Consider the following 72,089-nt stretch of genomic DNA (forward strand, 5'->3'; position numbering starts at 1 on the left):
GTGAAAAGCAGGCTGCACGGCACTTGTCACAAAATGCAAAACTGTAATATAAACATCTCCAAGACATTTAGAAACAGCAATTGACATACTCGCTGACGAGGAGGGAAAACAGGCATAAAGGTATTCTCAGCCTTCTGGGTGTATGAGACGTTCTGACCTCTCTCTGATGGCTACATTTTCATTACTGGGTAAGAAAAGAGGTCCCTGGAGATTCAGTCCTGCCGCTGACTAACTGAGAACCATGTTGTTTTCTTTTTTCTCCTTTTTTTTTTTTTAGGATAGAGTCTCACTCTGTCTCCCAGGCTGGAGTGCGGTGGCACGATCTCGGCTCACTGTAACCTCCACCTCCCGGGTTCAGGCGATTCTCCTGCCTCGGCCTCCCGAGTAGCTGGGATTACAGGCACACACCACCACCACCAGCTAGTTTTTGTATTTTTAGTAGAGACGGGGTTTCACCGTGTTGGTCAGGCTGGTCTCGAACTCCTCACCTTGTGATCTGCCCGCCTCGGCCTCCCAAAGTGCTAGGATGACGGGCGTGAGCCACCTCGCCCAGCTTTCTTAATGAGCCGTGAAAAATCAATGGTTCTAAGAATAAGACCAGTATATATTATTTATGTAAATAGGGATTTATGATTTTCATGTTTATTAAAACTTTTTTTCAAAGGCAGGTTTCTACTTAAAAGGAGGCCTGAGAAAGACTTACACAGGTCAAGGGTCTATGCTGGCTCCTGTTGTCTGTATTTTTGTATCTGCTGGGACAGGTCTTCTGCCTTTTCTGTCATTATTATTTTCTCCATCACAATTGACCTGTTCTCACCCTTTCCACCTGTTCACCTACCCTTGTCATTGTCTCATGCTAGAACCCTGCTGAACTGTGAGATTCTTTTGTTTTTTTTTTTTTCTAAGACGGAGTCTCGCTCTGTCACCCAGGCTGGAGTGCAGTGGCATGATCTGGGCTCACTGCAACCTCTGCCTCCCGGGTTCAAGAGATTCTCCTGCCTCAGCCTCCCGAGTAGCTGGGATTACAGGCGCACACCACCACGCCTGGCTAATTTTTGTATTTTTAGTAGAGACGGGGTTTCAGCACGTTGGTCAGGCTGGTCTTGAACTCTTGACCTCAGGTGATCCGCCCGCCTCGGCCTCCCAAAGTGCTGGGATGACAGGCGTGAGTCACCACGCCTGGTCCAACAGTGAGTCTCTTAAGACCCAAGGGAACTGTGAGACTCTTAAGACCCCCCCTGTAAGGTGAGTATCCTACTGGACCAGTTGGGTTTGGAGCTACCCTCTAAAATTTCTACTTCTGTAAATGAAGTAGTTTTTGATACTCACCCCTTGACAAATTGTCAAATGCCACCAGCATCCCCTCCTTTTTTTTTTTAGTCAAATTCCAATGTCAAAGACATTACTAGGAACAGTAGCATCGGGGAAAGAATAAATTCTTCCGTGCTTCGTGTCTGGTCTCAAAAGCCTGCAGGGCCATTGTGTTTAACCTTGGGGATTCTGAAGATCCCGCCGGCATGCCTGTGTGAACTTATTCTCTTTGTATGAGCAGGTATAGACTGAAGCACTGTCTGGGTAGAGAAAGGTCATTAATTGTATCAGAGAGCGTTGAAAACAAACAAACAAAATAAGTAAAGAACAGAAAAGCCCCCTGCTAGTCTATGTATTTATGTGCTCCAGCCCCTATCAGGTCCGGTTTTAATTTTTTAATATAGACCACCAATTTCTTTAAAAGCTGTATGGAAAACTAGTATTTTTTCATAAAGTTTTTTATTTAAAAAACTGGATGAAAGACTACTTTTTTTTTTTTTGAGACGAAGTTTCACTCGTTGCCCAGCCTAGAGTGTAATGGCACGATCTCGGCTCACCGCAGCCTCTGCCTCCCAGGTTCAAGTGATTCTCCTGCCTCAGCCTCCCAAGTAGGTGGGATGACAGGTGAGCACCACCACACCTGACTAATTTTGTATTTTTAGTAGAGACGGGATTTCTCCATGTTGGTCAGGCTGGTCTCGAACTCCTGACCTCAGGTGATCCACCCGCCTTGGCCTCTCAAAGTGCTGAGATTACAGGCGTGAGCCACTGCGCCCGGCCGAAAAACTAATATTTTTAAAGATCCGTAATTAAGCCACAGAATTGCAAGAAAGCAGCAAGGAATATTCATTAATTTGGTCAGTAGGCTATTCAACAATTGCAGATTTATTTCCCGCTCATTGACTGATAATACAATAGGTAAAGCGGATAAAGAATCAATAACCTCTGGGCTGAAGCAGATCACAGTTCTAAAGGGATTCTGTACTTCATTCTCTAATTTCAAATAAATGTGGTTTAAATAACCACAGATGGTTGGTTCATACAGGTGTTCAAATTTCAAGGGTTTTTTGTAAACTGCTGAAATTATTATGGTTTTATGTCCTAGTGTTGGCAGTGACTAAAAATAAGAACTAAATATGTTTAAGGGATGTGAGTTTAAAAATAGAATGCTGTAATAATTTAAAATGGGCTGGGCACGGTGGCTCACGCCTGTAATACCAGCACTTTGGGGGAGGCTGAGGCGGGAGGATCACCTGAGGTCAGGAGTTTGAGACCAGCCTGGCCAACATGGTGAAACCCTGTCTCTACTAAAAATACAAAAATGAGCTGGGTGTGGTGGCGTGCACCTGTAGTCCCAGCCACTTCGGAGGCTCAGGCAGGAGAATCGCTTGAATCCAGGAGATGGAGGTTATAGCAAGCAGAGATTGCAGCACTGCACTCCAGCCTGGGTGACAGAGTGAGACTCCATCTCAAAACAGAAAACAAAAAACTTAAAAATGGCCAGTGACATTCATGGCTTATTTTCCGGTAATTACTTATTTAGCGATCTGTGACATATTATAGGGATAAAGCAACATCCTGAGAATCACTCTATCTGGCTTTCTGTTACTTACAGGGTTCAAATGGCTGATGATATCTTTATATTTGAAGAAATCACAGAACAAGCTCAGAATTAGGATTCTATTTCTGCTTCTACTGAAAAATATATTTATTTATGAGATCAGCTGTGGGATCTTTTTTATTGGTACATGATAGTTTATAGATGTCTGCCTTCCATGTGATTTATTGCTGCCTGCCTAGAAAGTGTAATGATTAAGCTGGGGTATTTGGCGCATCCAGCACCGCGAGTCATTTCTGTGTGTTAGCAAAATTTCCAGTTTTCTCTTCTAGCTGCTTTCAAATATACAATACATTCTGGCTAACTATAGTGACCCTGCTCTACCATAGAACATTATAACTTACATCTTCTGGCCAGGCGTGATGGCTCACGGGCCAGGCATGGTGGCTCACACCCGTAATCCCAGCACTTTGGGAGGCCGAGGAGGGCGGATCACGAGGTCAGGAGTTCGAGACCAGCCTGGCCAATGTGGTGAAACCCCGTCTGTACTAAAAATACAAAAATTAGCCAGGCGTGGTGGCGGGCGCCTGTAGTCCCAGCTACTCAGGAGGCTGAGGCAGGAGAATCGCTTGAACCCGGGAGGCGGAGGTTGCAGTGAGCCGAGATCGCACCACTGCACTCCAGCCTGGGCGACAGAGTGAGACTCTGCCTCAAAAAAAAAGAAAAAAAACCCAGAACTTATATGTTCTATGTAATTGGATCTTTGTGCCCGTTAACCAACCTCTTCATCTAACCACTGTCTCCACAAACCATTTCCAGCATCTCTTATCCATCATTCTCCTCTATGTCCATGAGATAACCTTTTTAGCACCCAAGTATGAGTGAACACACAGAAAACGTGTCTGTCTGTGTCTGGCTTATTTCATGTAACATAATGACCTCCAGGGTCATCCATGTTGCTGCAAATGACAGGACTTCCTTCCTTTTGATGGCTGCACCATTGTATATATATAAAACATTCTCTTTTTCAGACAAAATAGACTTTAATTCAAATGCTGTCACAAGAGACAAAGAAGGTCATCATGTAACTCAAAATGGTTGATTCCACAGGAATACATAACAATTGTAAATATACATGCTCAAAACGTCAGAGTTCCCAAATACACAAAGCAAACTTTTTTTTTTTTTTTGAGATGGAGTCTCACTCTACCACCCAGGCTGGAGTGCAATGGCACGATCTCGGCTCACTGCAACATCTGCCTCCCAGGTTCAAGTGATTCTCCTGCCTCAGCCTCCCAAGTAGCTTGGATTGCAGGTGCCTGCCACCCCATTCGGCTAATTTTTGTATTTTTATTAGAGATGGGGTTTCACCATGTTGCCCAGGATGGTCTCAATACCCTGACCTCATGATCTGCCTGCCTCGGCCTCCCAAAGTGCTGGGATTACAGGTGTGAGCCACGATAGATTGTAAGGGAAACATAAGACCGGTACAATAATAGTAGGTGTCAAAGTCTCCTAACACATTTTATTTTATTATTATTATTATTATTATTATTTTTTAGATAGAGCTTTGCTCCTGTTGCCCAGACTGGAGTGCAGTGGTGTGATCTCGGCTCACTGCAACCTCCACCTCCCAGGTTCAAGCGATTCTCCTGCCTCAGCCTCCCGAGTAGCTGGGATTACAGGCACCCACCACCATGCCTGGCTAATTTTTGTATTTTTAGTAGAGACGGGGTTTCACCATGTTGGCCAGGCTGGTCTCGAACTCCTGACCTCAGGTGATTGTCTCTCCTCAGCCTCCCAACGTGCTGAGATGACAGGCGTGAGCCACCACACCCGGCCACATCTTCTTTCTTTCTTTATTCATTGATGGACAATGAGGCGGATTCCATGTCTCGGCTACTGTGCACCGTACTGCAGTAAACACGGGGTTGCAGAAATCCCTTCGATATACTCATTTCCTTTCCTTTGGATAAATTCCCAGCAGGGGAATGGCTGGATCAGATGGTAGTTTTATTTTTAGCTTTGTGAGGAATCTCTTTACTATTTTCACACAGTGCCTGTACTAACTTACATTCCTACATACGCTCTCAAGTCTTAATTTTAGATGTTGGCCTCTTCAGCACTCCCAGCTGTAGAGCATACAATGGGCAGAAGCCCGTCTAGCTTAGCAAAGATGCTCATTTTCTGGAAGGATGTTTATGTGGGGAGATGAGGCAAGCCCTGCCATATTTGGGGTTTCTCCTTATTATTTAGCTGTTGATTGTGACATGCCCCATCTGACAATGTACTGGAAGAAGCTTCACCATTACTGGCCACAATCCCTACTGTAACAAAACCTGAACAAAATATTTGAAACACTTCTGGTGCCAGGCCTTTCTGATAAGGGGTACTCAACCTGTATTAACTCTCTGCTTTGCTGGGAAAATAAAATGAATAATTATGAATCAAGAATGGAACACGGCCCCCATCTCTACTAAAAAAAATACAAAAAATTAGCCGGGCGTGGTGGCGGGTGCCTGTAGTCCCAGCTACTCGGGAGGCTGAGGCAGGAGAATGGCGTGAACCCGGAAGGTGGAGTTTGCAGTGAGCCAAGATCGCGCCACTGCCCTCCAGCCTGGGCAACAGAGCAAGACTCCATCTCAAAAAAAAAAAAAAAAAAATTGAACACGGCACTTGGTTCTTCTCAGTAAGTTCTTTTAAGTTCTTTTTGTCTTGTTGTGATAGTCCTCAACAATCCTAAAGATTGGTATTCCTTATTTCTACCTACTTGTCAAGAGCAAGAACAAACCACAAGGATACGAAGGGTGGTGTGTGTTGGAGGACTCTTTGTTCATTGAAGAAGGACAAGGAACTCTTGTCTTCAAAGAGCAGGCAACTGGACAACCATGTAAACATGTCTACTGAGGCCGAGCACCGTGGCTCACCCCTGTAATCCCAGCTCTTTGGAAGGCAGAGGTGGGCGGATCACCGGAGGTCAGGAGTCTGAGACCAGCCTGGCCAACATGGTGAAACCTCGTCTCTACTAAAAAAACAAAAAATGCAAAAAAGTAGCTGGGCATGGTGGCCCATGCCTGTAGTCCCAGTTACTAGGGAGGCTGAGGCAGGAGGATTGCTTGAACCCAGGAGGCAAAGGTTGTAGTGAGCCGAGATTGTGCCACTACACTCCAGCCTGGTGACAGAGCAAGACTTGGTCAAAAAAAAAAAAAAAAAAATTAGCTGGATGCGGTGGCTCACACACCTGTAATCCCAGAGTAACCTGGCCAATATGGTGAAACCCCGTCTCTATTAAAAATACAAAAAAAAAAAAAAAATAGCCAGGAGTGGTGGTGGCGCCTGTAGTCCCAGCTACTCGGGTGGCTGAGGCATGAGAATTGCTTGAACCCAGGAGGCAGAGGTTGCAGTGAGCCAAGATTGGGCCACTACACTCCAGTCTGGTGACAGAGCAAGACTTTGTCTCAAAAAAAAAAAAAAAAAAAAGAATTAGCCAGGCGTGGTGGTGGGCACCTGTAATCCCAGGTACTCAGGAGGCTGAGGGAGGAGAATCACTTGAACCCAGGAGGTAGAGGTTGCAGTGAGCCGAGATTGTGCCATTGCACTCCAGCCTGGGCGACAGAGCAAGACTCATCTCAAAACAACAGTAACAAGAAATCATGTCTACTGCTTTGTATCTCAACCCATAGAAACTTCACGTTCCCTGACTCAGGGCTCGGAGAATTATCTTGAGCGGTGTGTGTGTCTGCCCACGAGCACAGTTGAGGTGGGGGGGGGGTCCCATCGTGCCTGTGTATCCTCAGAAATTTTCCTGAAAGTGTTTGTGAGAGGTGAATCACAGCCACTCTCAACAAGGGAAAGATGTGAGATTCCCTTGATTTTTCAAACCAACATAAACTAGTGTCCAGCCAACATCAGTGATCTCTGCGTATTCACGCCAGAACATCATCTGTCGGAACACAGACAGCAAGTGCTCCGGGCGTGGAGTGTTGAGTGATGATTTTCTTTTTCCCACCACTCTGTGACTTTCAGCATCATATAATTGGAATCTTCGGGTTGTTTTACAACAAGGATTTAGAGAAAAGAAAACCCAGACGCCTGTCTTAATGACTTTCACAAAGCTGGAGATTTGTTTTAACCACAAAAAGCGGCCGGTCATGGTGGTTCACGCCTGTAATCCCAGCACTTTGGGAGGCCGAGGTGGACAGATCACGAGGTTAGGAGTTTGAGACCAGCTGGGTGAACATGGTGAAACCCCATCTCTACTAAAAATACAAATAGTAGCTGGGCGTGGTGGCATGTGCCTGTAGTCCCAGCTACTCAGGAGGCTGAGGCAGGAGAATCGCTTGAACCTGGGAGGCAGAGGTTGCAGTGAGCCGAGATCGCACCACTGCACTCCAGCCTGGGTGACAGAGCAATACTCTGATGAAAGAAAGAAAGAGAAAGAAAAGAAAAGAAAAGAAAGAGAGAGAAAGAAAAGAAAGAAAGGAAAAGAAAAGAAAGGAAAGGAAAGGAAAAGAAAAGGAGGAGGGAGGGAGGGAGGAAAGGAAGGAAGAGAGAGAGAAGGAAGGGAGGGAGGGAGGGAGGGAGGGAAACTGTCAAGAAAGAAAGAAAGAAGAAGAGAAAGGAAGGAAGAAAGGAAAGAAACTGTCTCAAAAAAAAAGACGAAAGCAGGAAACTCTGTCTCAAAAAGAAAGAAGAAAGAGAAAGAAAGAACAAGACAAGACAGAACGAACATAAGCCATGGTGACCGCAGAACCTCATTCACCTTTCATGAGGTGAAGGCAAACACCCATTCCCTTTGTCTCCAGATTTCAGTTCCCAAGGTCATAGCTTGAAGTCCCTGGAAGGAATTATTTCTCTGTTGAGCCCTTTCCTCAGAAACTTGAGTAAAGCCAGGAATGTCAGTTGCAGCTTCTCACATGTCTCCAGTGAACTGTGTGGAAGGGAAGACATTTTCCACATCGATTCTTTTTGGTGAAGATAAAGATGCTGTCAAAGACGGGTGGAAAATAAGAATATCTTTTAAAGAGAGAAAAGACTTTTGGTGATGCCAGCCTAAACCTATTTCTTCTAATTCCCTTCTGCGAAATAAAGAGCAGATGGGCCGAAAAACCTAGTGGGGGGAAAAAAGTGCATGGGTATTTTATAGATAAATCAGCAAACCAACAGGACATGCATATATGGAAAAGATGTAATTTGTTCCTGCTCTTGACAAGTAGGTAGAAATATGGAATAATCTTTACGATTGTTGACGAGTATGATAACAATGACAAGAACATTCTGAGGACTTACTAAGAACCAAGCACTGTGTCCAATTCTTGATTTAAAATAATTCATTTTATTTTCCCAGCAAACCAGAAAGTTAATACGGGTTGAGTATCTCTTATCTGAAATGCCTGGGGCTGGAAGTGTTTTCAAACATTTTATTTTTTCAGATTTTGTTATATTTGGATATATAATGAGGTATCTCTGGAAGGGGCTCTTGTCTAAACACAAAATTCATTTATGTTTCATATGCATGTTATACACATGATCTGAAGGTAATTTTATATATTTTAACGATTTTGTGCATAAAACGAAGTTTTGCCTGCATTTTGACTGTGACCTTTCGCATGAGGTCAAGACAAGAGTTCCTTGTTCTTCCTCAACAGACAGAGTCCTCCAACACACCCCACCCTTCGTATCATTATAGTTTGTTCCTGCTCTTGACAAGTAGGTAGAAATATGGAATATCAATCTTTAGGATTGTTGAGGACTATCATAACAATGACAAGAACATTCTGAGGACTTACTAAGAACCAAGCCCTATGCCCAATTCTTGATTTAAAATCATTCATTTTATTTTCCCAGAAAACCAGAAAGTTAATACAGGTTGAGTATCTTATATCTGAAATGCCTGGGACTGGAAGTATTTCAAACATTTTATTTTTTCAGATTTTGTTATATTCGTATATTTAATGAGCTATCTTGGGATTGAGCTCTTGTCTAAATGCAAAATTCGTTTATGCTTCATAGGCATCTTTTTTTTTTTTTTTTTGAGATGGAGTCTCCCTTTGTCGCCCAGGCTGGAGTGCAGTGGTGTGATCTCAGCTCACGGCAAGCTCCACCTTCTAGGTTCAAGCTATTCTCCTGCCTCAGCCTCCCAGTAGCTGGAATTACAGGCACCTGCCACCACACCCGGCTAATTTTTTGAATTTTTAGTAGAGACGGGGTTTCACCATGTTGGTCTGGCTGGTCTCAAATCCCTGACCTCAAATGATTTCACCCGCCTCGGCATCCGAAAGTCCTGGGATTACAAGTGTAAGCCACCACGCCCAGCCTCATATGCATCTTACACAGATGACCTGAAGGTAATTTTATACATTTTAACAATTTTGTGCATAAAACAAGGTTTTGAGTGCATTTTGACTGTGACCTTTCACATACGGTCAAGAGTTCCTTGTCCTTCATCAACGAACAAAGAGTCCTCCCAACACACACCACCTTAGTATCACTGTAATTTTCCACTTGTGGCACCACGCTCCTGCTCAAATAGTTTCAGATTTTGGGGCATTTCAGGTTTTGGACTTCCAGATGAGGAATGGTCAACCTGTATTATCATTCCTGCATTTTATAGAAGAGGGAACTAGGGGCCGGGTGCGGTGGCTCATGCCTGTCATCCCAGCACTTTGGGAGTCCAAGGCGGGTGGATCACAAGGTCAAGAGATCAAGACCATCCTGGCTAACATGGTGAAACCCCGTCTCTAATAAAAATACAAAAATTAGCCGGGCATGGTGGTGCGTGCCTGTAGTCCCAGCTACTTGGGAAGCTGAGGCAGGAGAATCACTTGAACCCGGGAGGCGGAGGTTGCAGTGAGCCAAGATCACGCCACTGCAGTCCAGCCTGGTGACAGAGCGAGACTCTGTCAAAAAAAAAAAAAAAAGAAGAAGGAGGAGGAGAGGAAGGAGGAGAGGAAGGAGAGGAAGGAGGAGAGGAAGAGGAAGAAGAAGAGAAGGGAACTAGAAAGAGAGCGTGAACGGAGACTCGTTCCTTTCATGGCTTTTTGAGATACATGGAAGATTCAAACACAAAGAGTCTCACCTTACACTCGGGTGCCTCCTACCATCCATAAGCTCAAACAATAGACAAAGACCCTTCTCCCAATTCTCAGCCTACATCTGCTGAGGGGCACGTAGTGTCTGCTAAGGGCTTGCTCTCTCTCTGCTTCAAAGATGGTGCCTTCTTTGTGTTCTCACATGGCAGAGGGGCAGAAGGAGCAAGCAGAATCTCTCAAGCTCACGTATGAGGGCAGTCATCCTACCTCCTGATGACCCACACCTCCTAACACCATTATCTTGGGGGTTAAGTTCCAACACGTGAATTTGGCAGACGCACCATCATTGAGATTATAGCCATGTCCTTGTATCTGATTCAAAGTCTGGAGTACATGCATTTGAGTAATGTGAGCTACGTCATAGGTCAGTACCTTAGAAGACTGAAGACTGCCATTTTTCTTTCTTGGGAGGAGCCAGGAGGTTCTTCCCCATGCAGGACTCTTCCAGTGGGATTTCTCCAAACTCAGGCCTGCTGTCTAATGCTAGACCACTAGGATCAGAAAAAAGGAGGATTGCTCACACCATCACTAACTGGACAGAGGGGAGGGAGCAACCAGGGATGCCTGTTGGGTTGGAAATTTTTTACGTCTCTACTGCAAAGCAGGGAAAGATGAATTGCACCAGCACCAACAATGAAAGGAGATTCTGGAGGAGAGGATCTCATTTTGTGAGGTGCTCCTGCTGCATCCCGATATTTCCACTACTCTGTGTTTACCTCACTTCTCAAGGCATTCACAAGGCAGAAGCCACTTGTTGTTGCTATGGATACATTGATCAAAAAGACAGAGCAAACCCACAACAGGCAAAGTAAAATTTCCACGGTCTGAAACTCATGATGCTGGCGAGAGGCAGAGAATGCATCGTTTCCACTTCAGATCTGCTTTTCTGATAGTTTCTATGAAAATGATGGTTTCAGTTGCCTGGTTTCAGGAATGCTATGGTTTGGATGTTTGTACCCCTCCAAACGTCGTGCTGAAATTTCATCCCCAGTGCTGAAGGTGGGGATTAATGGGAGGTGTTTGGGTCATGGGAGTGGATTCCTCACGCACAGATTAGTGCCCATCCTTGAGAGTAAGTGAGTTATCTCTCTTATGAGTTATTATGAAAGCTGGCTGTTAAAAAGAGCCTGGCACCTCCCCACACACTCTCTCTCTCTCTTGCTTCCTGTCTCTACATGTGGTCTCTGCACATGCAGCTCCCCTTCCTCTCTGTGTCCCCACCCAAATCTATGGTTTGGCTCTATGTCCCCACCCAAATCTCATCTTCTAGCTCCCATAATTCCCATGTGTTGTGGGAGGGACCCAGTGGGAGATGATTGAATTATGGGGGCAGGTCTTTCTCATGTGGTTCTCATGATAATGGATGGGTCTCATGAGATCTGCTGCCATCCACGTAAAATGTGACTTGCTCCTCCTTGCCTTCCACCATGATAGTGAGACTTCCCCAGACATGTGGACCTGTACATCCCAAAAACCTCAGTCTCAGGTATGTCTTTATCAGCAGTGTGAAAACAGATTAATACACTCTCTCACTCTGAGTGGAAGCAGCCCGAGGCCCTTACCAGATGCAAATGTCCAATCTTGAACTTTCCAGCCACCAGAATCATGAGCCAAATAAACCTCTTTTCTTTACAAATTATCCAGCCTCAGAGATTCCTTCATAGAAACACAAAACAGACTCAGACAGAGAGTTTGTTTGGAGCAAGTGAATTAGGTCAGAGTGACATGGGGCTCCTAGGAGTTGGGGATTTACCACACACACCTGAGTGGAGGTAATGGTTGGAGATTAGCCTGAAAACCCAGAAGGTCTGTCCTGTTGGGATAAAACCTCCCCTCCTGGAGCTCAGTCTTGATGTAAATGACACATGATGTGTCCCAGACACAAGATGCAAATAAAAATGGCCTGGGGGTTAAAATTAGTCTGTGCTTTGGGGTGAGATCCATGCAGGTTGGAGTCAGTGCTTAGCTGGTATATGACTCCTGCCTGACTTTGCAGATGAGGCTGATCTCCAATCTCTGACTTTCCCTCTGTGAGGATTAAATCCGATACGCATAGTTCAAGAAGCATTCACTCTTCTAGTGATGAAAGGGAATGAAAATATGGAAATTGCTATCATTTGTATTGCAGCTCAGGTTTCCTCTGCAAAGCCAGAGGTGATATGTCTACATTGGAGGACAGGGGAGCCAGGAATGGTGGGATTCTAACACTAACACAATTGAACACTCTCAGGCAAGTGCATCAAACATGTTTATTGCTGCCTCTGCAGGTAGTTAGTTCTCAAAAAACATGACCTGATGCTCTTCCTTGAACACACTCTTTCTTAGAAACTCCTTGCATATAAGCTGGGCGCGGCGGCTCACGCCTGTAATCCCAGCACTTTGGGAGGCCAAGGTGGGTGGATCACCTGAGGTTAGGAGTTCGAGACCAGCCTGACCAATATGGTAAAACCCCATCTCTACTAAAAATGCAAAAATTGACCAGGCGTGGTGGCAGGTGCCTGCAGTCCCAGCTACTTGGGAGGCTGAGGCAGGAGAATCGCTTGAACCCGGGAGGCGGAGGTTGCAGTGAGCCAAGATGGCACCACTGCACTCCAGCCTGGGTGACAGAGCAAGATTCCATCTAAAACAATAAACAAACAAACAAAATTCTTTGCATATGAGCCTGTGATGGAAGACAAACTCCATGGGCAACCTTCATATCTTCCCCAACAGCAGGCTGAAAGCTGTCACTTTGATATCAAGGGGATAACTCCTATGATCACATTGTCCAAAAAGGCTCAAACTCAAGTCTCAGTAAGGTTGGCTGTAGGAGAGAAGCTATTCCTTTGCCTTTTGCAGCTTTTAGAGCTGTATTCCTTTCATTTCTTGGCCTCTCGCCCGTTCCTCCACCTTCAAAGACAACAACATCGTACCTCGTTTTAGTTCTGACATCGCGTACTCTCTTGCTAGTCCAGTCTCCCTCTGCCTCCTTCTTAGAAAGATGCTTCTGATGACATTGAGGATCCACCTCAATAATCCGATATCATCCTCCCATCTCAAGATCATTAACTGAAATGCATCTTTAAAGTCTGTTCCCATATAATGTAACCTATTCGTGTTTTTATTGTTGTTGTTTGTTTGTTTATTTTTGTTTTTGAGATGAAGTCTTGCTCTGTTGCCCAGGCTGGAGTGCAGTGGCGTGATCTCAGCTCACTGCAACCTCCACTTCCCAGGTTCAAGTGAGTCTCCTGCCTTGGCGTCCTGAGTAGCCAGGATTACAGGCCCGTGCCACCACACCCAGCTAATTTTTATTTTATTTTTATTTTTTGAGACGGAGTCTCACTCTGTCACCCAGGCTGGAGTACAGTGGCAAGACCTCGGCTCACTGCAAGCTCCGCCTCCCGGGTTCACGCCATTCTCCTGCCTCAGCCTCCCGAGTAGCCGGGACTACAGGCGCCCGCCACTGCACCCAGCTAATTTTTTTTTTTTTTTGTATTTTTAGTAAAGACGGGGTTTCACTGTGTTAGCCAGGATGGTCTCGATCTCCTGACCTTGTGATCTGCCCGCCTCAGCCTCCCAAAGTGCTGGGATGACAGGCGTGAGCCACCATGCCCGGCCAATTTTTGTATTTTTAGTAGAGACGGGGTGTCGCCATGTGGGCCAGGCTGGTCTTGAACTCCTGACCTCAGGTGATCCACCCACCTCGGCCTCATTACAGGCTATTCATGGGTTTTAAGGATAAGGACCTGTGTATGACTGGGGGCTGTTATTCAGCATCCCGCAGCATTGTTTTGTGGATGCACTCTGCCTACAATTCCAAGAAGGCAGCATGAGAAATTTCACAGCCACTCTCCAGCAGGGAGTTGACAGGCACAGCCCAGCCCGGGGCATCCTACTGGCAGGGGAGCTGTTGTTGTGTTGACTTCTGTCAGATCCACATAAGTGACACAGCTTCCTCCGCACACACCGAGGGGGACATGCTTAAGAATGTCATTAGGAGGCCCGGGAGATCACAGCACTAGCTTAGCTAAATGGGGTTTCGGCAATGAGAGTCTGGTGCCAACAATATGGGTATTATTTAAGATTTTTAATAAAGCAGGGGAAACAAAGAGAACTGGGAAGGAGGAATAAAGTGCTGAAAAACATTTATCTGCTCTTAAGCAATTTCATTTAAAGGAGAAAGAAACGGAGGCTCAAACCAAAGATGAATATTGACAATGATGTTTTTTGTTTTGAGACGTAGTCTCGCACTGTTGCCCAGGCTGGAGTGCAATGGCGCGATCTCGGCTCACTGCAACCTCCGCCTCCTGGGTTCGAACGATTCTCCTGCCTCAGCCTCCTGAGTAGCTGGGACTAGAGACGCCCGCCACCACACTCAGCTAATTTTTGTATTTTTAGTAGACACGGGGTTTCACCATGTTGGCCAGGCTGGGCTGGAACTCCTGACCTTGTGATCTGCCCACCTCGGCCTCCCAAAGTGCTGGGATTACAGGCATGAGCCACCAGGCCCGGCCCTAACAATGATGTTTAAATACGCAGAAAAGTAAGGGTGGTTTTGGCAAAGCAGAAAGCATTAAAAGGCCCTGGGCTCAGTGTGTAGAGCTTTGACTACAAAGGGAAAAAGTCACAGGGAAACTGGTTTATTTACATTATGAATACAAAATGCTAAACTGGTGAATTGATTAAACTTATCAGCAAAAGACTAAAGAAAGACATTTTCTGGAAGCATTGGCAAGGGTTGGGTAAGCCACATGGTCACTGGGCAGAGTTCAAAGCACCTGCTCCTTGGAGACCTCTGACCTGAGTATATCTTGAGAGTTTTTCCAGGATGGGGTCCAGGGAAGTGTATTACAAAAAATCATTATGAAGAGTTCAAAATATACAAAAAAAAACAACAAAACAGTCAAAGAGTAAAAACAAACCCTCATGGAAAAAAAGAAAAAAATTGTCTCTATTTGACGATGATATAATTGTCTTGATAGAAAATATCAAATAATCTGGAAAAAACTTTCTAGAACTAATAAATGAGCTCAATAAGTTCACAGGATACAAGATAAATGTATAAAAATCAATTGTATTTCTATACAGTGACAATGGACAAGGGGAAACCAAAATATAAACTATAATACTATTTTAGGCCGGGTGTGGTGACTCACGCCTGTAATCCCAGCACTTTGGGAGGCCGAGGGTGGGTGGATCACCTGAGGTCAGGAGTTCGAGACCAGCCTGGCCAACATGGTGAAACCCAGTCTCTACAAAAAATACAAAAAAATTAGCTGGGCGAGGTGGTAGGGAGTTCAAGACCAGCCTGGCCAACATGGTGAAACCCAGTCTCTACAAAAAATACAAAAAAATTAGCTGGGGGAGGTGGTAGGGAGTTCAAGACCAGCCTGGCCAACATGGTGAAACCCAGTCTCTACAAAAAATACAAAAAAATTAGCTGGGCGAGGTGGCAGGTGCCTGTAGTCCCAGCTACTCGGGAGGCTGAGGCAGGAGAATCACTTGAATCCGGGAGGTAAAGGTTGCAGAGAGCCGAGATCGTGTCATCGTATTCCAGCCTGGGCTATAGAACGAGACTGTGTCTCAAAGAAAAAAAAAATATATTTTAAATTGCTCCAAAGAGAATGAAATACTTATATATAAATCTCACCAAGCATATGTAGTTCTGTATGATAAAAATTATAAAATTCTGATGAAAAATATCAACGAAGATCCAATTAAGGAAAGGCATACTAAGTTCCTGGAGCACATTCACTATAGTAAAGACGTAAGTTCTCCTTAAACTGATTTACAGAGTTAACACAATTCAGGCTGCATGCAGTGGCTCACGCCTCTAATCCCAGCACTTCAGGAGGCTGAGGCAGGTGGATCACCTGAGGTCAGGAGTTTGAGACCAGCCTGGCCAACACGATGAAACCATGTCTCTAATAAAAATACAAAAATTGCCTGGGTGTGGTGGAGGGCACCTGTCATTTCAGCTACTCGGGAGGCTGAGGCAGAAGAATTGCTTGAACCCAGGAGGTGGAGGTTGCAGTGAGCTAAGATTGTGTCAGTCAACTCCAGCCTGGGCGACAGAGCAAGACTCCATCTCAAAAAACAAACAAACAAACAAAATTCACATAAAAATCCCAGCATTTTAAAAATATACCTAGAAAAAATTTTAAAAATGTACATAGAAAAGATTATTATAACATTTATAAAGTAATGGAAAAGCTCTGTAAGAGTTGAAACCATTTTGAGAAAGAATTAAGTGACAGAAATCACACACTCTTTGGGATTAGTATATTGCTGGGATAAAATGGAGAGAGTATGGCACTGAACAAAGATAAGACACATAAATAAATGGAACAGCATGGAGAACCCAGAAACAGATACCTGCAATGATGTCCGACTAATGTTTGAGAATGGAGCAAAAGTAATTTAATGGAAGAGGAATATCCATTTCACTGAAATTTCTGGAGCAAGGAGACATGACGAACAACATCAAAAAATGAATCGCAACCTAAACCTCATAGCGTTTATACAAATTAACTCAAAATAAATCATGGACTTACATGTAAACCACAAAACCATGGTGTGCTGTTGCGTCTATGATCTCAAAAAAAATGATGGATTGCATTTAACGATGATATCTTCTACAGGAGGCCAAGGGACTAAGACAATTCTTTTTTATTTTTATTTTTTGAGATGGAGTCACACTCTTGTCGCCCAGGCTGGAGTGCAGTGGCGCCATCTTGGCTCACTGCAACCTCCACTGCCCGGGTTCAAGCGATTCTCCTGCCTCAGCCTTCCGAGTATCTGGGACTACAGGCACCTACCACCATGCCAGGCTAATTTTTTATTTTTTATTTTTTGTACTTTTAGTAGAGACGGGGTTTCACCATATTGGCCAGGCTGGTCTTGAACTCCTGACCTTGTGATCCACCCGCCTTGGCCTCCCAAAGTGTTGGGATTACAGGTGTTGAGCCACCACGCCCAGCCAACAAGTCTTTTTTTCATGGTCAAAACCAAAATCTAGATTGCAAAATTCAGATAAAGCAATTTTACGGCTTATAAGGTACCTACATAGGCCTGATGTTTTGCAGTGAGGGAGGAAAAGTCGCAAAAAAAAAAAAAAAAAAAGAAATACTCTGAAGAAAGTGAAAAGACAAGCCACAGAATGTAAGAAACTATTGGGAAGACATATATCTCGTAAAGGACTTGTGGCCAACATTTAGGAAGCATAGTTACAAGTCATACGAAGATGGCACCTGACCCGATAAAAATTAGGAAATAGAGCTGAAAGGACTTGTCAGTAAATAAGACGTATAAGTGGCAAAATAAGTCTATGAAGAGGGTCTGTGTTTCTTGGGGGGTTCTGGAATGCAGACACCGAGACAGAGTTAGAAACGCAAAGGCGGGGCATGGTGGCTCACGCCTGACATCCCAGCACTATGGGAGGCCGAGGTGGGTGGATCACCTGAGGTCAGGAGTTCGAGACCAGCCTGGCCAACGTGGTGAAACCCCGTCTCTACTAGAAATACAAAAATTAGCTGTGCATGGTGGCAGGTCCAGGAATCCCAGCTACCTGGGAGTCTGAGAAAGGAGAATCGCTTGAACCCAGGAAGCAGAGGCTGCGGTTAGCCAAGATTGCACCATTGAACTCCAGCCTGGGTAACAAGAGCAAAACTCCGTCTCAAAATATAAATAAATAAATAAAATTTAAAAAGGGAAAGATTTCCGGCCAGGCACAGTGGCTCACACCTTTAATCTCAGCACTTTGGGAGGCCAAGACGAGTGGATCACCTGAGACCAGGAGTTCAAGACCAGCCTGGCCAACATAGTGAAATCCCGTCTCTACTAAAATTACAAAAAATTAGCTGGGCGTGGTGGTGCGTGCCTGTAATCTCAGCTACTTGGGAGGCTGAGGCAGGAGAATTGCTTGAACCTAGGAAGCAGAGGCTGCAGTGAGCCAAGATTGCACCACTGCACTCCAGCCTGGATAACAAGAGCAAAACTGCGTCTCAAAAAAAAAAAAAAAAGAAAGAAAGAAAGAAAGAAAGAAAGAAAGAAAGAAAGAAAGAAAGATAGATTTCCGGCCAGCCTCAGTGGCTCACACCTTTAATCCCAGCACTTTGGGAGGCCAAGACGAGTGGATTACCTGAGGCCAGGAGTTCAAGACCAGCCTGGCCAACATAGTGAAATCCCATCACTACTAAAATTACAAAAGATTAGCCGGGCATGGTGGTGGGTGCCTGTAATCTCAGCTACCTGGGAGGCTGAGGCAGGAGAATCGCTTGAACCCAGGAAGCAGAGGCTGCAGTGAGCCAAGATCACGCCACTGCACTCCAGCCTGGGAGACAAAGCGAGACACCATCTCAATAAATAAATAAATAAATAAATAAATAAATAAATAAATAAATAAAAATAGAAGGATGAGAAAAACAGACACTAGGGATTTCAAAAGGAGTGTGGATGGAGAGCAGTAAGGGTTCAAAAACTGCTAATTGGGTGGTACGCTCACTACCTGGGTGATGAGATTATTAGAAGCCCAAACCTCAGCATCACACAATATACCTAAGTCACAGCCCTGCACACACACCCCTTCATCTGAAATTTAAAACGGGGGCGGGTGCAGTGGCTCATGTCTGTCATCCCAGGACTTTGGGAGGCTGAGGCAGGAGGATCACTTGAGCCCAGGAGTTCGAGACCAGCCTGAGCAAGATACGGTAGACCTCATCTGTATGAAAACATTTTTTTAAACAGTAGCTGGGTGCGGTGGTGCGCACCTGTATTCCCAGCTACTCCGGAGGCCGAGGCAGGAGAATTGCTTGAGCTCAGGAGTTCAAGGCTGCAGGGAGCTATGATCACACCACTGCACTCCAGCCTGGGTGACAGAGCAAGACCTTATCTCAAAATGAATAAATTAATTCATTTTAACATAAAATACAAAACATCTATAATATAATCATTTTTAAAAGTTAAACAATCTCTAAAAAAGGAGTTGTATTTTTCTATATGTATACCTGTAGAAATAAATATATATATTTCCTGTGTCTGTGTATATATAAAATATATTTTTATAATATAACATATATAAACATTATATATGTAATATAATATATAATATACAATATATAACATAAGTAATATAAAAAATTATATATTATATAATACATAATATTATATAATATATTACATATTTATATATTAATATGTAATATATTAATATACATTTTATATATTTATTAATATATAAATATATAATATGTTTATATATTATATATGTTTATATTATATAAATTATATAATATAAATTATATATAAATATATAAATATAAAATATATTTTATACAATATAAAGTATATATAAATATATATTTATAAAAATATATTTATATAAATATATATATTTATATAAATATATTATGATAGAATATAGAATATATTAATATTATATAATATAATAATATATTATAAAGAAATATATTATAAATATAAATATAATATATAATACACATGTAATATAATATACATATTTTATAGTTAATATTATTAACTATAACTATTATTATATATGCATAATATATTAAACATATTTTATATATATTTGTAATATTTATATATAATGTACACACAGGAAATATATATTTTATATTTTATATTATGAATATAAAATATTTATTTTTTTATTTTCTATTATTTTATGTATATATATGCCATGCCAACTCTAACGGGTACGTTCTTTAATCACATTTTTCGTGTCTTGTTTTACGGTTCCATCTGGACTTGGAGCTGCCCTTTGAAAAAGCCACAGCTGCTGTGTCAAGTCTGGTGAACGTCACATCCTGACTAAATTCTCGAAAGGAAAGAGATGAAACTCAGGGACATGTACCTGGGTCACCTGGAGAACCAGCAATGGGCACCGTCTGTGGTTGGTTGCCTTTGTAACCTACATGTATATATATATATGCACACATAGCATGCACGTTGCTCAAAGCCCAGATTTTTGGACGTCAGTGTAACTGACCTGCTGATTAGCATATGGTGAGGGCTGCCAGCCGGAACACACCAGGGAAAGGATAAAAAAAGTGAGCAGAGCAAGGAGCTATTTTAGTCCTGGTTCAGGGTCCACCACCATGTGGCTGCATTTTAATGACACACGCGCTTCACCCTCCCAGATGCTGAATTCACCTCCAACATCACACTCCTCAAGGAGATGTTCAGCAGATATTATCTGAGGGCTCCATGCAGAGCAGACCTGGGTCACTGACTGTTTTCTCAGGAAAAGATAGGTGCAGAAGGAAGGGGAAGGACCTGAGTTCCAGGGGAATCAGCCACTAAGAATTCAGCATCTGGCCAAGTTGCTCAAAGAAATTGTTCTTGTTTAGCCTCTCTCTTGAATCAGTGGATGGTTACTGGAACCAGGAAGGAAAGGGAAGACAGCCAGAAGCTATGGTGTATGTGTGTGTGGCTGAGCAGGGCAAGGAGAGAGGTGGAGAGAAGGAGGGAGAGAAGAAGGAAGACAGGGGAGGAGGAGAGGGGAGGAAGAAAGAGGAGGAGAAGGAGGAGGGGGAGAAGGAGGAGGAGTAAAAAGAGAAGTGGTAGGAGAGGGTAGAAGGAGGAGGAGGAGAGGGAGGAGGAAGAGAAAAGGAGAGGAGGAGGGGAGGAGGAGAGGGGAGGGGGAGGAGGAAAGGAGAGAAGGAGGAGGGGAGGAGGAGAGGGGAGGAGGAAGAGGGGGAGGAGGAGGAGGAAAGGAGAGAAGGAGGAAGAGGAGGAGGAGGAGAGAGAAGGAGGGGAGACAGGAGGAGGAGGGGAGAGGGGAGGAGGAGGGAGGGGAGGAGGAGGAGACAGGAGGAGGAGGAGGGGGAGGAGGAGAAGAAGGGAGGAGGAGGAGAGGGGAGGAAAGGAGGAGGAGAGGGGAGGAGGAGGAAGAGGAGGGGGAGGAGAGGGTAGAAGGAGAAGGGAGGGAGGAGGAGGACAAGGACAGACAGTGGGAGGAGGAGAAATAGAAGTAAATGAAGAAGGAGAACAAGAAAAGATGAAAAAAGAGAGGGAGTAGAAGGAAAAGGAGAAGGAGGAAGAGGAGAAGAAGGAGTATCAAATGGTACAATTTCTAAAATCCAATCTGACCAAGTCTAGACCTTCTCCAAAAGAAATCGCCAAGTAAGCAGTAACAAGTAAAATAAAAGAGAGGATAGTCTTTAAGAGACAAACCTAGTAGGTCAGATTTTTTTTTTAAGGAAGCTTAGCTTTTATTGGATACAGTTTCATCTTTATAGCTCATTGATTCTGAAAAGGCTTATGGAATAATATAATTACCAAACAACAAAATAAATAAACAGTTGTAGACTTATGCTACACAATAAATGACAAAACCGCACACACACACAAAAAAGGAGGGGAATATTTAAAACTTAGTTACGTTTCCTTCGACACATTTTTCACTGGGTGGAAGGAAAAGCTCAGCATCAAATACTTTCTTTGAAGTCTCTAAAAGCTTTCTCAATGATGAGATTAAACTTGCAAAAGCTTTCTTGCTGTGGGGAGGCAACAACGACAGCTCTAATGACAGGGCTTCTGCACTCAGGGTGTTATGGTTCTCTGAAACAAGGAAGAGAGGCGTGCATACATTAATCCAAGGATACGTCCGAGCCAGTAACGATCCACCGCTTGCAGTGGAAAGCAGGGAGTTGTGAGCTTGTGTCATAGAATATACAATTTCCTTGTGATGTCCCACAAAAAGCTATCTCCCATTCAGATTGTTCCTACGTGGTTGTGCCAGTCATAGCAAGAACCAAGATCTACAAACAAAAGAAAAGAAAGAGAAGAAAGAAAGAAAGAAAGAAAGAAAGAAAGAAAGAAAGAAAGAAAGAAAGAAAGAAAGAAAGAGAGAGAAAGAAAAGAGGAGGGAAGAAAGGAAGGAAGAAAGGAAGGAAGAAAAGAAGGAAGGAAGAAGGAAGTCCTTCCTGTGAGTAAATGCCCTATCCCAACTATTCCCTTTGTTGGCCAACTGCATGGTTAGTTTATCTAAAAAATTAATAGGAATGAAGTAATCAACATAATTGGTCTTGTTTCATAGGTAATATGTCCATGGTTTAACTATTTGTGTGTGTGTGTGTGTGAGACAGTCTCACTCTGATGCCCATGCTGGAGTGCAGTGGCGTGATCTCGGCTCACTGTAACCTCTGCCTCCTGGGTTCAAGCGATTCTTCTGCCTCAGCCTCCCAAGTATCTGGGACTACAAGTGTGCACCGCCACGCCTGGCTAATTTTTTTGTATTTTAGTAGAGATGGGGTTTCACTGTGTTAGCCAGGATGGTCTCGATCTCCTGACCTCATGATCCACCCACCTTGGCCTCCCAAAGTGCTGGGATTACAGGCACACGCCACCACGCCCAGCTGGTTTAATTGTTTTTAAAAATAATTTGAAGGCTGTCTCCTGGCAGAATTTCCTCTTGCTCTGTGGAGGTCAGATTTTGTTCTTTTCATGTCTTCAACTGATTAGACAAGGCCCACCCACATTATGGAGAGAGGGTCATCTTGACTCAAAGTCACTGATATCAACCCCATCCAAAAACACATTCACAGAAACATCCAGGATGCCGTTCACCCACACATCTGGGCACAGTGGCCCAGCCAAGTGGACACATAAAATTAACCATCACAAATATTATTACTTAAATGAAATGCTTAAAAAGAAAAGCAAGAGGAAACATAAAGCAAGGGATTAGAAGCAAACGGGGCATATTCATTAAAGCAGCTGGGCAGAGAAGGGGCTGATATAAATGGGAAACAACGTCAGAGCAAACTCTTGGAAGATAGGGGAATCTGGTGTGCTTGTGGGCCAAGAGTAAGAGCTTAAGAGAGGTATACTGAATGTTTTCCCCTCCTGTCAGCCTGAAGCCAGTGACTGCTGTGGTTTGAAGGCAGAAAGAGAAATCCCATACAAATACCTAGAAGTCCACTGTTGTGCCAGGTTTTACGTCTACTTTGGGACACTGGCTTCAGGATAGTCTAACTTGCCCTTACAACTCTGGTTCAAGCATAGATAATTGATCCAAGCCAGTGTGAAATATCAATGCATGTGCACATATGCATGTGTGTTACCAGGAAATAACTCAGCAAGAATGAGAACACCACAGCCATAACACAGATTAAAATGTAGACCTCACAGTGTTATCAGGATCAGCTTTTTTCAAGAAACCATGGGCTTCATTCATTCAAAAAGCACAATTGCATGGTAGACTATTACCTTGCCTGCTCATTTATTTGTATATCCCTAGCTTCTCACACTGAAGATATGCACACTAAACATTGGTCAAACAAAAATGAGTGGATAAATGACTAACCAATTTGTTTCATTCTCCCCACAAGACAAGCACTGGTCATTTTACATGGTGCCCAAAACTGACTCTAGTGTGTACTTTTAAACCCTATTTAATAAGACCAACCAGGCCAGATGCGGTGGCTCACGCCTGTCATCCCAGCACTTTGGGAGGCCAAGGCAAGCAGATCACCTGAGGTTGGGGGTTCGAGACCAGCCTGACCAACACGGAGAAACCCCATTTCTACTAAAAATACAAAATTACCTGTGTGTCGTGGTACATGCCTGTAGGAGAATCGGTTGAAACCAGTAGGCGGAGGTTGCAGTGAGCTGAGATCGCGCCATTGCACTTAAGCCTGGGCAACAAGAGCAAAACTCCGCCTCCAAAAAAAATAAAAATAGAAATAAGACCAGTCAAAGGAGATCTTGTATGAATGGCCCAAAACTAAAGTATGCATGATTTTATTTTCCAAGTCAGATGGGCCTCAGAGCTTAGCAGAAAGTATCATCATTATCACCATCATCATCATTGTCATCATCATCACCATCATCTCCATTACCTCTCCCATCATCATCATCACCACCAACATCATCATCACCATCATCTCCATTATCACTACCATCATCATCACCATCCTCACCATCATCATCACCATCATCATCTTCATTACCTCCCCCATCATCATCATCACGATCACCATCTTCATTACCTCTCCCATCATCATCATCACCATCACCATCTTCATTACCTCTCCCATCATCATCATCGCCATCTTCATTACCTCCCCCATCATCATCATCATGATCACCATCTTCATTACTTCCCCCATCATCATCATCACCATCACCATCTTCATTACCTCCCCCATCATCATCACGATCACCATCTTTATTACCTCTCCCATCATCATCATCACCATCCTCACCATTGTCATCATCACCATCTTCATTACCTCCCCCATCATCATCATCACGATCACCATCTTCATAACCTCTCCCATCATCATCATCACGATCACCATCTTCATTACCTCCCCCATCATCATCATCATGATCACCATCTTCATTACCTCCCCCATCATCATCATCACGATCACCATCTTCATTACCTCCCCCATCATCATCATCACCATCCTCACCATCATCATCATCATAATCATCACTGTCACCATCCTCACCATCATCATCATTATCATAATCATCACCATCACCGTCCTCACCATCATTATCATCACCATCATCGTCATTATCATCATCATCATCACCATCTTCATTACCTCTCCCCTCATCATCACCATCCTCACCATCATCATTATCATCATCATCACCATCTTCGTTACCTCTCCCCTCATCATCACCATCCTCACCATCATCATTATCATCATCATCACCATCTTCATTACCTCCCCCATCATCATCATCACCATCCTCACCATCATCATCTTCATTACCTCTCCCATCATCATCATCACCATCACCATACTCACCATCATAATCATTATCATCATCACCATCACCATCCTCACCATCATCATTATCATCATCATCACCATCTTCATTACCTCTCCCATCATCATCATCGCCATCGTCATCTCCATTATCTCTACCATTATCATCATCATCATCTCGCTATCATCACCATCATCATGATCATTGTCATCATCATTATGATCACCATCATCATCACCACCATCATCATACCATGCCATTGTCATTATCACATCGTCATTATCATCATCATTACTACAATGTTGATAATCAGCTATAAGACTCTGAATCCCACATGACGAGTCAGCAGTGCTGCCGCTGGGGCATCTGAGAACAATATGCCCTGGAAGGATTTTCTCCCTTACTTTTTTATCCCAGAATGGCAGTGGTTTGACTGATGTTCTCTTTTGTACTATGAAGCATCTTCTGTGGCCTAGAAACAACTTAAAGTGATGACTGGGCCTCTTTGAGAGACACCACCTAAGTGGCCTTGTAACAATTTGGTCTGGTTCAAGAGTCCTAAATAATTTTAAATGCTGCTTCAGTGCCTGTACACTCATTTGTTGTGCTGTCACTCTGGTTTCTTGGGAATAAATTAACGAAAACAGAATTGGAGATTTTCTCTTTCTGTCTTCACTTCCCTTCAAAAAGTATCATTTTCTCCCCCCCCACCCCCCGCCCCCACTGGAAGAACTTGTTGTCCAGAACAAGTGTAGGCATAGAAATGCTAATTTTTGTTACTTCACCTTTCTGGGAAAATAAGGGGGAGTGGAGCCATCTGTGGCTATGGCCATCACTTGGCCAATAAGTTGATTTTGAAATAAACTGATTTTGAATTACATGTGCGGTATGCATCTGTGAGATTGAAGTTAGATGTGTGTAGGAGAGGGAAACCAACAAAGCTGTGAAGATACAGTAGGAAGAAGGGCTCTATGAGAAAATGTAAAACAATGGCATTTATTTGGATCAGACACAGCTATGTCTGAGTGGACTAAAGATACAAATCTGCTCATGGCCACAGCAGATGTCACACCTGGGTCCCATGGATAAGCAACAGAAAATCAAAGGTGGCAAGTTTATCAAGCCTTTCTGAGTTTCTATGATGGACGGTTGGGTCCTAGTGCCATCAGTGAGGATTGGCAGTGTCTTCTTAGCAATGTGAGAGTTTGAATCCAAGCCTCAGTGAATTTGGGAGGACAGCCCAGCTGGAAGCTGTGACTCAACAAGGCCAGCCTGAGACTCCACAAGCTCAAATAATTTTTCAGCAGATAAATGCCATTAGTCTGCCAAGGTGACATGGTAAGGTGTTTGTCAAGGTAGATGGGGCCTGGTGAGGGAAAGTTAGGGTGGAAAACTTCAGAAATCCAGGCAGGAAGACTTCAGGCATCTGGATAAGCCATCCATCCATCCACCTGCCATTCACCCATTCATTCACTCATGGACATATGCATCCATCCATTCATCCAACTATCCATCCCTTTATTCATCCACCAACCATCTACCCATCTATCCACCCACCCACCCATCCACCCATCTATCCGGACAGCCAGCCACCCATCCATCTACCTATCCATCCATCCACTTATCCATCCACTCATGCACATATCCATCGATCCATTCATCCAACTATCCATCCCTTTATTCATCCACCTACCATCCACTCATCTATCCACCCACCCACCCATCCACCCATCTATCCAGACAGCCAGCCAGCAACCCATCCATCTGTCCATGCATCCACTTATCCATCCACTCACGCACATATCCACCATCCATTTATCCAGCTATCCATCCATGTATCCATCTATCCACTCATCCATCTGTCTATCCATCCTTCCTTCTATTCAACATGCATATATAATGTGTCAGAAACTTCCTTGTCCTTGGGGACACATGGGCATCAAGATATGGTCCAGTTAACAGAACTACAAGCTCCAGGCCAGAGTTGGAGAAAGAAGAAGTTTCTTTCTTCTTGGGAACAGAGAGGAGCGTGAGTTTACTAATTCAGACACAACAATTCCTCACTTAAGAAGACAAGTAGACCCCAAAAGGCAGAGCTCAACTTAGCATCCATTGATACGTACCAAGGCACCCCCTTCTCAGGTAGACTTATGAGAGCAAGGACATCATTCTACCCTCTCCACAAAAGTACTGGTACAAGAAGGGCTTTCTCCATGGCTAGCTGAAGAGGTCCCTAGCTCAAGTTCAGATTGATCTAGGAACAGTCCTGAAAATGACCCTCTCAGTGGAGATGCTGGGAAGGGGCAGTGAAGGACTCTTCGGGAAAAGGTAAGGACCAAGAGAAAGAACATGAAATCCAAGGACGAAAGTTAAAGACAAAATGCAAAGCGAGGTTGAACTTGAGTAGAAGCTGGAATGAGGGCAGCATCTGCATTGGTGGAGGGAAGAGAAAACTATCCCAGGCAGAGGGTATACCAGAAACACAAGGCAACTGTTATTCATGAAGATCTTGCTTGAGGAAAAATATGGACTCCAGAGCAGGTGCAAGACATGGTACATCGTGATGGATGTGTGATCTGTCGAAACGAAGGCTAAAAGGCCATGAACAGATGGCCAAGCGCTTTCGCTTGTAAGCAATGAGAGAGTGGTGAAGGCGTGGAGGAATGGAGGATTGCTCTAGTGCATAGAGCCCAGTGGGGGCCCAGTGGGAGAGGCTGGAAAAAGGAGAGACCTAGAATCCAGTGGGAGAGGCTGAAAGAATGGAAACCAGTTGGGATACCATTGCTCTAATTGAGCTTTGGAAACAACTTCGCATAGGAGGTGAGCGACAATGCAGAAACAAGGGCATAAGAGAGATTTTGAAAGAAGGCATGTGAGATAAGAAATCATTGTGGAAAACAGTGTGACAATTCTTCAAAGAACTAAAAAGTGAACTACCATTCAACCCAGCAACCCCATTACCGGACATACACCCAAAAGAATATCAATCATCTTATCATAAAGACACATGCAATTGTATTTCATTGCAGCACCATTCACACTAGGAAAGACATGAAATCAACCTAAATTCCCACCAGTGGTGGACTGAATGAAGAAAATGTAGTACATATATACCATGGAATACTACGCAGCCATAAAAAGAAAGAGATCATGTCCTTTGCAGCAACATGCATGGAGCTGGACACTATTATCTCAAGATAGATAGAAAGATAGATGATAGATAGAAAGATAGATAGATAGATAGATAGATGATAATCACATGAGCCTCTGAGGATATTGAGTTATATATGTAACTCAATTTATTAACGTAAACACCCATCATGTTATTAACATACTAACATCCATCATATGGATTATCTTCTAACTAGCACAGCCTCTCGACACACCCTGAAGGACAGAGCATGTCCTAACTATTGGAGGGAAGAAGATAGGAGGAGGGAGAGGATTATAAAAAATAACTAATGGGTACCAGGCTTAATACCTGGATGAAGAAATAATCTGTACAACAAACTCCCATGACCCCAGTTTACCTACATAACAAACTTGCATGTGTACCCCTGAACATAATAGAAAACTTATAGAGAAGACACCTAATTTTCACAAGTGTTTTAAACTTGCTCCTCTCTTCATGGGTAGCAGTGAGTACGTTCTTATCCTTTGTTTCTTTCGAAGAAATCAGTGTGTTTCGAAGACAGTATAAGCTGATAGCCTATGTGGACAAGAGGAAGAGGTATTGTGTTATAAGGAATTTTTTTTTGTATAAACCAGAGAGAGGAGAGAGAGAATTATTGTGTGAGTACACAAGACTTATCCACGAAGGTGTGTTTAAGACAAATTTGAATTTCTACAGGAAACTGACCCCCTACAAGCCAAACGTATGGATTATGACAAAGCCTGTGATTGGCTCCAGAAATCCATCAGCTCGTTTTGAAGCTTAGTTTTTAATTTAGTTCTGAAACAAAAAGAATGAGTAAAATGTTTCTCTGATACAATGTCCAAAATGGTGAGGCAAACTACACCAGCAGAGAAAGCTGTTGGCCATCATGCAAGCTGTGCAGAGTTTATGAAATTAGCATGCAGAGGCTTCAGTGCTGTATTAGTCCATTTTCATGCTGCTGATAAAGACACACTCGAGACTCGGTAATTTATAAAGAAAAGGGGGGTTGATAGACTCACAATTCCACATGGCTGAGAAGGCCTCAAAATCATGGTGGAAGGCAAAAGGCAGGTCTTACATGGTGGCAGGCAAGAGAGAATAAGAACGAAGTAAAAGGGGAATCCCCTTATAAAATCATAAGATCTCAATGAGACTTATTCACTACCACGAGAACAGTAGGGGGGAAACCGCCCCCATGATTCAATTACCTCCCATTGGGTCCCTCCCATCACACATGGAATTATGGGTGCTACAATTCAAGATGAGATTTGGGTGGGGACACAGCCAAACTATATGAAGTGCAAACAAAGTTTCTGACTTCTCTTGAGGGAAAAGATACTTTAAAGATTTGAGTAGTTGGGAGCCAACCACCATGATCCGCTGCCCTCTGAATTAACAGTGTAATCAACAACCACCATCTTTGAACAGTGTTAGAGCTGAAAAGCTAAAGGAAAAATGTCTGACTTTCCTCTAGCTTTTCTCCTCCAACACTATTCAAATTTCTTTGCTTATAAATGGTTAGGTGGATGTGAATGAGGAGGTTGAGCTGGTTCTTACAGAGGAGTGGGGGGTCTGAAATGACTTTCAGTCTGGGAAAGGAAGAGATAAATCACTTCTACAGTCTTTTCAGGATCAAGCTTCAGATAGGTGCATCTGTGCAGCATTCTCCCCTAAAGAGCTTGATAATACGAGAAATAAGCCTGTGCGTGAACTAAACCACACATTGTCTCACCAAATGGATGTAACTGAATGGTGAATGCAGACGAAGAGACTTTCTAGAACTGTCTAACGGAAGAGTTGAGGACTTTCTAGAACGGAAGAGTGGAGGACTTTCTAGAACTGTCTAACAGAAGAGTTGAGGACTTTCTAGAACTGTCTACGGAAGAGTTGAGGACTTTCTAGAACTAACGGAAGAGTGGAGGACTTTCCAGAACTAACGGAAGAGTTGAGGACTTTCTAGAACTGTCTAATGGAAGAGTGGAGGACTTTCTAGAACTGTCTAACGGAAGAGTTGAGGACTTTCTAGAACTGTCTACGGAAGAGTTGAGGACTTTCTAGAACTGTCTAACGGAAGAGTGGAGGACTTTCTAGAACTGTCTAATGGAAGAGTGGAGGACTTTCTAGAACTGTCTAAAGGAAGAGTGGAGGACTTTTGAGAACTGTCTAACGGAAGAGTGGAGGACTTTCTAGAATGGAAGAGTTGAGGACTTTCTAGAACTGTCTAACGGAAGAGTTGAGGACTTTCTAGAACTGTCTAATGGAAGAGTTGAGGACTTTCTAGAACTAACGGAAGAGTGGAGGACTTTCCAGAACTAACGGAAGAGTGGAGGACTTTCTAGAACTGTCTAACGGAAGAGTTGAGGACTTTCTAGAACTGTCTAATGGAAGAGTGGAGGACTTTCTAGAACTGTCTAACAGAAGAGTTGAGGACTTTCTAGAACTGTGTAATGGAAGAGTGGAGGACTTTCTAGAACTGTCTAACGGAAGAGTTGAGGACTTTCTAGAACTGTCTAATGGAAGAGTGGAGGACTTTCTAGAACTGCCTAACGGAAGAGTTGAGGACTTTCTAGAACTGTGTAAAGGAAGAGTGGAGGACTTTCTAGAACTGTCTAACGGAAGAGTTGAGGACTTTCTAGAACTGTCTAATGGAAGAGTTGAGGACTTTCTAGAACAGAAGAGTTGAGGACTTTCTAGAACTATCTAATGAAAGAGTTGAGGAAAACCCAAAACTCCCATCAAGGGACCTGGCTCCAGTCTCCTGTCTCCTGGAGGTAGGCGGGAACATGACTGTTATTTCACGAGTGGGAATCCAGTTAATTACATCCTTCTGAGTGTGTCGAGAGGCTGTGCTAATTAGAAGAGGATTCATACGATGGATGTTAATAAGTTACATATATTAACTCAGCCTCAGAGGCTCATGTGATTATGTATCTATGTATCTATCTATATATCATCAATCTATACACATATATATATGCATGCAATCAATATATACATAATACACAAACTATATCATATTTTATTAGAGTATATTACAAGAATATATAAATCTTATATACATATGTTCATGTGTCATTTATATATATTTGTGTGTGTATATGTGTGTGTGTATATATATATATGTATATGTAAATGTAATCACATGATCCTTTCAGGAGTTTTTTTCTGATATGAAGTCTTGCTCTGTCGTCCAGGCTGGAGTGCAGTGGTGCAATCTCGGCTCACTGCAACCTCCGCCTCCTGGGTTCAAGTGATTCTCCTGCCTCAGCCTCCCTAGTAGCTAGGATTACAGGTGTGTGCCACCATGCCCAGCTACTTTTTGTATTTTTAGTAGACAAAGGGTTTCACCATGTTGGCCAGGCTGGTCTCGAACCCCTGACCTCAGGTGATCTGCCCGCCTCAGCCTCCCAAAGTGCTGGAATTACAGGCGTGAGCCACCACGCCCGGCCCCTTTGAGGATATTGAGTTATTTTTACAATTCATTGATATTCTGCTGAGTGAATATTGTATTGTTTTATCTTTTATACATATATTGATGTGGCATATGTATATGCCGTTACTTTCAATGGCAAAAACCACAATTCTTTTTGCACCAACCTGATACCATTTATTTCACCTCAACCTCTATTGACACTAACTTCTTCTCTGGTCATATGTAGCTCCCCAGACAAATCTGTCTCCCCAGAGAGCGTATGACCACCCTGGCTGGATGGCACCAAATTAACGAGTAATGTGTGGGTCAGCAGTTGGTCTCTTGTAAGCTGATACAACAGTTGATGGCTATACTATTCTTATCAATCCTAGCTTGTAAGCCTCCAAAACTAGGATCATATGCTGGTTTCTGGTGACTTTATGCCGATAAATACCATTTCGTGCAGGTTTCATGGCTCGGGAGCACTGGAGATTTCACGATATTGAATTGTTCCTTCTGACTGAGCTCGGATTGAGCTAACTGATGCTACGTTTAATTTCAGGATGGACTGAATCAAACAGGCTTACTAATAAGAACAGGAGGCCGGGCGTGGTGGCTCATGTCTGTAATCCCAGCACTTTGGGAGGCCAAGGCAGGCAGATCACAAGGTCAGGAGATGGAGACTATCCTGGCTAACACAGTGAAACCCCGTCTCTACTAAAAATACAAAAAATTAGCCTGGTGTGGTGGCGGGTGCCTGTGGTCCCAGCTACTCGGGAGGCTGAGGCAGGAGAATCACTTGAACCCGGGAGGCAGAGGTGGCAGCGAGCTGAGATCACGCCACTGCACTCCAGCCTGGTCGATAGAGCGAGACTCCATCAAAAATAAAAAATAAAAAAAAGAGCAGGGGTATTCCTGACCAGGTCTGGAAACTGGAGGTCAAAGCAAAATTATAATGATGATGATAAATAAGTGAAAAACTGGTACACATTGACTTTGTGGTGAAAATTTCAAGCCAAATTGGTATTTATAGAGAAGACTGGCTGGGTGAGATAGTTCACGCTTGTAATCCCAGCACTTTGGAAGGCTGAGGAGGGCAGATCGCTTGAGCCCAGGAGTTCGAGGCCAGCCTGGGCAACACAGCGAGACCTCATCTCTACGAAAATTACAAACATTAGCTGGGCATGGTGGTGTGCACCTGTAGTCCCAGCTACTTGGTAGGCTTAGGGAGGGGGATTGCTTAAGCCTGGGAGGTGGAGATGGCAGTGAGCCAAGATCACGCCACTGCACTCCAGCCTGGGTGACAGAGCAAGACCTTGTTTCAAAAAAATAAAAGGAAAGAAAAAAATAAAAGATCTGTGGTCTTAAGGACAGTCCAGGGCCGGGCGCGGTGGCTCACGCCTGTAAACCAAGAACTTTGGGAGGCCGAGGCGGGCGGATCACCAGATCAGGAGATCGAGACCATCCTGGCTAACACGGTGAAACCCCAAAAATTAGCTGGATGTGGTGGTGGGGGCATGCAATCCAAGCTACTTGGGAGGCTGAGGCAGGAGAATTGCTTGAACCCGGGAGGCAGAGGTTGCAGTGAGCTGAGATCACGCCATTGCACTCCAGGGTGGGTGACAGAGCGAGACTCCATCTCAAAAATGAAATAAAATAAATGCAGTTTTCACTGGACACTAAACTGCAACTATCGACATGGTTTTAGTTTACAGCTTAGCAAGAACTTCTGGCTCATTAGCATTATGAGGTCATAGTATGAATTTCCAAGAGGGGTGTTAGGTTTCATGCTCTGGGTGTTGCATTGCTTGTAAACAGTGAAAAGATTTCTTCCAGTTGTGTCGTGAATGCATCCCTAAAACAAAGCCACAGACTTCAACAAGAAATCCCACACATAAGAATGATGTGTGAGCTTCTTCCAAAAACGAGTGGCAGAAACTGAAGTTGCTCTGAGCTGCCAGAAGTCTGACAGACAGCCCACTGTCAATTACTTCTCATGGGTTTCTCGTTGCTTTGTGAAGGCTTATTTTAGCTTTCGGGAAAATCTGCGGATCCCAAAATAAACGACTGCAATGGTGCAATGGGCTGCGGTAGAAGGAAATAGAGCCGCGTGGTTCAAAGGAGAAAGGGCATGAGTACGAGCTTAGCCACAATGGGTTGCTGTGGAGGGAAACAGAGCTGTGTGGTTCAAAGGAGAAAGGGTATGAGTATGAGCTTAGCTGCGATGGGTTGCTGTGGAAGGAAATAGAGCCGTGTGGTTCGAAGGAGAAAGGACATGAGTATGAGCTTAGCTGACTGGGCTTGAGTACCAAGGAAACTAAGCTACCATAGACTTCACAATGAAGAAGAAAATGCAGGCGATGAACTCTTGCTCTTAGAAACTGCAAAAAAAGGATTAGGTCCCTAAATTGTGTAAGGCACAGTCAGGATTGTAGACAACTCACTGGGTCTTAGGAATCGTACCACGTGCCCATGGTTTGTGTAATTTTAATGAGAGAGTTGAGTGCAAAGGTATATGAGATATCCATTCCTATTTCTTTTCTAGCTTACTTAAAAAAAAAATCAGGTAGAATCCATCCGGTAAAAAATGAAGTCAATGAGGTGAATGTCTGAAACCAGTGAATATTTCAAATTTCTGTCCTAGTTGAAGATGACACAAAACATCAAGGGGACAGACACTCAAATGATACCCTCAGATGTTGAAATTTTATGAGACAGCATCCCAGCTAGTGATTTTATATCTGACATCAGACGTGGCCCTAACAATACAGTTTAAAATCATTTTGGGAAAGTATTGAAGATGCCACAGTCTAATTCTCAAACTGGAAAATATTCAAAGAGACCCATAGAGACCAAACTATATGCCAATTTTTCTTCCTCATTTTATGATCAGAATCACATTCTGTCTACCTTGACAGGGTGCCCTGTCATTTAATTTTTTTTTCCTTTTTTTTTTTTTTTTTGGTGGGGGGGACAGAGTCTTGTTCTGTCACCAGGCTGGAATGCAGTGGTGCAATCTCGGCTCACTGCAACCTCTGACTCCCTGGTTCAAGCGATTTTCCTGCCTCAGCCTCCTGAGTAGCTGGGATTACAGGCACCCACCACCACGCCCGGCTAATTTTTGTATTTTTAGTAGAGATGGGGTTTCACCATATTGGCCAGGCTGGTCTTGAATGCTTGAGCTCAAGTGACCCACCCTCCTCGGCCTCCTAAAGTGCTGGGATGACAGGCATGAGCCGCCACACCAGGCCCAACATTCTTATTTTTTTTTTTTGAATCACTTTGTAACTGCTCTTTTCAAATCTTGAGTCCCCAAGTATGTGTCACCTTTACCTTACCAATTTTCATAAACTCTAAATCTCAGACAGTCCATCGTAACCAACATTTCCCCATCATTGCAGGAAGCAGATGATGATCTATCTACTGAGGTCACCTGGGGAGAGTGTCATTGACATAAACAGATAGTCTCCCCAAGCCAGCCTGACCTAACTCTCCACTGAGTCTGGCAGATGGATCTCAATGGCCCTCTCAACATTCACTAAGGCAAGTTAAGTATGAATGAATGAATATCCCAAGAGGAAAAGTCGCTTTGGTGAATTTTATGTTCTATTGTCCAGCATCCAGATAACAGGCAAAATACAGAATATTTCCATGGAGATACGGTGCCTGCTTTTGCCTCCAATACGCAAGATCTTTCTCAAGAAAGAGAATTTAGAGTGCTCTTTGTTCTTCAAAATGGACATTCCAACCGGAGCCATTTGAGACAGTTTCACAGTAAGCTCTTCCTGTAAATATAAATGGGGATGTTTCATGACGCATCTCTCCAATTATTTCCATCTGTGTGTTTAGGTGTCCGTTCTCTTGTCTATCACCAGGTTGCAAAGCAGACCCTTTTCCGTCTGGGTAAAACGGAGACCACCCACCACAACTACAAAATGTCAGATTCTATTAGCATTATCCAATAACCCCATGAGAAGGTCATTCATATTCATCAGCTATGCAGTTCAGTTTCCGGAAATTGTTAATGTACTCAAGATACCAGCTTCCACATAGCCAACTGCCATCAGGAACCAGAGAGTCAGAAGCAGAGGAGAAAACTTATCAGATCTGGCAGGAGACTGTTACTGAGGCTAAAATTAGCCTTGGACGACTCACAGAAAAAATTAATTGCTTGTGACTGCTAGATTTCTGTCAGTGGCAAAGGTTCATTATTACACAGGACACATCACACTCTGAGCATCTGCCAATTTATTTTCTGCACGGACATTTGTTTATCCCTTCCCATGAGTGAGGCATGGTTAGGAGAGAAGAACTAAAACTGCATTCTCCTTCTCAAGGGGTTGACATTCATGAATGAACAATACTTAAATCACCTATGTATAAGGGACCCATCTCATGTCTGGAATAGAAGTACGACAGCCAGGTGCAGTGGCTCACGCCTGTAATCCCAGCACTTTGGGAGGCCAAAGGCAGGCGGATGACCTGAGGTCAGGAGTTCGAGGCCAGCCTGGCTAACATGGTGAAACCCCGTTTCTCCTAAAAATACAAAAAATTAGCCAGGCGTGGTGGCGTGCTCCTGCAATCCCAGCTACTCGGGAGGCTGAGGCAGGAGAATCTCTTGAACCCGGAGGTAGAGGTTGCAGTGAGCCGAGATCGTGCCATTGCACTCCAGCTTGGGCAACATGAGTGAAACTCCATCTCAAAAAAACCAACCAAACAGACAAAAAAACCCAAATAAACCCACAAAAAAAGTTTGGAAAAAAAAAGTACAATAAAGGGGGTATTTCAGATGGGGGAATGATGTATATGGGGTTCAGAGGATCTTCAAAGAGAAAAATTTGGGTTGGAACTTGAGTTCCTTTCCTGAACTTGCTGTAACAAATTTATACAAATTGGGTGGTTTACAACAATATAAATATGTTCTGTCATAGTTCTGGAAGGCAGAAGTCTCAGATCAAGGTGTTGGGAAGCATGGTTCGTTATGAGGGTTGCAAGAGAGGAATCTGTCTCATGGCTATCTCCTGGCTTCTAGTGGCCCCAGGTATTCCTTGGTGATATGGTTTGGCTGTGTCCCCATCCAAATCTCATCTTGAATTTCCACATGTTGTGGGAGGGATTTGGTGAGAGGTAATTGAACCATGGGGGCAGGTCTTTTCTATGCTGTTCTCATGATAGTGAATAAGTCTCATGAGATCTGATAGTTTTATAAGGGGGTGTTTCCCTGCACAAGCTCTCTCTCTGCCTGTTGCCATCCATGTAAGATGTGACTTGCTCCTCCTTGTCTTCTGCCATGATTGTGAGACCTCCCCAGCCACATAGAATTGTAAGTCCATTAAATCTCTCTTTCTTTTGTAAATTGCCCAGTCTCGGGTATGTCTTCAACAGCAGTGTGAAAACAGACTAATACACTTGGCTTGTAGACATATCACCCTGATTTCTGCTTTTCTCTCCAACATGACCTTCATTTTGTGTCTTTTCATCTATCAGTTATAATGACACTTGTCATTGGAGGTCACACCCACTATATGATCTCATCTTGCGATCTTTACCTTAACTGCATCTTCAAAGACCCTTTTCCATCATGAGGTCCCATTTCCCAGGTTATGAGGGTTTAGGACATAGACATATTTTTAGGGATATGTGTATGTCCCAAAGGTCTGCACCCGAATGCAGACCTTGGGCAGAGTACAATTGAAAGGGGAGAGAAAAATAAATACAGAAATGTTTAAACCCATCAATCCTTTTAATTCTCCTTGGATTTTGAGAGAAGTATGGCATTTTGAGCATCCAAAAGCTACATAGAGACTTTATCGACAATTCTTAATACTCTCACGCTTTTCATTATGTCCAAGACTTTTGAGTATGTTCATGATTGGAGTATGACCAAAATGTTAAAAGCTGCACCAACTGGTATTGACAACCTCTCCATGTCAAAATGATTCATTAGAAAGGCCAAGAATATCACTGTTTAGCAGGGAGAGATGGAAAGAAAAGGCTACCTAGAAAATGCTCAGGAAAAATAAATACATGATAAAATTAAGATACCAAATGAAGCGTTGGCATGCTTATTGATGTTCCCTTCAGGTTTGACTTCTGCCTGGTTTACTACTCTCTCCTCCTCACTCACTGGGGAAATTAACTTTATGGGTTCTTCTCCTGTTCTTGCAGGTCTTTTCTTTTTTATTATTATTTTATTTTTTAATTTTTTTACTACATTTTTTTATTTTTTATTATTTTTATTTTATATTTTTATTTTTTATTGAGACAGAGTCTCACACTGTCACCAAGGCTGGAGTGCAGTGGTGCGATCTCAGCTCACTGCAACCTCCATCTCCCAGGTTCAAGCAATTCTCCTGCCTCAGCCTCCTGAGTAGCTGGGATTACAGGCACCCACCATCATGCCCAGCTAATTTTTTTGTATTTTTAGAAGAGACGGGGTTTCACCATGTTGGCCAGGCTGGTCTTGAACCCCTGACCTCATGATTCACCCACCTCAGCCTCCCAAAGTGCTGGGATTACAGGCATGATCCACTGCGCCCAACCCTTTCTTTTCATTTCTGTCTATGTGGGGCATAACAACTGCCTGTTTAGAGATTCTCAACTCACTCTTTCCTGCAGTCCTGAGCCTCTGACTGTCTCCAAAAATGGTCTGAGCCTTGATTATATTCTGCTTCTCAGCTCTAAATAAACAGGTAACAGTGAAAGGATTCCAAGCCTGCAAGGAAAGGCTAACCATTGTCTAGTGGAACCTTCCTTTGCTGCACAGATGGAGAAATGCCTGCCATGAAGTTAGTTCAGTTCTGCAGAAATTTTTTTGATCTTGAAAATGCAAGTTCTGTTGAGGAGGTTGAGGTGGGGGAGTCAAGCAGGAGGTGTGAATGAGCAGGAGTTGGCAGCAAGTCCGGGTGCTGACAAGCGGAGACTCAGAGACGCCAACCTCACAGGTGATGAATTGCTTCTATTACCCTGCAGAAATTTGTGACTTTCTAAATCCAATTACCCAACCGTGGAAAGTCCCCACCTTTTCTCTCTGACTTTGTCCCTGAGAGAATGAGCTTTGCTGGGTGGAGAAAAAGTTAGCAATGCCATGTGTGCTGGTGTCTTGAGTTTTGGGTATGACTCTGCTTCAACTTGCCTGGTGGTTTCATGCTATTCTGATTCCTCTACAATGTAATGCTTTGTGAGAAGATGGCAGACACAAGGCAGATCCTTAGAATACACTCCCGACGATATTAGCTTCTTATGCAATCAGCCAACACCCAGAACATGAAGCTTGCCCCCGATGTTTGCCACAGCACAGGTTCAGAGCTTTAGGAGTTGGTGAAAAGTAATTCTCATGGTGGTCATGGAGCCACTGGGCATGATAGCTACGGGGGTGATATCACCCCAAAGAGATGAGTGTTGTTGAAATTGTCCCTTCATCTCACCTCTCCCTGTTTGTCTAAGCCAGAAAAGATCCACCTGTGTGGGAATCATCCTGTACCTGGCATTTGCACCTATCAGTCATCCACCTGGCAAAGTAAAGCCGCTTAATGATGTTTCGTTGGATGGTCCTACAACTCAACGTCAACGATGAAACAGAGGCTGAAATGATTCCTAGCACTGTTGGTTCAGAACTTTTGGAGGAGACTTGTTACCAAGGATAATGAAGACTCTCTCATCAAAATTCCTGGACTCTAAGATGTGCTTATGCAAGCCAACAAACCCTCGCCTCCTGAGGCAGCAAATGCATCATTAGGCAAGAGCTCTCTTGAGCACAGTGAGGCTCTCTTCCAAGTCATAAGCTGCAAGTAGAAAGCTGCCTAGACCATGTTCCTCACAAAGTGTTGACATGTCTCCAGTTAGCTGGCTAGAGATGATGAAAAAAAAAAAAAAACCCTTCAATATACACAATTACAGTTTGGGTACAATTTCCATACAAGGCTTTGAGTGTTTGTTAAGAAGTATTCTGGGCTGGGCGAGGTGGCTCATGCCTGTAACCCCAGCACTTTGGGAGGCAGAGGTGGGTGGATCACCTGAGGTCAGGAGTTCGAGACCAGCTTGGCCAACATGGCGAAACCCCGTCTCTACTAAAAGTACAAAAATTAGTGGGTGTGGTGGCACATGCCTGTAATCCCAGCTACTTGGGAGGCTGAGGCAGGAGAATTGCTCGAACCTGGGAGGCGGAGGTTGCGGTGAGCTGAGATCACGCCACTGCACTGCAGCCTGGGTGACAAGAGTGAAACTCCATCTCTAAAATAAAATAAGAATAAAAGAAAGGTGCATAGACGATGTTCCTCACAAAGCATTGACATGTCTCCAGCTAGCTGGCTAGAGATGATTAAAAAAAAAACAAACTCTTCAATTTACACAATTCTAGTTTGGGTACAATTTCCATACACTGCTTTGAATGTTTGTTAAGAAGTATTCTGGGCCTCAAATGTGTTTCCAAATGTTCAGAGATGAGACGCGTCTTTGTGGCTTGAAGATTCTCAATATCGACCCATTCTAGGTAGATGGGGACTTCTTTCTTGGATGGACACATGCATTGGAGATCACAGTTAGGCATTCAGGGCAGATGAAGCCAACCAGATACAACTGCTTATGCTAGGAACGACCAGAGGTGGCGGTATCACATGTGCAGATGTCTGTGTCTGCATGCCGCCATCTCGCAACTGTGGTCTTGACTCCCTGCACTGGGGGGATGACAGTTATAGCAAAGTCAGCTTATATATATATGGTTTTTTTGTTTTTGTTTTTTTGAAACGGAATCTCACTCTGTCGCCCAGGCTGGAGTGCAGTGGCACAATCTTGGCTTACTGCAACCTCCACCTTCCAGGTTCAAGCGATTTTCCTGCCTCAGCCTCATGAGTAGCTGAGACTACAGGCACGTGCCACCAAGCCAGGCTCATTTTTGTATTTTTAGTAGAGACAGGGTTTCACCATGTTGGTCAGGTTGGTCTCGAACTCCTGACCTCGTGATCTGCCCGCCTCAGCCTCCCAAAGTGCTGAGATTTCAGGCACGCACTACCACACCCAGTCATATATGTTTTTGTTTTTATTGATGAGCGTAAGATAGGTTTGAGGCTGTAAGCCCCCAAAAGCCACCCTCATGGAGAGTTTACTGTATTGAATAGTGCTCCTCCTAAGAAAAAAATAACGCATGTTCACCTGGAAGCTCAGAATGTAACCTTATTTGGAAATAGAGCTTTTGCAGGTCATCCTGGATTAGGGTGGGCCCTAAATGCAATGACAGGTGTCCTTCTAAGAGGCAGAAGAGGAGATACAGAAACAGAGGAGAGTCTGGGCGTGGTGGCTCACACCTGTAATCTCAGCACTTTGGGAGGCCGAGGTAGGTGGATCACAAGGTCAGGAGTTCGAGACCAGCCTGACCAACATGATGAAACCCCCGTCTCCACTAAAAATACAAAAAATTAGCCAGGCGTGCTGGCGGGCGCCTGTAATCCCAGCTACTTGGGAGGCAGAGGCAGGAGAATCACTTGAACCCAGGAGGCGGAGGTTGCGGTGAACTGAGATCATGCCACTGCACTCCAGCCTGGGCAAGAGCAAAACTGTCTCAAAAAAAAAAAAAAGAAAAAGAAAAAGAAAAAATAAATCCACATCCACCTGGAAGCTCAGAATGTAACCTTATTTGGAAATAGAGCTTTTGCAGGTCATCCTGTTAACGTGAGGTCATCCTGATTAGGGTGAGCCCTAAATGCAATGACAGGTGTCCTTCTAAGAGGCAGAAGAGGAGACACAGAAACAGAGGAGAAAGATATGTGGAGATGGAGGCAGAGACTGGAGTGATGCAGCCACAAGCCCAGGGATGCCTGGAGCCCCTGCAAACGGAGAGAGGCAAGAAAGATCCTCCCCGAGAGCCTCCTGAGGAAGCACAGGTGTGAGATAATTTGATCTCAGACTCTGGGTCTCCAGAACTGGAAAGGACAAATCTCTGTTGTTTTAAGCACCCCAGTTTGTGGCAATTTGCTTTGGCAGCCTAGAAAACTCATCTATCAGATGATGGTCTTTTCTCTCCAATACTTTCTCTATTTTACTGATTCAGGTCATCACCTTGAAAGGAAAATATTTCCCTCTCTCCGTTCCTCCCTCCCTTCCTTCCTTCCTCCATCCCTCCCTCACACCCTTCCTTCCTTCTCTCTCTCTTCTCTCTCTTTCTGTCTCTCTCTCTCTCTTTTTTTTTCCCTAAGTCTTGCTCTGTCACCCAGGCCAGAGTGCAATGGTGTAATCTCGGCTCACTGCAACCTCCGTCTCCTGGGTTCAAGTGATTCTCCTGCCTCAACTTCCCGAGTAGCTGGAATTACAGGCACGCACCACCACGCTTGGCTAATTTTTGTATTTTTAGTAGAGACAAGGTTTCACCATGTTGGTCAGGCTGGTTTTGAACTCCTGACCTCAGGTGATCTGCTTGCCTCGGCCTCCCAAAGTGCTGGGATTACAGGTGTGAGCCACCACACCCGGCCTGAAAGGAAAATATTTCTTATAAATTATTGTAACATCTTATAAATTATCGTAACATCTTATAAATTATTGTTCTACCTATTCAGCTTAGAAAACGCAGATTAGAGGCTGGGCGCGGTGACTCACGCCTATAATCCCAGCACTTTGGGAAGCCAAGACAGGCGGATCACCTGAGGTCGGGAGTTCACCAGCCTGACCAAGATGGAGAAAGCCAGTATCTACTAAAAATACAAAATTAGCTGGGTGTGGTGGTATGTGCCTGTAATCCCAGCTACTCGGGAGGCTGAGGCAGGAGAATAGCTTGAACCCGGGAGGCGGAGGTTGCGGTGAGCCGAGATCGTGCCATTGCACTCCAGCCTGGGCGACAAGAGTGAAACTCCGTCTCAAAACTCAAAAGAAAAAAGAAAAGAAAAGAAAAAGCAGATTATTCCCCCGAACAATTCACTCAAGTGATGGGAGTTATTAGTGGGCTAGAGTTGGTAAGAACCCTAAACCTCAGAGAGGGAGGATGTAAAGAGGCCACCTCGGCACGTTGGGCAGAGGCAATGTCTGTGCTGGAACATTCACAGCCTGTCCTCCCTACGCTGACTCACCACCTACACTCCCTTCCCCAAGGCTCTGGTTTGTCTTGACCAGTCTCTCATGCTGCTCAACTTCTGTGCCTGTTGGTGACATCAACCCCAGTGGGAAGCCATTGTAGTTGTTTCTTGAGTCCACGTTAACAAATGATTACAAGTTCTGTGGCTTTAAACAGCAGCAATGTACTCTCTCCAAGTCTTGGCGACCAGAAGCGTGAGATCAAGGCATGGGCAGGGCTGTGTGCTCCCTCCAGAGGCTCTAGGGGAGGGTCCTTCCTGCCTCTCCCAGCTCCTGGGGCCTCCAGGTGTCCCTGGGCTTGTGGCCACATCACTCCAGTCTCTGCCTCCGTCTCCACGTGGCCTTCTCCTGTGTGTCTGTCTCTCCTCTTCTGTCTCTTAGGAGGACACCTGTCATTGCATTTAGGGCCCACCCAATCCAGGATAATCTCATCTCAACACCCTCAAATTGATCACATCTGCAAAGACGCTATTTCCAAACGAGGTCCTATTCACAGGTTCTAGGGGTTAGGACATGGACAGATCTTTTGGGGATCACCATTCAATCCACTGCAGTTGTGTTTGGTTCCGTCTGGGGGCTCTAGGGGAGGATCCTTCCTGCCTCTCACTGCTCCTGCGGGCTCCAGGCATCCCTTGGCTTGTGGCTACATCACTCCAGTCTCTGCCTCAGTACATGGCCTTCTACTTTGTGTCTATGTCTCCTCTTCTGTCTTTTAGAAAGACACCTGTCATGAGATATAGGACCCACCTTAATCTGGGATGATCTCATCTCAAAATCCTTTACTTAATTACATCTGCAAAGCTTGTATTTCCACATTAGGTTGCATTCACAGGTCCTGGGAGTCAGGACATGGACATATATTTTGGGGGCCACTGCTCAATGCATTACTATTATATCCAGTTGCTTCTGGATGCTCTACGGGAGGATCCTCCCTGCCTCTCCCAGCTCCCGGGGGCTCCAGGCATCCCTGGGCTTGTGGCCACATCACTCCCGTCTCTGTCTCCATCTTCACATTGATCTTTTCCTCTTCTGTGTGAAAACTCCTTCTCCTTTCCTCTTATGAAGACCCCTTGAGGCCAGGCATGGTGGCTCATGCCTGTAGTCCCAGCACTTTGGGAGGCTGAGGTGGGCAGATCCCCTGAGGTCAGGAGTTCGAGACCAGCCTGGCCAACATGGTAAAACCTCATCTCCACAAAAACACAAAAATCACCCAGGCATGATGGCAGGTGCCTGTAATGCCAGCTACTAGGGAGGCTGAGGCAGGAGAATGGCTTTAACCTGGGAGGTGGAGTTTGCAGTGAACCGAGATCGTGCCATCGCACTCCAGCCTGGGAGACAGAGCAAGACTCTGTCTCAATAAAAAAAAAAAAAAAAGGGACGATTTTGATTCTATGGAGTCCCCCTGGATAATCCAGTGTAATCCCTCCATGTCAGGATTCTTAATTTAACCACACCTGCAAAGTGCATGTTGTCCTGTGAGGTCAGAGATTAGTAGGCTCTAAGGATTAAGACTTTGATATCTTTAGGGCTCATTATTCAGCCCACCCTACTTAGCACAGGAAATTACCCTCAGAGCTGACCAACTCATTCCTGCCAGGCAGCCTAGGCAGGAAGCTCAGAAATGTGAACTCTGTTTTCTTCTCCATGGAACAAAGTTGCTATACTAGATCAGAGACATTGTGTTTAACAACCAGAAACATTCACTGAACTGGGATTTGGTATCTCTGAGTGTTCTGCCTGAGGCATTTATGAGTGCCAAAAAGAGCAGCACGAGGCCGGGTGCGGTGGCTCACGCCTGTCATCCCAGCACTTTGGGAGGCCAAGGCAGGCGGATCACAAGGTCAGGAGATCGAGACCATCCTGGCTAACACGGTGAAACCCCATCTCTACTAAAAATACAAAAAAATTAGCCGGGCATGGTGGCGGGCACCTGTAGTCCCAGCTGCTCGGGAGGCTGAGGCAGGAGAATGGCGTGAACCCGGGAGGCGGAGCTTGCAGTGAGCCAAGATGGAGCCACTGCACTCCAGCCTGGGCGACAGAGTGAGACTCCATCTCAAAAAAAAAAAAAAAAAAAAAAAGAGCAGCACAGCTTACATTTCTTTGTGTGTTTTGTGGCTCTAGTTTTCTTTAAAAACAGCTAGGAAACAAGACACGGGGAGTGGTAGTCATGGCAGATTTACAGAAGTGTAACGTTTCCAAGAAACTACTTTAAAAGTGAGAAGCACATTAGGGAAGACACCCTCTCGCTCAGGAAGCACTAAGAAATTTGGACACTTCTGGATGGGCACGGTGGCTCATGCCTGTAATCTCAGCACTTTGGGAGACCAAGGTGGCTGGATCACCTGTGGTCAGGAGTTTGAGACCAGCCTGGCCAACATGGCGAAACCCTGTCTCTACTAAAAATACAAAAATTAGCCAGGCGTGATGGTGAGTGCCTGTAATCCCAGCTACTTGGGAGGCTGAGGCAGGAGAATTGCTTGAACCTGGGAGGCAGAGGCTGCAGTGAGCCAAGATCATGCCACTGCACTGTAGCCTGGGAGAGAAGAGCGAAACTCTGGGGAAAATAAAAAAAGAAAAGAAATTTGGAGACATCCAAAGTAATTCCAGATTTTGAGGGTGTTGTAAAAAGATACAAGAATGACGAAAATCTCCCCAGACATAACTAGGAAGGAATCCAGTCAATAGTCAAGGTAGGTCATTTTCCTACTATCCAGTCATTAAAAGCCAGGCATTTCTGCTGCATGAGGAAAGCCATATGTGTATGATGAGCTGTTTCCAAAAATGAGGGATAAAGCAAGTGATATGGTTTGGCTGTGTCCCCACCCAAATCTCATCTTGAATTCCCACGTGTTGTGGGAGGGACCCTGTGGGAGGAGGTAATTGAATCATGGGGGCAGGTCTTTTCAATGCTGTTCTCATGACAGTGAATAAGTCTCATGAGATCTGATGGTTTTATAAGAGGGCATTTCCCTGCAGAAGCTCTCTCTTTGCCTGCCGTCATCCATGTAAGATGTGACTTGCTCCTCCTTGCCTTCTGCCACGATTGTGAGGACTTCCTAGCCACATGGCATGTGTGTCCATTAAACCTCTATTTCTGTATGAATTACCCAGTCTCCCAAGTATGTCTTTATCAGGTATGTCTTCTCCTGAGTGGAAATAGGCATTTATGAAAGTAAAGGAGAACAGCACAGCTTCCATTGCTTTGTGTGTTTTGTGGCTCTAGTTTTCTTCAAAAACAGCTAGGAAATGAGACATGGGGATTTATAGTCATGGCAGATTTACAGAATTGGAAGACATACCCAGGTATGTCATTATCAGCAGCATCCAAACGGACTAATACAGCAAGACTCACTATGCATTAGAGCTACGCTTTAGAAGCACAAGTCCATGTATTTTGAGAAGACTGCATTCTTCCACAGTTTGGTAGGGCTGAGGACCCCCTCCCCCTCCACCAAGCATCTCTCTGAAAGCAGCTAAAGACTGTAAGGGTCCTTTGGCAGGGGAATGTTCCTATCGTTATTGCATTTCCTGATTTCTGTATGTGATGCTTTGACACTAGGGGGTCTTGCTGCCTCTAGAGAAACTGACCATCTCAGGGTTAGGCAATTTCCGGAGAACATGAACAACTCCTCTATGAGCATGTCTTTCATATGCAAAACAATCAATCTAGATTCCACACCCCAACAACATTCTGTGTGGGAGTCTCGCATCCCATGGCCACTCTCCACTTGCCCTAAGGTCCCCAGTGCCAGGTACCAGGCGAATACGGAGAGCCCCGGTATTAGTCTGTTTTCATGCAGCTTATAAAGACATACCACAGGCTGGGCAGTTTACAAAAGAAAGACAGGCTTAATGGACTTACAGTTCCAAGCCACACAATCATGGTGGAAGGCAAGGAGGAACACGTCATGTCTTTCATGGATGGCAGCAGGCAGAGAGAGAGCTTGTGCAGGGAAATGCCCGCTTATAAAACCATCAGATGTTATGAAACTTATTCACTATCACAAGAACGACACAGGAAAGACCTGCCCCCATGATTCAATCACCTCCCACCAGGAACCTCCCACAATGAGTGGGAATTCAAGATGAGATTTGGGTGGGGACACAGCCAAACCATTTCAGCTCCTGTACCCCCAGAGCTTGCTGAAATCATTCAAACAAGGCAATCCTAAACCTGCTCATCCTACCTCACCTGTTCCTTCCTACAGAAACCGCAATAAAGCCTCTCACCCATTTTTTTCTTCCTACTCCTTCCGTCTCCTGAGCTCCTCCATGGGGCCCTGCATGATATGACACCCCTGTCTTCTTGGGACCTTCTTGGGAAAGTAACAAAACTTTTTTCTCAAGAGCAGTCGTCTCCTGGTCTGTTGACCTTACTCTACCTAAATCATGATAGAGCCTATATTTTAAAATCACTCCCTGCCCCGGATTTTCTGGTTGCAGCATCAAGAAGTTCTGCCTGTAGCAGATGTTATTCTGCCCATGACAACTCACGTCACTCGACATCAGAATTTATCTCAGGAACCATCTGCTGCCAGCAGCTCCACACACATCAATCACTCTGAACCATATTGGGTAACATGGCTCCTTTTGGATATCAAAAAAAGTTATGCAACCCCACATGATTGAAGGATATCATGCTATTCTTAGAATGAGAACATGCACAGTGCCTCCAAAAGCTACTATTCCTTTACTGATAATTTATGACATATTTGTGTTTTATTTGCAAAAATGAATGACGATGCATTCAGATGAGACATGTATTCTACATTCATATTATCAATTCTATGGACTACTCTTGGGGTAGATAAAAATCCGCAGTCCCTTGTGGCCATTTTTCACACTTTTCCTTGTTCATTTCTCACATTATGGGTCCACAGCCTTCTGATTGAAGACCTTTCCTTGGTATATTACCATCTACACTCACCGCCCAGTCTACACACAGCAGTGGAGATGCTATTTGCCCCACCAGGGCAGTGTGCTCAGCTCGGAGTGTTACAACTGGAGCACTGAGGAAATCAATGCATGCAACAGTGGTGTGGAAACCCTGCCTGGCATTATTGAAAGAGGCCCAGAAGGGGAGACCTTGCTCGGCAGTAACTGTCAGACATAAGCAGGTTCTCACTTGCTCATTTTCTTTTTGAATAGATGCTCCCATGATTCAATTACCTCCCACCAGCTACCTCCCACAACGTGTGGGAATTCTGATGGTCTTATACATAGCAACTGAGATGACCTATTTCGGGAGCCTGACCTGGCCGGAGACTCCCTTCTGTCTTCTGAGAAGTTCAGAGGAACATCAGAGTTCAAGGTGGAGTCAGATCATGGCAGGAAGCCACGGAGGTGGAGTGTATGGCTGTTTGGAGAAACTTCACCTTTCTTGGGGAGCTATACTCCCTAGGAAGAACTTCCAGTAAGTCAAGGGCATCCTGGTACACACTACAATTTTGTTCAATGGCTCCACGCACTTTTGACTTACAAAATGTTTTGGTTCCGGCCAGGGCAGCCTCCCGTAAGAGGCCATCACAGTTGCTATTTATAAGACCATCAAAAGGCTGGGTGCGGTGGCTCACACCTGTAATCCCAGCACTTTGGGAGGCCAAGGCGGGAGGATCACAAGGCCAGGAGTTCGAGACCAGTCTGGCCAATACGGTGAAACCCTGTCTCTACTAAAAATACAAAAATTAGCCAGGCGTGGTGGTGCGCACCTGTAGTCTCAGCCACTCAGGAGGCTGAGGCAGAAGAATCGCTTGAACCTGGGAGGCAGAGGTTACAGTGAGCTGAGATCGCACCACTGCATTCCAGCCTGGACGACCCAGCGAGACTCTGTCTCAAAAAAAAAAAAAAACAAACACCATCATAGTGTCAAGGACAAAACTTACCAGTAGGTTGGGGACTGGAGCGAACCGGGGGTTGCTTGTTAATGAGTCCAAAGTTTCCATTTTGCAAACTGAAGAGAGTTCTGAAGATGGATGGTGTTGATGGTTCCACAACTCTATAAATGTATTCAATGCCACTGTACACTTTAAAAAATGGTCAAGATGGTACATTTTATGGTATGCTATTTTACCACCGTGAAAAGTAATTTTTCAAAGACAAATTAAGAGGAAAACTCATTAGCAAGTTCTAAGTCAGAATGACATAAAGAAGGCATTGAGGGTGGCACCAGGGAGCAACAGCTTTCATCTCAGACTTGGTATTTCTTCTGGAATCTACAGGAGATTTGCCCAGATTTTTCAATGTTAAGACAGAGCTTTACTACGTGCAGAACAGAGAGAAGAGACAAAGCTTATTATATACGTTCACGTGTTTGGTTTGCAGTGGGCGCCATATTGGTGTGTGATCTTCCAATGACTTTTTACCATGAGATTGCTGGAAGATGGGGAAAATAAAATGTCAGATGTGTATTTTCTGGGCAGAAGGGCAGACACCATGCACACAGAATGTCTTCAAGGCTTTCTTAAGAGTTCATCAAAAATAAATAGGCTTTACAAATGCATCACTGTGCAAGAGTGTTGTATAAGGAATCACACATATTTTGCATTTGATCTTTCAAACAACACAGCAAAGGAGGTCTTATGACTTCCATTTTCCATACAGATGAGTTCAGACGCACGCTTGAGAACATGTCATTCTACTGTGTCTGTGTTTGACAGCTCTGCACAGCTGTGTGCTGGTCTACAAGCAAAATTAAGTTGGCATCGAGTTCCAACAATGAATGAAGGGTACGTTTCTTGGGCCAGTTTAGTCAAAGTGTCTCTGTCACCTGAGGGCTGCTTAATGGCCTTAGGGAACGAGCTTTGGAAGCACCTGTTAAAGACAGGCAGAACGCTGCAGGAGGGACGCCTGTCATTCCACGGTGTCTGCCCACGCTGTGCTGGTCCATCCTAATGAGCACGGGCATTAGAACTCAAGACGGCACAAGCCCCAGGCAGCGGAGTGAGCGGCCTCCAACCTCATGTGTGCTGCTGTGCACAGACAGGATTTCCAGGTACATCCTGCTTTTCAGCCGCTGCCTCAGATGAAAAGCTGGCAGCTGCATACATTTTGAATAGAGAACAAGGGAAAATGATTTTAAGCGATGCTTTCCAGCTTAGGGAATGCTGTTGTTCCTTCCTACTGGGAGTCTTTCTCGAGTTTGTCTTCCATGAGGCACGTGAAGGTGAGAATTATATACTGAACATTTGAGGCAGTCACTGAGAGCTTAAAAGTCTCCAGGGAATACGGCCGGGTGCAGGGGCTCACACCTGTAATCCCAGCACTTTGGGAGGCCAAGGTGGGCGGATCACCTGAGGTCAGGAGTTCGAGACCAGCATGGCCAAAATGGTGAAACCCCATCTCTACTAAAAATACAAAAAATTAGCCAGGTGTGGTGGTGCATTCCTGTAATCGCAGCAACTCAGGAGGCTGAGGCAGGAGAATCGCTTGAACCTGGGAGGCGGAGGTTGCAGTGAGCTGAGATCACACTACTGCACTCCAGCTTGGGCAACAAGACCAAAACTCTCTCTCAAAAAAAAAAAAAAAAAAAGTCTCCAGGAAATGAATCCCAAGGAGGTCTGGGAGGCTCAGTCTTCCCCCAGGTATGTTCCTTCACATCCTCTTCCCCTTTGAGTCTGCATCTTAGCTGGTGGTTTTCTTCCACACAACTGGCTGTGGGGTATCTCTTGGGATTGGCATGTGCTTTTCCATCTGTGTTGCCTGTTCTGCTGGTCCACCTGATGAACACAGCCCCTACCATCTCCAACCTACACTTTCCCCCATAGGCATAACCTTCCCTGCACCTCCTGCACCTGTTGAGCTTAAATTAGTCAGAGACAACTCTCGCTATGGTGTACCTGTCTTATGGTCTAGGTAGTCACTCCTGAAAAAGAGGAACCTTTATTTATTTCACTTTGTATCTCCAATCACATAAGGAATGCCAGAAAGCCCCTTGACTTGACTTAGAACCTGCTGATAACTTTGTTCTTAATTCCTCTGTAAAAAAAATTATTTTTAGGCCAGTTGCAGTGGCTCATGCCTGTCATCCCAGCACTTTGGGAGGCTGAGGCAGATCACTTGAGGTCAGGAGTTCGAGACCAGCCTGCCCAGCATGGTGAAACCCCGTCTCTGCTAAAAATACAGAAATTAGCCAGGCCTAGTGGTGTGCACATGTAATCCCAGCTACTCAGGAGGCTGAAGCAGAAGAATCACTTGAACCCGGGAGGTGGAGGTTGCAGTGAGCCAAGATCACACCACTGCACACTCCAGCCTGGGACTGAGTGAGACTCTGTCTCAACAACGACGACAAAAAAATTCCATTTTCTTTTTTTTTTTTTTAACTATACGTTCCGGGATACACGTGCAGAATGTGCAGGTTTGTTACATAGGTATACATGTGCTGTGGTGGTTTGCTGTACCTATTAACCCGTCATCTAGGTTTTAAGCCCTGCATGCATTCGGTATTTACCCTAATGCTCTCCCTCCCCTTGCCCCCCAAGCCCCGACAGGCCCTGGTGTGTGACATTCACCTCCCTGTGTCCATGTGTTCTCATTGTTCAACTCCCACTTATGAGTGAGAACATGAGGTGTTTGGTTTTCTGTTCTTGTGTGAGTTTGCTGAGAATGATGGCTTCCAGCTTCATCCATGTCCCTGAAAAGGACATGAACTCATCCTTTTTATGGCTGCACAGTATTCCATGGTGTCTATGTGCCACATTTTCTTTATCCAGTCTATCATTGATGGACATTTGGGCTGGTTCCCTGTCTTTTTAAGTTGCGGTAGGAGAACGTACCAACATTTACATTCTTAACCAGCCTGCGCAATGTGACAAAACCCCATCTGTACAAATACAACAAAATTATCTGGGCATGGTAGCACGCACCTGTAGTCCCAGCTACATGGGGGGCTAAGGTGGGAGAATTCCTTGAGCCCGAGAGGTGGAGGCTGGAGTGAGCCAAAATTATGCCACTGCACTCCAGCCTGGGTGACAGAGCAGGACACTGCCTCAAAAAAAAAAAATTCTTTACAATTGCAGTACTTTCTCATTATTTAGGGTAGAGAGAGTCTATAAAGTCATAGCAAATACTAAATTAGCAAATATGACACCAGGGATTCCAGAGGAAATATAGACTTAGGTTCCCGTGAGCAACTGTTCATAAAACTGTTGGCCGCCAGTCCATAGATCAGCTTGTTGTATGTGTGTTTCTGTTCACAGACACCTTACTGAATAGATATTGTAGACGCATTCCCATTGACGTCACAGTCAACAGCACTATAGCTCATGTCTGGGAAAAGCTTCTCTAACACACGGATTTTGTCTGCGAGACACACATCAGTTTTTTGCACTTCAGAACACTAAATAGTATTTTAACACTCTGCATGGATTTTTCTTTTTTTCTTTTGAGATGCAGTTTTGCTTTTGTCACCCAGGCTGGAGTGCAGTGGCGCGATCTCGGCTCACTGCAACCTCCGCCTCCTGGGTTCAAGTGATTCTCCTGCCTCAGCCTCCCGAGTAGCTGGGATTACAGGCACCTGCCACCACCTCCAGCTAATTTTTGTATTTTTAGTAGAGGCGGGATTTCACCATGTTGGCCAGGCTGGTCTGGACCTCCGGATCTCAGATGATCCGCCCGCCTCGGCCTCCCAAAGTGCTGGGATGACAGGCGTGAGCCACCGTGCCCGGCCTGCTTGGGGGTCATTTTAAACAGCAAAGTCACCAAGAAAAAGCATAAGAAGGCAAGACGTGTGGCAGTGAAGAGAAAGCAAAAAGAACACTTTTATTTATTTATTTGTCTTTTAGAGTGTGAGAGCTGAGGTCACAAGACACAGCCTTTCTTTGTTAGATGTCAGCTGGGAGTGTGTGAGTGTGTGTGTGTGTGTGTGTTGGGTGATTCAAATCTTTTCATATTCAGTGCGTGTCTGTGAGTGACCCAGGAAGCACCCTCAGTATTGATTTGGGGAGACAAATCAATTTTAGTGAGCAGGGGAATTCATGAATTCACAATGTGCAGATAATGGCCATTTGTACGTCTTCTTTTGAAACCTGTCTATTCAAGATAAGTGGCCAAGAAACGTATGAAAAAATGCTCAGCGTCACAAATGATCAGGGAAACGCAAGTCAAAACCACAATGTGATACCATCTTTCTCCCGAAGAATGGCCATAAACTCACACAGCCACTAGAGAAATGGTGTGGGGAGTTTTTAAAGAACTGAAAGAACTACCATGTGATCCAGCAGTGCCACTACCGGGTATCCACCCAGAGGAAAAGAAGTCGTTATACGAAAAAGATATGCACGCATTTTTTTTGTAGACACAGCCTTGCTCTGTCGCCAGGCTGGAGTGCAGTGGCATGATCTCGGCTCACTGCAACCTCCACCTCCTGGGTTCAAGCGATTCTCCTGCCTCAGCCTCCCGAGTACCTGGGACTACAGGCGCCTGCCACCACGCCCGGCTAGTTTTTGTATTTTTAGTAGAGACGCGGTTTCACCATGTTGGCCGGGATGGTCTCCATCTCCTGACCTCGTGATCCGCCCGCCTCAGCCTCCCAAAGTGCTGGGATGACAGGCGTGAGCCCCCGCACCCAGCCACGCACGCATGTTTATAGCAGCACAATTCGTAATTGCAAAATCGTGGAACCAACCCAAATGCCCATCAATCAATAAGTGGATAAAGAAACTCTGGTGTATATATATATATATATATATATATATATATATATATACACACACACACACACACACATATATACACACATCCTATATATACACACTATATGTACATACATATATATACACACTATATATATACACTATACACATATACACACTATATATATCATATATACATGTACACAGTATATATATACACACAATATATACATGTGTCTATATATAGTGCTGTATGTATATACACACACACGAGATATATATATACATATATACATATATACATATATGTGTATATATATACACATATATATATATATCTCGTGTGTGTGTATATAATGGAATACTACTCAGCCAGGAAAAGGAATGAATGAATGGCATTCACAGCAACCGGGATGGAATTGGAGACCATCATTTTAAGTGAAGTAACTCAGGAATGGAAAACAAACATCCTATGTTCTCACTCATAAGTGGGAGCTTAAGAAACTGTGTTGTGTGTGTGTGTGTGTGTGTGTGTATAGTGTGTGTATATATATTTACACACAATATGTGTCTGTATATATATTTACACACAATATGTGTCTGTATATATATTTACACACAATGTGTGTGTATATATACACTATATGTCCATATATAGTGCCGAATATATATATACACAATATATACATGTCTATGTATATAGTGCTGTGTATATATATACATGCTATATATATACACACTATAAATAGTACACTATATATATAACTATATAAATAGTACACTATATATATAACTATATATAGTACACTATATATATAACTATATATAGTACACTATATATATAACTATATATAGTACACTATATATATAACTATATATAGTACACTATATATATAACTATATATATAACACACTATATATTTATTTATTTATATATATATATATATATATAAAATGGAATACTACTCAGCCAGGAAAAGGAATGAATGAATGGCATTCACAGCAACCTGGATGGAATTGGAGACCATCATTCTAAGTGAAGTAACTCAGGAATGGAAAACAAACATCCTATGTTCTCACTCATAAGTGGGAGCCAAGTTAGGAGGATGCAAAGCCCTAAGAATGATATGATGGACTTTGGGGACTCAGCAGGAAAGGGTGGGAAGGAGACTAGAGATAAAAGACTACAAATTGGGTTCACTGTATACTGCTCAGGTGTTGGGTGCATCCAAATCTCACAAATCACCACTAAAGAACTGACTCATGTAAGCAAACACCACCTGTTCCCCAATAACATATGGAAATAAAAAATATATATATATATGATAAAATAAAATAAAGAAATAAAATACACAGATAATGAGGTCTGGTTGCATTTTGAACTAGGATGTGATTTGCATTCAGAGGTGCTGTGTGCCCTGTTTCTTTTTTTGTTTTTTTCTTTTTTTGAGAGACAGGGTCTCGCTCTGTTGCCCAGGCTGGAGTGCAGTGGCACAATCTCAGCTGACTGCATCCTCCGCCTCCTGGGTTCAAGTGATTCTCCTGCCTCAGCCTCCCGAGTAGCTGGGCACCATCACGCCGGGTTAATTTTTGTATTTTTAGTAGAGACAGGGTTACACCATGTTGGCCAGGATGGTCTTGATCTCTTGACCTCGTGATCTGCCCGTCTCAGCCTCCCAAAGTCCTGGGATTGCAGGCGTGAGCCACCACGCCCAGCCTGTCTGCCCTGTTCCTTACTGGCTCACCACTGTGGAAGTCTTGTCTCCTGCCATGAGACCTGGGGCTTTCTCTTTGCCCTTCAAATGGCCCAGTGGGTCCCTGAACTACCAGACGAGGCAGCCCACACAGACGCCACATGGGCATCTTGAGGCTCTTCCTAAGAATTCCTTCATTATTTTGTGATGCTTTCATGGGAAATAGACATGAATATGGTCAAAGAGTCAAAGTGATTTGGAAGTTGTTTAGCAATGAAGACAAGAAACTTCAGTCCGCCTTAGTAGCAAGATCAACTAGTTTTGCTTTTCCTGTTTCCCATGAATTGAGTCAAAGCCCGGAAGGGCAGCTTTTCAGAAGAGTTGAGCATGGAGAACAAATACAAAAGGATATCTAGGCTGGGCCATGAGGTCAGGAGTTCGAGACCAGCCTGGCCAACATGGTGAAACCCCATCTCTACTAAAAATGCAAAATTAGCCAGGCGTGGTGGCGGGTGCCTGTAATCCCAGCTACTCAGAAGGCTGAGGCAGGAGAATCACTTGAGCCAGACAGTCAGAGGTTGCAGTGAGCCGAGATCGCACCACTGCACTCCAACTTTGGTGACAGATCAAGACTCTGTGTCAGAAAAAAAAAAAAAGAAAGAAAAGATATCTAGTTTAACGTGCAGAACGGGATACTCATTACTTACTTAAATAATCACCTAAATTGGAACCTTTCCACCGTAATGGATTGCTCCAGCATTTAGCCTAGCAGAATCCCAGTAAAACGTTCCAGCTATTTCTGCATCCTGTCTCTGACTCCCCAAGACGGTAGCCCAGCTATTCACAGTCAGGTCCATTTTCTTCATGAGGTTAAAATCCAACAGACTGTTGGTCACACGGCGGTTGGAGGCTTGCTGGGCTGGTCTAACGGCATCTTGGAAGATAAGGGCTGGAGGAACGGTAGTATGTTCCTCCAGGTTCTCACGAGCTGTCTTGCTTTTTATTTTTCCTTTTCCTGGTAAATGTGCATACGAGAAATGGAAACCATAGACATACGTTATGACTGTGTTCCTGTACCCAACTGAGGTGGGGGCTGCTATTTCTCATGGCCCAATAATGAGATACAGAGGAACTGGGGAGGAAGAGAGGTGTTTTTTGTTGTTGCTGTTGTTTTGAGACGGAGTCTTACTCTGTCGCCCAGGCTGGAGTGCAATGGCATGATCTCAGCTCACTGCAACCTCCGCCTCCCAGGCTTAAGCAACTCTCCTGCCTCGGCCTCCCGAGTAGCTGGGATTACAGGTGCACACCACCACACCCAGCTAAGTTTTGTATTTTAAGTAGAGACGGGGTTTCACCATGTTGGCCAGGCTGATCTCGATCTCTTGACCTCATGATCCACCCGCCTCAGCCTCCCAAAGTGCTGGGATTACAGGCGTGAGCCACCGCGCCCGGCCGGTTCAATGAATTTACACTCCCACCGACAGTGTAAAAGCATTCTTATTTCTCCACATCCTCTCCAGCATCTGTTGTTTCCTGACTTTTTAATGATTGTATTCTAATTGGCGTGAGACCGTATCTCATTGTGGTTTTCATTTGCATTTCTCTAATGACCACTGATTTTGTTCTTTTTTATGCCTGCATAGTATTCCGTGGTACATATGTACCACATTTTCTTTTCTTTTCTTTTTGAGACGGAGTCTTGCTCTGTTGCCCAGGCTGGAGTGCAGTGGCACGATCTCGGCTCACTGCAAGCTCCGCCTCCCGGGTTCATGCCATTCTCGTGCTTCAGCCTCCTGAGTAGCTGGGACTACAGGTGCCCGCCACTGCACCTGGCTAATTTTTTTTTTTTTTTTTTTTGTATTTTTAGTAGAGACGGGGTTTCACCGTGGTCTTGATCTCCTGACCTCGTGATCCACCTGCCTTGGCCTCCCAAAGTGCTGGAATTATAGGCGTGAGCCACCGTCTTTTTCTTTTTTTTTTTTTAAGATGGAGTCTCACTGTCACCCAGGCTGGAGTGCAGTGGTGCAGTCTTGGCTCACTGCAGCCTCCACCTCCTAGGTTCAAGCGATTCTCCTGCCTCAGCCTCCCAAGTAGCTGGGACTACAGGCGCGCACCACCACGCCCCGCTAATTTTTGTATTTTTAGTAGAGATGGGGGTTTTCACCATGTTGGCCAGGCTGGTCTTGATCTCTTGACCTCATGATCTGCCTGCCTCGGCCTCCCAAAGTGCTGGGATTACAGGTGTGAGCCACCGCGCCCGGTCAAAGCACATGATTTTATTCTTTTTTATGGCTGCATAGTATTCCATAGTATATATGTACCACATTTTCTTCCTTTTTTTTTTTTGAGATGGAGTCTCACTCTGTTGCCCAGGCTGAAGTGCAGTGGAGTTGATAATTTGCTTCACATCAGGGGACTGAATACACTTTGCTTGGTGCATTTTTCCTTCCATTTTTCAGTGCAAGATGACGAGAATGTTGCAACACTAATGTAACAATGTCAGGTGCATGTTTTCTGCTTTCATGTTTAAATTACATGCTCCCGATCTTCCTGAAAAGGACTCTTACAAAGTTTACCCATTGAACCCACAGTTTCAAATTTCTCTTCTTCCTTTTCCACCCTCCCACCTTTCCTAAGTAAAACTGACTACGGATTACAAGGAAAGAAGAGAAATAGAAAGAAAAAGACATGGCCTCAAAACCTAGATTAAGGCTGGGCACGGTGGTTTACACCTGTAATCCCAGCACTTTGGGAGGCTGAGGCTGGAGGATCGCCTGGACTGTGGGAGGCTGAGACGGCAGTGAGCTGTGATCACACCATTGCCGTCCAGCCTGGACCACAGAGTGAGACCCTGTCTCAACAACAACAAGTGAGGAAGCTGGGTCTCAACCCATGTCAGTGGTAGGGCACAGAGCTTTTATGAGAAATCTGCAAACTGTCAAATGCACCTGCCATGATGTGTGTGTGTGTGTGTGTGTGTGTGTGTGTGTGTGGGGCACACATTTTCCAAACGTGAAAATTCTGTTGAGATTAATGAAGTGAAAATGTACTGCAGATATATTACCGAATGTAGTAGTTTTAGTCATTAATAATTAGCTTAATGTGGCCAGGGGCGGTCCATAGTCTGGCTCTCTCACCCAGACTGAGATTCCGTGGTGCATTCTCAGCTCACTGCAACCTCTGCGTCCTGGGTTCAAGCGATTCTCCTGCCTCAGCCTCCCAAGTAGCTGGGATTACAGGCACGCACCCTGACACCCAGCTAATTTTTGTATTTTTAGTAGAGATGAGGTTTTACCATGTTGGCCAGGCTAGTCTCGAACTCCTGACCTCATGATCTGCCCATCTTAGCCTCCCAAAGTGCAGGGATTACAGGTGTGAGCCACTGAATCTGGCCAAACCCTCTTTTCTTTTCCCTTTTTTTTTTTTTTGAGACAGAGTTTCGCTCTTGTTGCCCAGGCTGGAGTGCAATGGCATGATCTCAGCTCACTGTAACCTCTGCTTCCCAGGTTCAACTGATTCTCCAGCCTCAGCCTCCCGAGTAGCTGAGGTTACCAGCATGCATCACCACACCTGGCTAATTTTGTATTTTTAGTAGAGATGAGGTTTTACCATGTTGATCAGGCTGGTCTTGAACTCCTGACCTGATGATGTGCCTGCCTCAGTCTCCCAAAGTGTTGGGATTATAGGCGTGAGCCACTGCGCCTGGCCCAAGCCTCTTTTCTTTGTAAATTACCGAGTCTCAGGTAGTTCTTTACAGCAGTGCAAGAATGGACCAATACACTTCCCCATTATCTGCAGGATAAATTCAGTTTCCTGGTTCAGGGTCCAATCTGATATGCTTCAACTTCTATTTCAAATATATCTTCCTGTGCTCAGCCAAATGGATCTTGTGATCACTGTGTGCCTCATTGTGACTTCACGTCCAGAAGCTTGAAATATTCTTCCTCCACCTGTCCACCTTCTTGGATTCCGCCTGTCCTTAGAGACAGAGTCAAAGGCAATCATGAGTCAAGACCCACTGGTCTATGATGCTCTCTTGCCAGCTCATTGCACGATGAGAAGCAGTCCTGCTATAGGAAGAATCCAGAGACCTCCAATCAAACACCGGTCTTCACTGACTAGCTGGCTGAATGAGTCAGGGTTAAAGCTCACAGCGATACCCAGGAGATCCCGAAATACAGTGAGTGGCCCAGTCAAGATGAAAGTTTACTTTCCATCCATGCTCCATCCAATGAGGTGGGCTCTGTCAAGCCTGAAAAAATTTCTCTCTGGTCCTTTACACAAATATTTTGCGAGTTCCCGACCTCCAGTATCTAAAATGTTCCCAAAGTTACCTTTTCAGTTAAACAGTTGGTGCCACTGCACTCCAGCCTGGGCAACAGAGTGTGATCCCATCCCTCAATAAAGAAAGAAAATAATGTTTTTATCAATAGTTAAATCTTTGCCTCCAAAAAGTTAAGCATTTTGGTGATTGTATTGGAAAAAGAAAATGCTGAGAAGTTCAACTTTGTTAATATACTAAGCACTGATTTAATGTTAATTATAGAAATGGCATCAGAAATGATTACTGTTTACAACAACAAAATCAGGTGATATATATAACCGTCCAATTAGGTGGGTTCTGTAAAGCCTGAGATATTTTCTATCTTGTTCTTTATACAAATATTTTGTGAGTTCATGACCTCCAGCATCTAAAATGGTCCCAAAGTTACCTTTTAAGTTAAACATAAAACCAAAAGTTTCATATTATACCCTCTGTACTCTGTTGAATGTTTAAAGACTAACAAGAAAACACCGGCCAGGCACAGTGGCTCATGCCTGTAATTCCAGCAATTTGAGAAGCCGAGGGAGCCGAGATTAATATGCTAAGCACTGATTTAATGTTTATAATTACAGAAATGGAACCAGGATTACTGTTTACAAAAGAAAAAACAGGTGATACGTGAGGTCTGTCAACAGTGGTTGTGTGTGACCATGTGCCAATAACTCAGTTATTCCCATTTTCTCATCTGTAAAATGGGTAAAATTAAACTTTCCTCATAAAATGTTCACGGGTATCAAGTAAAATCATATGTGTAAGTATCTAGCAAAATTTAAGGCCAATAACAAGCCATTGATAAATGGCAGCTCTTTTTTAAAAAATTGATCTGAAAACAAATTTTTCTTTTTTTTTTTGAGATGGAGTCTCGCTCTGTCGCCCAGGCTGGAGGGCAGTGGCGCGATCTCAGCTCACTGCAAGCTCTGCCTCCTGGGTTCACGCCATTCTCCTGCCTCAGCCTCCCAAGTAGCTGGGACTGCAGGCACCCGCCACCATGCCCAACTAATCTTTTGTATTTTTAGTAGAGACTGGGTTTCACGGTGTTAGCCAGGATGGTCTCGATCTCCTGACCTTGTGATCCGCCCAAAGTGCTGGGATTACAGGTGTGAGCCATCACGCCCGGCTAATCTTTTGTATTTTTGGTAGAGACGGAGTTTCACCACGTTAGCCAGGATGGTCTCAATCTCCTGACCTTGTCATTCACCCACGTGGGCCTCCCAAAGTGCTGGGATTACAGGCGTGAGCCACCGCGCCCAGCCCTGAAAACATAATTTTGTTTTCAAGTGTTGGGGCTCAGGTTTGTCCATCGTCACAAAAACATTGTCCATAAAATGTAAATGTAACAATACCACGAAACCGGAAAAATGCTTCCACAAGTGGCTGAGGCAGTAATGAAAGTAATTACACCTGTCACTTCTTTTTCTTGTTGCTGTTATTGTTGTCTAAAGTTTAGCTTGCTTCATTCTTTCCCTTAAACTTTTATCTTAGGTTTGGGGGTACACGTGCAGGTTTGTTGTAGGTCAATTTGTGTCACCGGAGTTTGCTGTACAGATGATTCCATCACCCAGGTATTAAGCCCAGTACCAATAGTTATCTTTTCTGCCCCTCTCCCTCCTCCCACCCTCCACCCTCAAGTAGAGGTGTCTCTTGCTCCCTTCTTTGTGTTCATGAGTTCTCCTCATTTAGCTCCCACTTATTTATTTTTTTATTTTTTTGAGACGGAGTGTCACCCTGTCGCCCAGGCTGGAGTGCAATGGCGTGATCTTGGCTCACTGCAACGTCCGCCTCCCGGGTTCAAATGATTCTTCTGCCTCAGCCTCCCGAGTAGCTGGGATTACAGGTGCCTGCCACCACGCCCGGCTAATTTTTGTATTTTTAGTAGAGATAGGGTTTCACCATGTTGGCCAGGCTGCTCTCAAACTCCTGACCTCGTGATCCACCTGCCTCGGCCCCCCAAAATGCTGGCATTACAGGCCTGAGTGACCACGCCCGGCCTAGCTCCCACTTATAAGTGACAAAGTGCAGTATTTGATTTTCTGTTACTGCATTAGTTTGCTAAGGGTGATGGCCTCGAGCTCCATCCATATTCCTGTAAAAGACATGATCTCATTCCTTTTTCACAGTTGCATACTATTCCATGCATGCCTGTAATTCGCAAGCATGTAGAAATATTACAACACGATCCAGCGGCATAAAATGTGGTTTGAACCCACCCCCATCCTTTGGTTTTTCTCTTTCCCCCCTTCCCTTAACCTCCTACTTTTAGTTTTTAGCGTGCCTCCTTCTGTTTCTTTTTTTGTTGTTGTTATTGAGACAGAGTCTTGCTCTGTCGCCCAGGCTGGAGTGCAGTGGTGCAATCTCAGCTCACTGCAAGCTCCGCCTCCCGGGTTCACACCATTCTCCTGCCTCAGCCTCTCCGAGTAGCTGGGACCACAGGCACCTGCCACCACGCCGGGCTTTTTTTTTTTTTTTTTTTTGTATTTTTAGTAGAGACGGGGTTTCACCGTGGTCTCGACTTCCTGACCTCGTGATCCGCCCGCCTCGGCCTCCCAAAGTGCTGGGATTACAAGCGTGAGCCACCGCGCCCGGCCTGTTTCTTGTATGCTAAGGTTTGCATTACAGCTGGGAAAGTGGAGAAGAGACAATGTTTCTCCTCCAACGGAGTAAACAAAATTACGGGGATTAGAATGTGCCGGCTAAGAGCTCAGTAAACGTCATCTAGTGGTTACTAAGTGACCAAACAGGAAGCTGGGTGTTCATGCAGTCATGCTTGGATTCACTCACACTGCAGCCGCTGGTAGGGACAGATAGAGCAGGGTTGGGACAGATTTGGTGGAAGAAATCATAAGCTAAGGAGAAACCCTGGCGTGCAAAACAATCCTTCCTGGCCGGGTGCGGTGGCTCACGCCTGTAATCCCAGCTCTTTGGGAGGCCGAGGCGGGCGGATCACAAGGTCAGGAGTTCAAGACCAGCCTGGCCAATATGGTAAAACCCCGTCTCTACTAAAAAAAAAAAGAAAAAGAAAAAAATCGCCAGGCGTGGTGGCGGATGCCTGTCGTCCCAGCTACTCGGGAGGCTGAGGCAGGAGAATCGCTTGAACCCGGGAAGCGGAGGTTTTAGTGAGCCGAGATCGGCCCACTGCACTCCAGCCTGGGAGACAGAGCAAGACTGTCAGAAAACAAAAACAAAAACAAAAAAACATTCCCTCCTGGTAGCAGGCCTGATTCATCAGCAGCCCATAAAGGACTCTATTGACTTTTTGTCCTAGGTTAACCACAAACTGTGTCCCAGAAACTGCAGAGAGGCTCCCTTCAGGGTTCCCACGCTCATCCACATACACACACAGTCACGCATGCACACGGCTATTCACACTCGTGCATACACATATACATAAATATACATTGCAGGTGTGCACAGGTTTTCACACGCATCTGCACACGCACGCAGCTAAAGGCATATGTGCATTTTACACACGCACACATGCGTTCACGCACACGAGGCATTTGCACACGTGCATAGGTGCACTCTGTGGTCTCTGCCCTTCCTCTCGGCACTCCTTCTCCTTCATGGATCCCTTCCTTTTGTGATTTCAAGAAAGCCTCTTTGGAGAAGGTCTTCATCTCCAGCACCAACCTGTCAACCAAAATCCTGCCCCGTGTTGGCAGCACGGCCTTTGTAGATTGCATGCTGGGTCCAAATCACATTCTATGTTGTTTTCAGCAGTGCTCCCCTCGATGTGTGCCACAGCCCTCATCAAGAGGAGTCCAGAGCTGTCGTCATCAGCGCTACGATGCTGATCCTGTCTTTGTCCTCTATTCTCCTCTTTGCATACACAGCCAGCTCATCTACCGAAATGAGAACTCTTGTGTGTCAGGGTGTAAGTGTTTCTCCTCTTTGCAGCCCTGCTTTCCCCATTCCACTGAAACCCAGGCATACACATGCATGTACGGATACACTCACACCTGCATGTACACACGTGCATATACATGCATTGCACACATCGATTCACACATAGGTATGTACACCCATGCACATACACACTGCATATATGTGCAGATTTTCACACATACATGAGGCATCTGCACACGTGCACAGGTGCACTCAGTTTTTCACACTCATGCACACGCAGGCACACATGCATGCACACATATGCACATACATCAATAAATGCATAGCCCACACACATATTTACACATGCATGAAGCATTCTCATACCCATGAATGCACGTTCATACATGCACACACAAGCATCCACTCAAGTGCACACATATTCACACATGCATGTACACACATGCACAGAAATACACACATACATGATACACATGCAACCCTTTCACAGTGCATGCACGGTGCACACACACGCACACATGCACACATGCATGTCTGCATTGAACGCATATTTGCGTATGCACAAGGCATTCACACAATCGTGCATACACATTCACACCTTCATGCACACAAATTCACATATGCATTTGCAGGCATGCAGTGATGTGTGCATACGTGCATTCAGATGTGTGAATTCATGCAAACACACACAAACAACACGCACACATACGGATGCATACACACACATGCATGCATACTGAGACACCCTGAGGCACACTGAGATGTCTGTAACATAATACAAATTGGGTGGTTATATTTGGCCTCTTGAAATTCAACAAAACCACCATACAATCCCTCATCTTTGGTCCAAAGCAGCTCCTGCCTCCTGACTTCTGCTCCAGTGGTGCGTCTGTTTTCCTAGAGTGTCGTCTGGGGCAACAACGCTTCTTTGAACTTTGCAAAAAGGCTTGGGATGTGTTGAGCCAAGTCCAGCTCTGTGATCTCAAATAACTTAGCCAGTCTCTTTTGTTGCTTCTGTCTCACTAAAGACAATAGGTTCCACTAGAATTTGACCATGGCAACCACAATCTTTCTTGTTTGTTTGTGTTTGAGACAGAGTCTTGCTCTGTCACCCAGACTGCAGTGCAGTGGCAAGATCTCGGCTCACTGCAACCTCCGCCTCCTGGGTTCAAGAGATTCTCCTGTCTCAGCCTCCGGAGTAGCTGGGATTACAGGCACGCACCAACACGCTCAGCTAATTTGTGTGTTTTTAGTAGAGACAGGGTTTCACCAAGTTGGTCAGGCTGGTCTCGAACTCCTGACCTCATGTGAGCCACCTGCCTCTGCCTTCCAAAGTGCTGGGATGACAGGCGTGAGCCACCGCGCCTGGCTGGCAACCACAATCTTGAGCAGTTGCTCTGATTTTATTCTCATAACTTAGGGGTATTTGTTGTTACCCCAGCACAGAATGGAAAACTGGTGCCTGGGGTGGTTTAATAACCTGTGCAGGGTCACGCAGGTGGAAAACAGCAGGTGTGATTAAACCTTGTTTCTCTCTCTAGGTGGTTCTGTCGACCGTCTCTTGACCTGGCTGATTCCGAAGCTGCCTTCCGGCGCAGACATCCTGCACTGCTGGATTCCTCCTCCATCTTTTGCTCCTCGGTTATCCGATGTGGAGGGAAGCCCTCCCTCTCAAGTCATTGCCACCTTCTGTCCACGTTACCAAATGAGGTCACCGGTCCTCATCTGTGGGTTCCTTCATGCAGCGTTGCACGCCTCCACAAGCACGTTGCCGTTTCGAGAACTCTGGCTAGTGATGTCGCATCGTTGATGAGAGGCCACGTGGTCCTTCAGGTGGAGGCTGTGAATGAACATCCTGCGAGCCCGGATGTGGAGAAACAGGAAGGCCTTTACACTGCTGGTGGGAGTGTAAGTTAGTTCAACCATTGTGGAAGACAGTGTGGCGATTCCTCAAGGACGCTGAACCAGAAATACCATTTGACCCAGCAATCCCGTTACTGGGTATATACCCAAAGGATTATAAATCATTCTACTATAAAGACACATGCACAGGTATGTTTATTGTGGCACTCTTCACAATAGCAAAGACTTTGGAACCAACCCAAATGCCCATCAATGGTAGACTGGATAAAGAAAATGTGGCACATACACAGCATGGAATTCTATGCAGCCATAAAAAAGGATGAGTTCATGTCCTTTGCAGGGACATGGATGAAGCTGGAAACCATCATTCTGCAGAAACCAACACAGGAAGAGAAAACCAAACACTGCATGTTCTCACTCATAAGTGGGAGTTGACCAATGAGAACACATGGACACAGGGAGGGGAACATCACACACCAGGGCCTGCCGGGGAGGTGGGAGGCAATGGGAGGGAGAGCATTAGGACAAATACCTAATGTAGATGATGGGTCGATGGGTGCAGCAAACCACCATGGCACGTGTATGCCTATGTAACAAACCTGCACGTTCTGCACACGTACCCCAGAACTTAAAGTAGAATTAAAAGAAAAAAAAAAGAAAACAAGAAAAGAAAATCATCCCAACCTGATACGGTATCAGGTTGCGCTGGTCATTTTATCATGTATCTCACTGGGATCTGAACTCATGCCAAGCTGGCTACAAGCCCCTCTGTGTGTAAGACACTCCCTGCAGCTTCAGGGAGGTCAGAAGCTCCACACACACACACACACAAATCCTGTATAGCTCCGTCATCATCAAATGCCTGGAGGCTCCAGAAATGCGTGGTGCCCCCAGGGTGGTCGAAAGACTCAGCCACGGGGCTCCAATTTCTGTTCCCTCCCCTAAGCAACCAAGTTCCCTTTTTTTTTTTTTTTTTTTTTTTGAGATGGAGTCTCTCTCTGTCACCAGGCTGGAGTGCAGCGGCACGATCTCAGCTCACTGCAACCTTCGTCTTCTGGGTTCAAGCGATTCTCCTGCCTCAGCCTCCTGAGTAGCTGGGACTACAGGCACCCGCCACCCCGCCTGGCTAATTTTTGTATTTTTGGTAGAAACAGGGTTTCACCGTGTTGGCCAGGATGGTCTCGATCTCCTTGAAGGAAGAGAGAGACCCTCTCATATTGTTTTATATACTCAGCACCTGTTTTAAGAAGAAACAACAAAGAAGTAAAAACAAAGACAGGCAGCCCGGCGCCAGGCCCAAAACCAGGCCTGGGCCTGCCTGCCCTAAACCCAGTAGTTAAAAATCAACTCGTAACTTAGAAACTGATGTTATTCATAGATTCCAGACATCGTATAGAAGAACACTGTGAAACTCCCTGCCCGTTCTGTTTCTCTCTGACCACAGGTGCACGCAGCCCCTGTCACGTACCCCTTGCCTGCTCAAATCAATCATGACCCTTTCATGTAAAATCTTTAGTGTTGTGAGCCCTTAAAAGGGACAGAAATTGTGCATTCGGAGAGCTCAGATTTTAAGGCAGTAGCTTGCCGATGCTCCCAGCTGAATAAAGCCCTTCCTTCTGCAACTCGGTGTCTGAGAGGTTTTGTCTGAGGCTCGTCCTGCTACACCCTGACCTTGTGATCCACCCGCCTCGGCCTCCCAAAGTGCTGGGATTACAGGCATAAGCCACCATGCCCGGCCCTTCCCTCCTTTTTATCTGGTCTCTCTACTCTCAGCCGCACCCCAACAGTTTGCCTTTCCTTCCTCACTGTTCATGCCTCGTGTTACCCTCAATTCCCAGATGCTTAGATGCCCTGTCCAGCTTGGGCAATGTCAGTCCACTGCTCCAGCACCTCTGCCTCCCCGGGCTCCTGGAATGAAATTCAGCCCAGGGCCCTGACATGCAGGGGTGACTCTTGGATTTGGCCACAGTGCCCTCCCTCGCTCCTGGAATCGCTACGTCAGTTCTTGCCTCGGGGTCTTTGTGTGTGCTGTTCCCTCTGATTGGAGTACTCTCCTCTCACCACCCCCATATCCGTGTGGCCCTCACCTTCTCATCAAGAGGGTCTTTGGCTTCAGGGTCAACCCTTCCCTCACCTTCTCTCACCACTCTCTAGAAGCTTCTCTCCGGTACCTTCCTTCAGCTTTCTTCTTGGCTCTCAACATTCTCTGGCTATATTCATGTCTGCGACTATGCCTCCGTCTAATTCCACATCCACACTCACATCTACCTGCATTTACACCTGTATCTATCCATCTACCTGTCTATCCATTTATCTATTTACCTACGTATCTGCCTACCTATCTAGCTATGCATTATCTATCCATCTATTTCTCTATCATCTATCTACATAGCTATCTATCCATGAACTCTCTATGCATCATCTATGTATCTATCGATCTATCGTCTATCTGCCTATTATCATCTATATATCTCTCCATCATCTATCTATGCATCATCTATTATCTATCACCTATCAATTATGTAGCCCATCTATCCTTTATCTGCCTATCTATCTGTATCTATCTGCCTATCGTCATCTATGTATCTATCTGTCTATGCATCATCTCTCCATTATCTGTCTATCCATCTTATCATCTATGTAGCTCATCTATCACCTGTCTGTCTGCCTATCTACCTATATCTGTCTGCCCATCTATCTATCTCTATCATCTGTCTGCCTATCTATATCTATCATGTCTGCCTATCTATATCTATCCATCTATCATCTATCTGTCTGCCTATCTATATCTATCTCTATCTAGCTATCATCTGTCTATCTATATCTATCTATCATCTATCTTTTATCTGTCTGCCTATATCTATCTATCTATCATCAGTCTGTCTGCCTATCTAAATCTACTTATCTATCATCTGTCTGCCTATCTATATCTATCATCTATCTATCTTTTATCTGTCTGTCTGCCTCTATCTATCTATCTATCTATCTATCTATCTATCTATCTATCTATCATCGGTCTGTCTGCCTATCTAAATCTACTTATCTATCATCTGTCTGCCTATCTATATCTATCATCTATCTATCTTTTATCTGTCTGTCTGCCTCTATCTATCTATCTATCTATCTATCTATCTATCTATCTATCATCGGTCTGTCTGCCTATCTAAATCTACTTATCTATCATCTGTCTGCCTATCTATATCTATCATCTATCTATCTATCTTTTATCTGTCTGCCTATCTCTATGTATCTATCTATCTATCTATCATCGGTCTGTCTGCCTATCTAAATCTACTTATCTATCATCTGCCTATCTCTATCATCTGTCTGCCTATCTATATCTATCATCTGTCTATGTATATCTATCCGTCTATCATCTATCTATATATCTATCCATCATCTATTTATCATCTAGGTATCTCATCTATTATCTGTCTCTCTGTATCTCTAAATTATCTATCTAATCTATCTAATGTCAATCAATGGATCTGTATCTATTATCTAGTTATTAATCTAATATGCTTATGTATTATGTCATCAAATCTATTTGTCTATTATTTATATCCATCTGTCATCTATTGCCTGTCTATCTAATCTATGCATATCTAACTACCTGTTATCTATTATCTGTCAATCATCTAATCTATTTTTTTTTTCTTTTTTTCTGAGACGGAGTCTTGCTCTGTCACCCAGGCTGGAGTACAATGGTGCGATCTTGGCTCACTGCAACCTCCGCCTCCCTGGTTGAAGCGCTTCTCCCGCCTCAGCTTCCCGAGTGGCTGGGATTACAGGTGCGCGCCACTATGTCCAGCTAATTTTTTGTATCTTTAGTAGAGACAGGATTGCACCATGTTGGCCAGGCTGGTCTTGAACTCCTGAACTCATGATCCGCCTGCCTCAGCCTCCCAAAATGCTGGGATGACAGGCGTGAGCCACTGCACCCGGCTAATCTATCTCTTATCTATGACTATCAATCATCTATTATCTATGTATATCATCTGTTATTTCTCTGTTGTGCATCGGTTATCTAGTTTAGCTATTATGTAACTATATCATCTATCTATCATCAATCATCAAATCTATAAATCTTATGTACCTATGTATCTATGTACATCTGTATCCAGACCCAATTCTGTATCTATATCCATGTCTGTGTCTCTTTCTATATCTGAATCTATGACCGTATCTATTTTACACCTGTTTCCGTATTCATCTCTATGCCTCTGTCTCTCTATATCTATGTATCTATGCCCTTATCTGTATCTGTACCTAGGTCCATTTCCACTCCTGTTTCATATCTGTGTCTAGATTTCCTTTCCCATTGCCTCTCTCCCTTTTAATCCTGGCTCCATTTCAGGTGAAAAACCAGTATCTGGCTCAGAGTTGACAATATTTGTGGGAAGAATAAATTCATCATTAAGTACATTCATGGATCTTCTCAATTAATTCTTAGTATTTCTCACGAGAAAACAGGAGACATGAGGTTTGGAGAAGGAGAATTTAATGGGAAGCAGAGGCTGTAAGTAGGGTGATTTGTTGTCCTAGGGGTGACTTTAGGGTTTAAAGCATCAGCCCTGGGCCAACACTGTAAGCACCATGAATTACAGTTTTTTTGTGTTTGTTTTTTGAGACGGAGTCTCATTCTGTTGCCCAGGCTAGAATGCAGCGGTGCAATCTCGGCTCACTGCAACCTCTGCCTCCTGGGTTCAAGCAATTCTCCTGCCTCAGCCTCCCGAGTAACTGGGATTACAGGAGTGTGCCACCACGCCTGGCTAATTTTTGTATTTTTAGTAGCGATGGGGTTTCGCCATGTTGGCTAGGCTGGTCTTGAACTTCCGACTTCGTGATCTGGCTGCCTCAGCCTCCCAAAGTGCTGGGATTACAGGGGTGAGTCACTGTGCCCGTGCCTGGCCAAGTACAGTAATTTTTATCCAACTGCATTCCTCTGTCTGAATAAGGAGCTGAGATCCTGCCTTTTTCTTTTCTTTGAGTTCTTACTGTCTTTGTGTAGCAGATTGTCTCCAGATCGCCTCCAGCAAAGAAAAGGAGGAAGTTGGAAAATAAAAAAATAAGAGCTTAGTGGCGTCTCTGCATGATTCCCTCTCAGTCTTTTGTCCTGAAGCTTCTCAGAACCCGCTGTTCACCACAGGACGTCTTGGTGAAACAGTCTCTGTATTATCTGCCTTATCTGTTAGGCAAATGCCAAATTCTTCCCTCTCTAGGACGACCAAGTTGTGCTCTGCTCTTAAACTGAGGAATGTCTGGAATTCAGGGGTCAGCCCAAATCACACCCAGGAGTAAAAGAAACTGAACATTCTCTACATGCAAGCCTCCATTCCCAGAATGCCCTCCTTTAAGCTCACGTTGCCTGAAAATTGAAGACGTGTGGGATTAACACAGCCAAGTGAAGCTCTTTCACAGAGGTAGCATGGGCTTGCATTGTGTATTATGTACCTATTGCATAGACGTAGCATGGACCTGCTTTATGTATTATGTGTCTCTTGCATAGACGTAGCATGGACCTGCTTTATGTATTATGTGTCTCTTGCATTATGTATTATGTACCTATTGCATAGACGTAGCATGGACCTGCTTTATGTATTATGTGTCTCTTGCATAGACGTAGCATGGACCTGCTTTATGTATTATGTGTCTCTTGCATAGACGTAGCATGCATTTGCATTACATATTATGTACCTATTGCATAGACGTAGCATGGACCTGCTTTATGTATTATGTGTCTCTTGCATAGACGTAGCATGGACCTGCTTTATGTATTATGTGTCTCTTGCATTATGTATTATGTACCTATTGCATAGACGTAGCATGGACCTGCTTTATGTATTATGTGTCTCTTGCATAGACGTAGCATGGACCTGCTTTATGTATTATGTGTCTCTTGCATAGACGTAGCATGCATTTGCATTACATATTATGTACCTATTGCATAGACGTAGCATGGACCTGCTTTATGTATTATGTGTCTCTTGCATAGATGTAGCATGGACCTGCTTTATGTATTATGTGTCTCTTGCATAGACGTAGCATGGACCTGCTTTATGTATTATGTGTCTCTTGCATAGACGTAGCATGCATTTGCATTACATATTATGTACCTATTGCATAGACGTAGCATGCACTTCCATTATGTATTCCATTATGTATTCTGTATCTATTGCACAGATGTAGCATGGACCTGCATTATGTATTACATATTACATATTATGTATCTATTGCATAGACGTAGCATGGACCTGCAGCTCTATGCTTCACGGAAGGCACCACAGTGGCAGCCTCCTTCTCAGTACTGGGGTGCTGGACGTCCCCAGATCCTCTGGGATCATTTCCTGTATCTATGTGCATGACCGTGCCTCGTCCCTGAATGCTGCCCGATGCTGCGGCTTTGGTGTCTCTGCGATGATTCACACTGACAGATTTAAATCCCTAGGAGCGGTACCTCCGGTCCTGGAGGTGGGAAGGACAGACTTAGTGCCTGCTGGAACGTGACCAGAATGCATGCAGATCTCTGCTTTGCACCTGATGCAGAGCTAGGGGTCAGCACCATGGTGTAGACAGGTGTGTGTGTGTCTGTGTGTGTGTGTCTGGTATGTTATGGTCAGGGGAGTCGTTCTGATATTTTTTACATGCAAAGAATACCTCATTCTATAGCAGTGATTCTCATCTGGGAGTGGTTCTGTTCCCTAACTGCCACCCCGCCTCCCCCAACGCCACGACACTTGGCAATATCTAGGGACATTTTTGGTGGTCATAACAAGGTAGGGATGCTATGGGCATCTAGTGGGTGGAGACCAGGGATGCTGTACAGCACAGCCTCTTAATTATCCATCCCACATGGCAATGGTGTTGAGGTCAAGAAACTCTGGTTTAGCATGAGAGGCTCTGTCTGTTTATGTCTCATCTGGCCATCACCTAGCATCCATCTGTATCTACCTATCAATTTTCTTTGTCTATCTATTATCTATCTATCTATCTATCTATCTATCTATCTATCGATCTATCATTATCATCTATCTAACCATCATCTATCATCTGTTATCATCATCATGTGTCTAACTATATCATCACCATCATCTATCTATCCATCTATCACCTACCTATGCATCCATCCACCCACCTATCATCCATCCATCCATCCATCTACCCATCCACCTATCTATCCATCCACCCACCTGTCATGTGTCTATCCATCCATCCATCCATCTACCCATCCACCTATCTATCCATCCACCTATCATGTATCTATCCATCCACCTATCCATCATGTATCTATCCATCCATCCACCCATTATCTATCCATCCATCCATCTACCCGTCCACCAATCATGCATCCACCCACCTATCATGTATCTATCTATCCAGCCATCTATCTATCCATCCACCCATCTACCTATCTATC

This window comes from Pan paniscus, chromosome X, assembly GCF_029289425.2.
Source record: "Pan paniscus chromosome X, NHGRI_mPanPan1-v2.0_pri, whole genome shotgun sequence".
NCBI lineage: Eukaryota > Metazoa > Chordata > Mammalia > Primates > Hominidae > Pan > Pan paniscus.